Source organism: Theropithecus gelada, chromosome 2, assembly GCF_003255815.1.
Source record: "Theropithecus gelada isolate Dixy chromosome 2, Tgel_1.0, whole genome shotgun sequence".
NCBI classification, from domain to species: domain Eukaryota; kingdom Metazoa; phylum Chordata; class Mammalia; order Primates; family Cercopithecidae; genus Theropithecus; species Theropithecus gelada.
The window spans coordinates 32,798,739-32,870,827 of NC_037669.1; the positions used below are offsets into that span (position 1 = coordinate 32,798,739).

The 72,089-nt window shown below is 39.8% G+C and overlaps 1 protein-coding gene and 1 long non-coding RNA gene across 3 annotated transcripts; one reads left to right on the top strand and one right to left on the bottom strand.

The window, feature by feature from the left end:
• The first annotated feature begins 13,029 nt into the window (after positions 1 to 13,029).
• On the top strand, positions 13,030 to 30,960 carry LOC112619165. Its single transcript, XR_003118184.1, has 3 exons — positions 13,030 to 13,200; positions 25,406 to 25,470; positions 30,498 to 30,960. It is a non-coding gene; the product is annotated as an uncharacterized LOC112619165 (long non-coding RNA).
• On the bottom strand, positions 26,426 to 56,787 carry CD200R1L (CD200 receptor 1 like). Of its 2 annotated transcripts, XM_025377062.1 has the most exons (7): positions 56,516 to 56,787; positions 48,143 to 48,210; positions 39,334 to 39,399; positions 37,381 to 37,698; positions 37,008 to 37,256; positions 30,512 to 30,635; positions 26,426 to 26,693 (listed from the first exon to the last, which is right to left on the bottom strand). In XM_025377062.1, exons 2-7 carry the CDS (start codon positions 48,186 to 48,188, stop codon positions 26,681 to 26,683), a joined length of 816 nt encoding a protein of 271 aa, XP_025232847.1. In that variant the 5' UTR covers positions 48,189 to 48,210; positions 56,516 to 56,787; the 3' UTR covers positions 26,426 to 26,680. The 2 variants fall into 2 exon arrangements, with proteins under 2 accessions (XP_025232847.1, XP_025232846.1); XM_025377061.1 differs by lacking the exon at positions 48,143 to 48,210.
• Between the last annotated feature and the right edge of the window lie 15,302 nt (positions 56,788 to 72,089).

The window sequence follows — 72,089 nt, forward strand, 5'->3', positions numbered from 1 at the left end:
AAATCTAAACTATTTTCTTAATACATAATTAATTCAGCCCAATCTGAACATTTGGTATTGTGTGGGATTGGTAACAGAGTGGCTGGAGAAAGATACAAATAGGGTGTCACATCTCCACTGTGTAGGTTTCCATTGGCTAAAGATCTAATACTGCCATGGTCCTCAGCAGGCCAAACCAGTGGAATAGATTGTCCAGGCCCAGGTATGATTAGATTCAATCAACTTTTTTAACTAAAACAAGATTATTCTATTTCCATGTAATACTGTGAACTTAAATCCCAAGGAGGAAACCTATTATATACCTTCAGACCTCTATACACTCTCTTTCTACTAACAGTCATAGAAATTCAAGCCACATCTCCTCAGGTGCATTTCCTTTGATGAAATGATGAATGATATTATAGGAGACGGTGGCAATGGCAGAAGATTGTGGAATTGTTTCTTTTGAAAGGACATTGATAACCCCATTCTACATTGGATTTTTGTTCACTCACATAGTTGCCTCTGGCTGTTACCTCCACATAAAGGGAGATATTGCATTTTCCAAAATGGCTGCAACAATATCTCCATCTTTCCTGCTCTTATTATGTGATCTCACCACTCCTCTATCTTGAAGGGAGTCTAATTCTCCTCAGCTTGAATCTGGGAAAAGTATGTGGCTACTCCTACTAGTGGAATACAGCAGAAGTGATGCTGTGTGACTTCAGAGACTGGGTCATAATAGATAATGTAGTTTTTGCCTTGTTTGCTAGAATGTTTACACTTGGAGTCCAGAGCTGCTGTGTAAGAAGTTCAACTGCCCTGATGTCACCATGATGTTAGGAAGCCAAACTCCATGGAAAGGCCATTAAGTGGGTGCTGCACTTGACAGCCCAGTGTCATTCCCAGCAAACAGTCAACACCAACAGCCAGCCTTGTGGGAGAGTTGTCTTGAATGTCTAGACCAGTCTAATCTTCAGAGGACAGCAGCCCTGTGACATCTGACTCCAACCGCTTGAGAGATCTCATGCCAGAAACACCCAGCCAAGCTCTTCCCAAATTCCTGGCCCCAAAGAATTATTAGCAAAATAAAATGGTTGTTTTAAGTCACTAAGTTTTAGGGTAATTTGTTATGAAGTAATAGTAGCCAAAACAGAACTATTTTGTAGTCACTTTTATTTCCTATTGTTACAGGGCTGGCGGGGGGTCCTTTTTCTTAGAGCTCTCAAGATGGTGGCAGGCCACTTCCAAGATGGCAGCAAGCCTCTTGTTCTTTGACCTGGGGTTCTTGGCCTCACAGATTCCAAGGAATGGAATCTTGGGCCATGCGAAGAGTGTTATAGCTCTGTTAGAAGCCATGGGTCACAGAAGAGAACTGTGGAACCCAGCGACTAGTGTTCAGCTCGATTAGGATGAACCCAGGCACTCAGCTGTGCAGGAACAATGGCAAGCCTTTAGCCTGATCAGGAGAGACAGTGGGGGCCTAGCTGGATCAGAAGAAGCACAGTGGACACCCTGCTGGATCTGGAGGGGTGGAAGTCAGCGGTGGGTCTGCGATGGCGGCAAACAGCAGTGGTGGACGGCAAGCAAAAGCTCAGCTCAAGCCATAACACACACAGACCAGAAGAGTGTGCAGTTGCAAGATTTAATACAGTGAAAACAGTCCTCCCATAAAATGGGAGGGGACCCAAAGCGTGTTGCCCCTGCTGGCACGAATGCCTGGATTTATATCCCAATTATTGTCCCTCCCCCTGTGCTCTCAGGCAATAGATGATTGGCTATTTCTTACCTCCTGTTTTAGCTTAATTCGCATTTTAGTGAGCTCTCTTTACTACCTGATTGGCTGGGTGTGAGCTAAATTGTAAGTCCCATGTTTAAAGGTGGATGCTGTCACCTTCCCAGCTAGGCTTAGGGATTCTTAGTTGGCCTAGGAAATCCAGCTAGTCCTGTCTCTCATTATTCAGGCTGTTTCCAAATTTAGGAAAATCAGAAGTTTCTGGTCACCCTCAGGGAAGGAGCATCTTTTCTAAGATACTTGACTGCTAAACTTTCCAACATTGGTGTTCCTAGAATCTGCTAACAGCCAATGGCCCTGATAAGCAGCCATATTATTAGGGAATTAGTCATAGAAAATTACATTTACCAACACTCTTCAAAGAGAAATTGCTCTGTATATTTGGGAAAACACACTTTGATCAACTACATAGCAGGGATGCGATGAAAGTAGGGCAGAATGAGATATTCAAGTCCATTTTCAAGTAGTAACAGTCACTAAACTTCCTTCTAAGAGGAGGAGGGAGTCATATAGATTGTAGATCTTTTTGCTTTGTTGAGCACCTAGCTAAGTAGGGATTGCAAATTTAGGAGGAGAACTGAATTACTCAGCAAAATAGAGGAAACTGGACCGTGCTTGGAAAAAGCAAAAAGGAGAACACCCCATTTGCTTAGTGGCCATAATGAGAACTTTGGGAAACAGAGATATTTAACAATATTTTGAAAGAGTTTGCTGTGGAGCATATAAGAAAAATGGAATCCCCTCTTATCCTTACCAGAGTTTCAGTAAATAATGTATTGTTCAATAATTCTCCTGTTGCTAGTGGTTTAGGGAAATGCAAAGGTATTGAAGTTAGCAAGGGGATGAGAAAAAGACTATATTCAGGAGCCATCAGAAAGTTAGGATAATCCTGTACTGGTAAAGATGTAGCAGGGACAAAACATTTAAAAAAAAAAAAAAGGATGAGTCTGAGTATAGTAGTCTGAGTATAGTGACTCATGCCTGTAATTCCAGCACTTCGGGAGGCCTAGGCAAGAGGATCACCTGAGGCCAGGAGTTCAAGACCAGCCTGAGCAGTATAAAGAGACCTCATCTCTACAAAAATAAAATTAGCCTGGCACACACCTGTAGTACTATTGGGGAGGCTGAAGCAGGAAGGTTGCTTGAGCCCAAGAGTTCAAGGCATAGTAAGTGAGCTATGATGATACCACTGCACTTCAGTCTAGGTGACAGTGTGAGATCTTGTCTCTAAAAAACATAAAAGTTTTTAAAAATTAAAAAGAGAATGAAAACTGCAAAAATAATAATTTACCTTATGGTATCACCCAGTTATGGAAGGTATTTTTTAAAAGAAGAATTTTATGCACACCGTCCTCTGAAGATTGGAAGAGAGAACAGGTACACACACAGGAATTCTTACGCATTGATCAGTACTTTTTTTCTCCAGGTGCTAATGATTATTTGGTTTGAAGGATAAAGAGATTTGTGGAGAAAGTTGGAGTACAGATAAATAGAAAAAGTCATATACCAGAGTCCCATAAAAATGGCTCAATGTTTCAACCAACTGCTACCAGTGAGTCGTCATCTCTTGCTCTTTTTTAACCTTTTCAAAATCTTCCGCTCATCTGTCCCATTTTCAGGGAATGAGTTCCAATGTGAGTCTACCCCGATGGAAAAACCTGCACTAAATTGTCACCCACTGAGTCTATTTTATGTGTTTCAGCTCCCAGGGTCCTGTGCATTTGTAGCCTATGCAAACCTCTAACTCCATAAAGTTGGGTGTAAGAGAAGTATCTCATTTCTTTACTTCCTTCAAATTTAATCCAAATGTGAGTGTGAAAAAATGCTGAATATACCATTGTGAAGAGATTTTTTTTTTTTCTTGAGCTCTCCTTAGCTGTCTTTTTAGAAGCAGAGCCTCCCAAAAGAATTCAATGATTATAAATCCCCTCCTTGAGAGTTAACCAGGGAAGATTGACTCCTATGGCTAGAGAGGAGAAGTTGGCACCAGAATAATAATTTCTCTAAACAAACATGGCCAGAAAACTATCTTTGTCTCCCATCCATTCTCTTAAGGGCCAGTTTACCTTTCCTAAAAGTCTTTTGCTTTCCTGTAAATGCCCTTTCTCCCACTCCCCTTCCCCTACAAAAGATTGTACATAAGTCCTCAATTTTAACCACTTCCTTGAGTCACATTTTGCTACAAACTTCTGTGTACATTCATGCATAAAATTTGTCTTGTCTCTTGCCAATTCATTTTTTGTCAGTTTCATTGGGAGGGCACCAAATACTAAACCTATGAAGGTACAGGAAAAATTTTTCCTGCCCCGCAAGCCTCCTGCCTTCTGAAGTGTAGAAAAATTCAACCTCTCATTACTGGGGTTGGTGGAGAGGAGTCTTCTCTTTAGGCTCCACCTATAATGTGGGAGACTCGGGCTCCAACTAGAATGTAGGAAATAGAGGGAGAACTGAAGGAAGGCCTTCAGTTCACCCGGATGATGATGCATGCTCAATTGTCCAGGTTTTGTTGTTCCAGGATACTGCAGAGTCTAGCGTCTATAGAATCCCCTGCTGTCTGTGGGCAGAGCCCTGTGCTAGCGTCCAGCCGCCTTAGCTGCAGCTTTCTTAAGTCCTGTCTCCTTCCTGGGTCTCTTCATGGTGCAGGGAGCACATGCCCCCACTCTCCATGCAGATTTCCATTCACTCCAGTCTTAGGGAGTCGTCCTTCTCAAAAGACACTTATTTCTCCCCCATCTTCCTGGTACAATCTACTCAAAGGGCTCAGTTCTTGGGAACAAAAGATCCAGAAAGATCCATGGTTTATAGTAATTTTTGCTTCCTATGCCCACCACATAAACCTCTCTTGAGGCAAGGGAAAGGCTCAGAGGGCAAAGCTACCTTCCTGGGAGAAGGAGAGGAAAACACAAGGCAAAAAGAAAAGAGTGATGTCTCAACAAAACACTCAAACACATATTTAACAAATTATTCCAGAAGCAGCAACTACTGCTAAAAGTAGCCCTATTTGAACTCAACGGAATGGACCCTTTAAAGTGAATCCTCTAGTTCCTGTGGGTCAAACCACAGCCTCTCCACAGAAAGGTGACACCCCATTAGAACACAATCCACTTGAGACAAATCTTGAGTTTAGGCATGTTATTCTTGGAGACATAGTTCTCGTCCTATAGCAATGCTTGTGGGGCTTTCATTCCCCCTCAACAGAAAATTCCGAACTGACATGGTCACCTTGAAGGTAACAGCACCCACAACAATCTTAGAATCTCTGATCACAATGTCCTTGCTTCTTTCTAAGGCGGGATTAACCGACCTTCCCTCTTGAGTTCAGTTTCCCTGCCCACCACAGTCTCCACCCCATAAAAGATGAGACCTGCCTGCCAGGACATGGGCTTAAATGACCTCTGAGAGGTAAACACTGAGAAGACATTTTCCTGCCCGAGACCCTACCCTCCAGGAGCATGTCAGCAATGATTCTGACGTTAGTGAGCCAAAGGCAGCCCTGTCCTACCTGGCTCCTGCCAGAAGCAGCTGCCTTTGAAAATAGCAGAAAGAGCTTTCTTTGTTAGGAGGAAGCAACAGAACCCCTGGCAACAAGCAGACCTCATACTTCTCTCAAGTCACTTGTTTACAGACGGGCCCAGAGCAGGGAAAATGAGGTCCAGGAGCTGCTTCTGTTTCCCTCTTTACTGGGCCTAGGTGACCTGTGAGATGACCGTCAGAACCAGATACCTTTATCTACTGCCTCGGTGCCTGCGAGACTTGTGATATCAGCGGGGTTCTGCCAAAACCCCTTGTTGTCCTCCTGAGGATAACAAGTGAGAAGTCTTTTAAAATGATACAGATTTTCATGTGCAAACTAAGAGATATAGTCTGGAAAAGTGCAAGCTATATAGTTTTCTTAAGGCACTTTCCTGAATTCACTTTGATCAAATAACCAGCAGCCCAAGTCTTTACTCTCTGTATTTATACTTCTTTTAGCATCCTCACTTTATAAATGAGGTAAACTGAGGCTCAGAGGGATTAAGTGACTCATTTCAGGTCCCACAGCTAGTAAATTATACAGAATCCCAAGGATTCCAAGCTAACTGTTTACTTATTTGTAGTCTTTTCAGATGTGTATTTCACCAAAGCATTTTCAGGTTTATTTGTTACTTTAAGATGGACGATTTAAGACTGAAACTTTCTAACATTAAGAGAGTCTGAATCCCTGTTAGAAAAACCAGACATATATTTATGAAATTCTAAACAAATTATGTGTCTCTGGGAGAAACCAGTAGATCACAATTGGCAAAGGAAATCTAAACCAGTCTCTCTTAATTTTGTTACCAAGAGTTGCTTTCTGTGTATAAGTCATTAGTTCAATTTAAGCATTAGTGTGTGCAATGGGTGTGTTTGTGTGTGTGTGTGTATTAGAGGCATCCGTGGGACAGACAAATAAGCTTTAATATAGAGCAGGGTAAAGCCAAAGAATAAGTACATTGTATACAACGGAACAACTAGAGTGTTCTGTAGCTTTGAAAAACATTGTGGCCAAACAAAATGTTCTGCCAGGAGCAACATGGGCTAGGTCTCTATCATCCCAATATGAATGGGTCATATTTTCAGGTTTTGTTGGCGTTTGAGGCGCCGCCTAACACACTATGTTCTTGTGTAGCTGAGTTGCCTAACAAAACCAACAGTTCCATTTGAAGATCAAGAAAGAAAAAGTTAATTTTCATTCCCTTTCACAGAACTGTACCTTTTTCAGAGAAATTCTTAGTTCTCAACAAGTGCCTCTAAAGAGAATAAAAAGAAGCGTGTTTCCTTTGAGAAGCTAAAGCATTTTTAAAGCATGTTTTCAACTGGATGAAGGTTTCATTACAACCATGTAATAGTAACTACTGTTAATTGAATGTGCAGGTACAATACAGATGTCATCTAATTTAACCACCAAGAAAGGCTCATGACAAAGGCAGCATTTGTCATCTTTTCAGATTCAGAACTGGGATTTAAGTATTTTAAGTAATTTGATCAAAAAGAACCTGTGGAAAGTGATGGAGCTTTCCTACCACAAAGCCTTAGCCACTATGCTATATTGCCTCTCAATTTTACACTAGGGAAAGGCTAAGTTATCCACACAGGATAGATGGTAGTTAGCACTAGATGACCAAGAACCAAGCTGTGAGGAATAGTCCTTGTAAATTAGAGGACAACTTTAATTTTTATCTTTGCTTTGAAGGGAACTCACCCCAACAAGCACACTCCAGTTTTTAGCTGGTTACATTTGTTTTAAAATATACTAATATTTAAATGCCATGTTAAAAACACAATTCCTCTCATCTTCTGAAACAAGAGAAAAAAGTCACATAAAATTATATCCAAATTATTCACATGTAAAAACTTCTCTTGAGCTGATTACATGATTATTTTGTCCTAAAGGAAAATTACATGGAAGTTCAAATGTATCTAAAATGGAGACCTCTATGGAAGCTTCCCTACAAGTACCAGTGACATTGATAATTTTAAATCACAGTAGTCTTCATACAAATTCCATTGTAATGTTCTTGAAAAGTAAAAATGATAGCACCAAAAATTATAAAATAGTGATTAGTTTTGTGTACTTGGCATTGCTAATGCTAAAGTCAAGATACAAAAACAATTACAGATAGGAGAAGTTACTTGCAATGCATACACAGATAAAAAAATTATAGCCTGAATATATAAAGAACATTCATAAATCAAAAGAAACATAAACATGAACAATGACAAATGCTAGCACAAGAAAAAAAATGGCTTATGAACAAATGAGAAGCCACTCAACCTGACTAATAATCAAAGATATGTATTTTAAAATCATGAGATGCTCTTTCAGTTCTTCAGAGTAGCAAAAGATAAAAAGCCTAACAATACCAAATATTGGAGATGATATTAAAAAATAAAACCATTAAAGTGTAGGCCAGGCGCTATGGCTCATGTCCGTAATCCCAGTGCTTTCGGAGGCCAAAGCAGGAGGATTGCTTGAGACCAGGAGTGTGAGACCAGACTGGGTAACATGGCAAGATTCTGTCTCTACAAAATAAAATAAAAGTGTAAATTGACACAGCCAGTTAGGAGAACTAGGTGTTACGACATTTTACATCTCACTATGTACATGTCAAGAGTTTTTTGTTGTTATTGTTTTGTTTTGTCTTTGTTTTTGTTTTTGTTTTGAGAAGGAGGTTCATTCTTGTTGCCCAGGCCGGAGTGCAGTGGCTTGATCTTGGCTCACTGCAACCTCCGCCTCCCAGGTTCAAGCTATTCTCCTGCCTCAGCCTCCCAAGTAGTTGGGATTACAGGCATGCACCACCAAACCCAGCTACTTTTGTATTTTCAGTAGAGACAGGGTTTCACCATGTTGGTCAGGCTGGGCTCAAACTCCTGACCTCAGGTGATCCACCTGCCTCAGCCTTCCAAAGTGCTGGGATTACAGGCATGAGACACTGTGTCCAGCCTCAAGAGTTTTTTACAGGGATAATCCTTGAAATAAAATTGTTAGGAAAGAAAATTCAATTTTAGTAAATATAGCTATATTTACAAGAAAAACTCTTGACATATACATAATAAGACATGTAGGATTAGCAGCATTATATGTCACAGAAAAAGTGGAGAATATCCATCAATGGTAGAATATCTAAATAAATAGTGATATATTCAAACAATGGAATATTATTTAGCAATGAAAATGAAAGAAGTACAGCTACACACAGTAACATGGATTAACACTTCGGACATGATGAGAAGCAAAAACTATAAATTTCAGGAGAATGAATAAATATGAAACCATTTATATAAAATTGAAAATATGAAAATTTAAAAATATATTTTATAAGTATACAAACATGTGGAAGCTATAGAGAATTTCAAGACAATGACACATCTTGAGTTCAGGACCATGGTTATCTCTAGAAGGGAGAAAGGAGATGAAATCAGGGAGGGGCACGTGGAGGGTTTTAACTGGGTTTGTCCACTTTTGTTTCTTAAGCTGAGAAGTGGATGAGGTATTTCTCTTTTACTGTTTACATCCTTTTTTAAAAACAACTCTATGGGGAAAAAAAATCTAATTTGTTCAAAAAATGGGCAAAAGATTTAAACAGATATTTCTTAAAAGAAGACAAACAAATGGCAAACAGGCATATGAAAATGTGCTCAACAGGCCAGGCACCGTGGCTCACGCCTGAAATCAAAGCACTTTGAAAGGCCGAGGCAAGTGGATCACTTGAGGTCAGGAGTTTGAGACCAGTCTGGCAAACAGGGTGGAACCCCGTCTCTACTAAAAATACAAAATTAGCCAGGTGTGGTGGTGCATGCCTGCAGTCCCAGCTACTCAGGAAGCTGAGGCAGGGGAATCACTTGAGGCGGGGAGGCAGAGGTTGCAATGAGCTGAGATCCTGCCACTGCACTCCAGCCTGGGCAACAGAACGAGACTCTGGCTCAAAAAAAAAAAAAAAAAAAAAGCAAAGAAAAAAGTACTCAACATCATTGATCATCAGATAAAAGAAAATCAAAACTAAAACTTTAATGAAATATCATCTCACCCAGTTAAAATGGCTTATTTATTTATTTATTTATTTATTGAGATGGAGTCTCGCTTTGTCGCCCAGGCTGGACTGCAGTGGCGTGATCTTGGCTCCCTGCAAGCTCCACTCCCGGGTTCACGCCATTCTGCTGCCTCAGCCTCCCGAGTAGCTGGGACTACAGGCGCCCGCCACCAAGCCCGGCTCATTTTTTACATTTTTAGTAGAGACAGGGTTTCACCCTGTTAGCCAGGATGGTCTCGTGACCTAGTCTCATGATCCGCCCGCCTCAGCCTTCCAAAGTGCTGGGATTATAAAATGGCTTATATTCAAAAAAGAAGAAATTACATTTTATAAATTTTTAAAGTACCCCCAGAGACCGACACCCTCTCTCCAAGTGTGCAAAGTGAAGGGCTGCTTGTCAGTTTTGGAACGCATCTCTTCCTTTTGACCATGGCTGTGACTGAGCTCCCAAGAACTTCCATTTCAGATAGAAGAATGAAGACAATTCCCAAGCCCATTCTGGAAGAATGAGAAACTCTCCCAAAGTTTTACCCTGAACTTGTTTTTCAACAATACTCAGGAACCCACTAGTGTGGATTCCATGCTCTGCCCTCAGCGTGGGAGCTGGTGTGAAAAGAAGAACTAACTTTTAAAGGCAGAGATGGATTTGGGTTTGAATTCCAGCCTTGCCACTTTCTAGCTTCAGCTTCTTCCTCTATAATATGGAACTAATAAGACAAACCTACTTCACTGGGTTTTTATGAGGATGGAGTTAGTTATTTCCTATAAAATGCCTGGTATACGGAAACACCCATAAACGATATTGTCATGATTCATACAAGTCAGCAGTCTAGTAAAGTAGTCTATTCTTATTCTCTTTCTTGCTTTTTTTCTGTAAGATGTCTGCCATTTTCAAATTTGCCCTGTAACTAAATATTTTCTTTCAAATTCCCTTTCCCGAGGTTTATGGTGACATGCATCCTAATTCACTGTTAGATAGTCAATTTTCTAGTTATTTTTAAACGTAGAAAAAAAAGAAAAAATATTAGAATGTTCTACTAACTCACGGTTCTTACTTCCTTAAAAGCACTGGTGGAGGACATTAAGACCATTACCTCAGAGTGCTCAGACATTACTAAAACAAATTACTCTGGGTCAGTATAAGGAGAGCCTTAACACTCATTCCAGTAGAGGAGGTTAGGAGGCCCCCTGAGAAGAAGTGAAAGAATGGACCTCTTGTTGGCTCACACATGACAATATTTAGAAATGGTTTGTTTTTCTAATATGACCAGATGGCTCCCAGCCACATATAAAAACACTCCAAACTACACTGATTTGCTTGACAAGTGTCCTACACCATGCAGTTAACCTAGACTGAAGGGTATGTGTCTCTCTGGGGGTAAACCTTATTCAAAGTTTGTATTGTCTGCTGATGAGAGCTCTTCCTTGAGAGTATTAAAATACCAGTGTTAGAAGGAAAAGCACTTAGTTGAGCCAGAAGTTGTATTTTCACTCCACTACTTCCTGGTGAGGGGGCGTGAGTAAACTGTTTTAGTTTCTAGGTCTCCATTTCTTCATTTGTGAAGCAGAGATTATAACACTATAACTCACAGAGTTCTGATAAGATTTAAGGGAATATTATGAAAGACTCTGGAATGAAGCCAGATGCCTAGTAAGCACTCAACAGATATTAGGTAAAGTGTCAGCTGCCAGTAGGTCAACTTGGACATGTGTCTTCAAATTTTATATCCAAATTTCAAGATGGAACATAATGGAATAGAAAAAAGTTTTAGACTTGCTGCCAAGGAAAAAACTAAATTGAACTTGCTACTGGCTGGGTGGCTCTGAACAAATTTCTCACCTTTTCTGAGTCTTATTTTTTTTTAAATTTTGTAGGTACATAGTAACTGTATATATTATGGGATACATGAGATGTTTTGATACAATCTTGCAATGTGACATGAGTCTTATTTTCCTAATGTACAAAATGGGGCATCATAGTATCTTCTCTGTCTACTTTCCAGGGCTGTTGAAGGGAACAAAGTTTATCTTTGTGTGTCCCCAGCCTTCACACTCTGCATGCCTTCTGTCTCTAAAAGTAATTACCATTGTTAAGCATGTATTTGTGTTTTCTCAAATTACTAACTTCTCAATGGAATCGATAGTCTTTTAAAATTTCGGTGGAAGAATTCTAGCTGGGCTTTGGAATTCCAGTCTCCTCTCAGGGAGCACTTTATATGTAAAGGCAAACAACAACTCCACAACAGAACACTAGTAACAGTAATGATTAGGATAATTATTTATCTCTGGAGAAACGCCACCATCTTCTGTGACCTTATGCTTGCAAGTTCAATCACACGAAATAATTCCATAATAGTTTAAATCCCAGAACTGCCTTTACTCAGAATCTGAGTAATGGTTTCTGAATACTCTAGAAAGCAAATGGTATAGCCACTTGGCTGCCTTGTTGGGTAAATCAAAAGATAAGGCCTGTAATAGCCTGAGTTCTTGAAGGGTTCAGACTCAGTGAGTTGGATGGTATTCTAGCACATGGCGTGTGCATGGAAATTTACATAATGTGGCTTGGAGGAAAATAATTCTTAGATTTTAGTTTGGCTGAATGGGAAATATTCAACTTTATAGTCTTATCTCCCTTTAAAAAACAAACAAACAAAAACTTTCTTTAATGTTTACATTATACATGAACACAATCTTACTAAAAAAAAAAATTCTGTGAATAAACTTTATGTCTCCTTAATCACTACTCCCCTTCTTAAAGGTGACTACTATTACCAGTTCATTGTACATCCTTTCAGAACCCTTTTCTCTGAATTTCTTAGCACATGTATGTGCTATAGAAATACATAGTTTCATGAGTGTGTATTTGTACATAAATAATACAAATTATTCTATGACTAGCTTTTTACTCTATAATGTGTATTAAGAGGGAATTCCATGTCAGATTGCAGATAGCCACCTCATTCTTTTTAACTGTTGTATAGTACTCTGTAGCATGAATGTGTTACTTTTTTTTTTTTTTTTTTTTTTTTTTTTAAGACAGGGTCTCCCTCTGTCACCCAGGCTGGAGTGCAGTGGCACGACCTCAGCTCACTGCAACCTCCACCTCCTGAGTTCAAGCAATTGTCCTGCCTCAGCCTCCCAAATAGCTGGGATTACATGCACCATGCCACCACAGCCTGGCTAAGTTTTGTATTTTTAGTAGCATGTATACATATGAAAAAAAGTAATTACTGATCTTAGGATATACACATTAAAAGCTATAACCCTGACAAATTACCTTTCCACATGCCTGTCCCAGTTTATATCCTCATCAGCAGTGCATCATGGAACCCATTTCCCTGTACTTTCACCAAGATTTGATAGCAAATATTCCGTTTTTGCTTAATGAGAAGAAAATGTTATCTTATTGTGGCTTTTATTTGTATTTATTAGATTAGTAGAAATATTATTACCTTTTCACGAGTGTATTTCTTATGTGTATTTTTCTTCAATAAACTACCTGTCAATATATACATAAGTCTTCTCTGGACTTCATTCTTTGAATCTATTTGCACTTTCCTACATAGATGCCACATTTGCTTAATTAATCTAGCTTTTTAATATGCTTTAATATTTGGGGGAAGGGAACTTTTTTCCATTTGTATAGACCATTTTACTTGCAAATTACTTACACAAGAAAATATCTAATCTCACATTACACTTGTCACCAAATGATAGATACTATTCTCCATTTCTTAGAAATGATGAAATAAAACCACAAAATGTACAAAGTCAGATCTAAAACCCGTACCTTTGGGTCCAGACTTTTCTTCTAAAGTTCTGCAGTTACACCCAAATGCCACAGAAACATAGGATCTTAGAGGGGAAGTAACTTAGGTAAGAATTATCTAATCTAAACTCCTCCTTCTACAGATGAGTAAATTAAGGTGTGGGAAAGCTAAGTACTTAAAATCTAGTAATAGAACACAGAGCTTTGGTTTTTTGGTCGGTTAGGTTTCTATAATGGCAGTATTTCATAAACAAATTATAGTGGGTTTTTTTTCCCTATCACTGTCCTGAAAGAGGAAAAATCTAGAACCATTGTCAGATCTTCAGTTTTTTTCAGTTTTTAAATTACGAAATAAAGGGAAATAAATGGTTAAAGTTGAGACTGGGCACGTACGAGTTCAAACTCAGGAGTCTTTTATATGTTTATACCAACTCTGGGGGAGAGACAGGGAGAATAAAAGCATTCTCAGTTGTAATAATGAATATATTCTGTTCATCTACTGCCCACCTCCTGGATATCTCAAACATTTCATGGACGGTGCTGCCTCTGTAAGCAAGGATGGGCAAATGTGTCCAGAACAAGCAGTTGTAACTATTGTGAGGCCCCATCTGGAACAGAAGGTGATTCAAGCTCTTCCTTTCATTGGAATCTTTCGTACCTTGGTTTTCAGCATTCTCAGCTAGGAAACATGTGAATACTGAATTTCAACAGCGATCTCATTTCACCTGACAGTACTTTTCTTTGCCTGGGCAAAGGAAAAGAACAGTTTAACCTTCATCACAAACTTCAAAAGAGTTGTAACAACTCCTGGAAAGAGAGAGATAGGAGGCTGCTCATGCTTCAACATCCTCTGGATTTTCAGCCAGAATTTAAAAAAAGAGGCAAACAACAGTTTGTTCTAACAAAGTCTGGGCCCACAGTCTCAGATCCTCTGAGTTACACAGCAGGAAGGAAAGAGTCCCCTATGGGGTCATGAACCACATCGCCTGATTGAATAATTGGTGCTTATTTCTGGGTCCTCAACTTGGCCATCTAACAGCTTGCATGTGCTCTATTTACAGTCCTCAGGCAAAGTCTTTAAGCTTTTGGGTTGCATTTTTCATTTCTCTTGGTTATAAATAATAAGTCAGGACACATGTCTTGAATAGCCTAAGATCTAAAACATATGTTTGCGCAATGAGACCACAGAAGTAGAACTATAGAACTTGAAGCCAATTTTATTTTTAGAAGAGACTTTAGTTGTCTGTTCAACATATTTATTTTAAAAGTAATTTTTGTTCATCTAATATGCCATGCTATTAAGAAACATACCAGATAAGAAGGCCAACTTCCTGCCCTCCAGGAGTACATAATCTCATTCCTCAGTGCCCCTTCTTCATGCTCAAAGAGTACCAGCTTGAAGAACTGGAGGTCCCAAAAAAGGTAATAGGAGTAAGGTGAAGTTGAAGGGGAGCACACTTTCCCTTCAGTCAGTCTCAAGCCAGTGAAAAATCCCTACCAATTTTCTTCAGACCCTTCAGCAGGAACGTAGAATAGCTGTATGGACCTCTCAACTATACATGATAGCTTTGGTCTAATTTATAAAAATGTTCCTTTGTTCCCTCGGAGACTGCAGTTCTCCTATCTGCGCACACACTTTCCTGACTGTGCAGCAGAAGCTTAGTTACAAGACCCATTTCTTAGGTCACTCTGTCTTCCTCTTTGGGTGAAGAAGTTTCCTTCTCAGATATTCCTCCAGTGAACTTTAGGTCTTTCTTCACTAATTTTGCAGACACTTTCCTGATCCTTCTGGAGATTCCTGGTCCTAGAACAATTCCACTACTACTACTAATTCTTCTCCTTCTCCTTCTCCTTCTCCTTCTTCTTCTTCTTTCTTCTTCTTCTTTCTTCTTCTTCTTCTTCTTCTTCTTCTTCTTCTTCTTCTTCTTCTTCTTCTTCTTCTTCTTCTTCTTCCTTCTTCCTTCTTTCTTCTTTCTTCTTCTTCTTCTTCTTCTTCTTCTTCTTCTTCTTCTTCTTCTTCTTCTTCTTCTTCTTCTTCTTCTTCTTCTTCTTCTTCTTCTTCTCCTCCTCCTCCTCCTCCTCCTCCTCCTCCTCCTTCTCCTCCTTCTCCTTCTCCTTCTTCTTTCTTCTTTCTTCTTCTTCTCTCTCTTCTTGTTTCTTCCTCTTGTTCTTTCTTCCTCTTGTTCTTTCTTCCCCTTTTCCACTTTCGAGAAAAATAAGATCTAAGAGGTAATGATGTTGTGGAACAATCCTGAGTTACGATCCTGACTCCACCACTTAATAATTGGAGCTTCAATGTTCTTGACTGTAAAATAGATGAAAACATTAACACCTACCTGCCTCGGCAGATTGATGAAATGATTAAGGTATATGAAGCAGTTGCCTCTATAAGTATTGGCTCCATTCTCCTTTTTAAATCCCAAATTGCTCTTTTAGGCTATATACCATGCAATTCCGGTATGTAGTCATCTTTCCTACTTTTTAAAAAAGTATTCTTGGCTTTAATCCCTGAATTTCTCCCTGGACCAATTTTCTCTGTCCAGTGAGCATAGCCTTCAGTTGGCCAAGTCAGCTTTGTCTCCAGTGACGTTCGGCTTCCACCACCACTACTCCCACCACTAGGTTGTTGTAAACTGTAGATCATAGGACCATCTTCTAAGGCATCCCCATCATATACGTCCTACAGGTCTTGTGATATGTCGATTAGTTGCCTCTTTATTGAGATGGGTGAAAAGGGAACCCTGATTTGCAGTGTGGTGTAAGTATTCTTACTATGTCCTACTTCCGGCTACCAATGGTTTAATGATCAGCTTATAAATATCCTGAATATTTAATAATAAATCTTTTAACCTATCAAGAGCTGGCTCCAGCATACAGCTGACACAGGTTCCAGCTAAATGTTCCTTTTGGTTCAAAGGGATCTCCTTATAACTCTGTAACTATCAGATTTCACAGGACCTTCTACTATGTCTTGCCTCCACCATTAGTTTGTAGCCCATTTGCAGTGCTGAAATGATGGACATACCATTGAACTCAGCAAATTCCCCAGCTTCTCCTGGACTAGATTGCCTGTCACCTCAGATGGTAAACCATTGTCTCTGCCCCAAAGAATTTAGTCATTGGGATATATTTTCTTTCTTTTCTTATTTTCATCTTAAATGTGATGTTATTTATTTAAACCCAAAGAGACACATGCTGTAGGCTATTTGTGTCCCCCTAAAATTCATGTGTAGAAATCCTAACCTCCATTGTGACAGTATTAGGAGGTAGGGCCTTTGGGAGGTGACTAGGTTGTGAGAGCAGAGTCTCTTACGAAAGAGACTTTGTAGAGCCCCATTGCCCCTTCTCCTGGAGAGGACACAGCAAGAAGATGGCTTCTCATGAACCAGGAAGCACGCCCTCAGACACTGAACCTGCTGGATTCTTGTGCTTGGGCTTCCCAGCCCCCAAAACTGTGAGAAATAAGTTTCTGTTGTTTGTAGCCACACAGTTTATGGTATTCTCTTATAGCAGTTATAGCAGCCCAAACAGACTAAGACAGACATATATACAAATAATTTTACTTAGAGCCAAGGAGAACGCTGTCAGAATTCTCCCCATTTCTCAGTTGATCTTGTGAGAGCAGCAGCAGAATGAGAAGAAACTGAGCTAAACTCATGAGAGTCAAACAAGAAAAACACTAAGACTTGTCCTAAAGCTTGCAAAACAATCTTTATCTTTTAAGCATCACTGTCTGAAACTGCATGATGAAATACAGTTCTAGATGAAAAGAATCTAATACTTTAAAATACTTTAAAAACTTTCCAAACAGCCAAATGATGCTCAAAAAGAGCACTTCTTCTTAATTTTCTAATTTCTCATTTTATTCTGACAATTTTTGGAAGAGGATCAGGAAGTATCTTTCAATAAAGAAATTCCAAATTGGCTTTAGTTGAAAAAAATTCTTGACTCTTTTTGTGACACATTTGAATTTCTGGGTTTTGTTTAATCATTATAATTTAATGGATTCAACAAAGCTTTTGGGATTCAAATCAAGTCAAATCAAGGATTATGATAACCTCCTTTGTGTCTGTATATCCCAGAGTCACATGGGTAATGGATCCATTTGAATCCACTACCTTTGTGAAATGAACCAGATAATTCACAAATTTTCTATTTTGCTTTGGCTTAAGTCTGCCAGCTTCCAGTGATCCTCTCCTCCTGGTGTTCATACCCCAGTGTAATTCTTTTCTACACTGATTAGGAATGACTTGTGTTACCAGTAGAATACTGTACAGAAATAGAAATGTCTTTTTTTTTTTTTAGATAGAGTCTCACTTTGTCACCCAGGCTGGAGTGCAGTGGCACAATCTCTGCCCTCTGCAACCTCTGCCTCCTGGGCTCCAGCGATCTTCCCACCTCAGCCTCCTGAGTAGCCAGGCCTATAGGTATGCACCATCATGGCCTGATAATTTTTTTTTTTTTAATTTTTATAGAGTTGAGGTCTCACTGTATTGCCCAGGCTGGTCTCAAACTCTTGGGCTCAAGCAGTCCTCCTGGCTCGGCCTCCCAAAGTGCTGGGATTATAGGCATAAGCCACTGCGCCTGGTTGAAGTGTCAGTTAAAAAAGACACTGCAGCTTCTACTTTCCTCTCTCTTGGATCACTGACCGCTTCCACATTATGAGAGCCACATGAGAGCATTCAAACAGCCCTATGGAGAGGTCTGTGTTGCAAGGAACAGAAGTCTCCTGCCAACCCTAGGCATCAACTGTCAGCATGTGAATAAGCCGTCTTTGAAGTGAATCCTGAAGCCCAAATCGAGTTTTCAGATGACTGCAGCCCGCCTGACATTTTGACTGCCATGTCATGAGAGCTCTCGAGCCAGAACCATACAGCTAAGCTGTCACTGAATTCCTGAACCATAGAAATGGTGTGACATAATGCTGACTTTTATTTTAAGCTGCTAAATTTTTGGTTAATTTGTTATACAGCAATAGAAAACTAATACATTTAGGTAGAAATTTAAAACCCAATATTAAGCGAGCCAGTGGTTTATAAGCCTCTCAGGGTCAGTAGGTGCAAAAAGATTCCACTTTAATCTTTGTGATAGAAAATACTGAGTTTTTAAGACCCTCTTGGCCTTTGAACTCCCCTTCACTGTTTATGAATTCTCTACCTGCTGGGTCTTGGTGAGAGGCTGAGCGTTTTCTTTCATCCTGGACCCAGAAGAGGCAAGATGTGCACTTGCCAACCTAGGATCTTGAATCAAGCAAGAGCTAGTGATGCAAACAGGTAGACAATGAGAGGTGGAGCAATGTCCAATGCCCAGTGGCCACAGTGACAGTAGACTAAGCTACAACCACAGAGATTCCACGAACTACTTTATATTCCTTAATGCATGTGTTTTGTGCTTAAATCAGCATCTTCTGTGTGCATACTACACCATGATAGGTGCAATTGAAGTCACAAGAGAAGAATCAAACACATCAAACAACTGGTGTCAACAGTAACTACCTAAGAGAGAGGATGACCTCATTCTGGCCAATTGAATCTGTCTTCAAAAGCACAAGTTAATTGACAGGAAGAAGCTGAGTCACAATATGGAACAAAAAGGTTAAAAGGCACCGTCTCTAATAGAAACCATTAGAGATAAGCATCAGTACACCTGGAGTCTGAGATCCTCACGCATTGGTGGTTTAAAAATGAAATGTTTTATAAAGTCTAAGTTCTTTTCCTTCAGTAGCTTTATATTTAAATTTGTATTAACTTACTAAAAACAATTTCAAATCTTTTATGCACTTCAAGAAACAGAAGGCATAAACTATGAAAAACAAAATTAATTTTAAGTGAATACTAGCTAGAGCAATGACACTTAGAAAATAAAATTTAACTTGCACACAATTTAACATGCTTGGAATTGAAACCAGCTATAAAAGTCTGAGATGGTCATAAATATCAGATTTTTATATTGTTTTCCCAAATAATTAAGAAGGAATAGCCATGGCAGAACTTGAATTTAATGTTTCATCTTTCTCCTCATATGCCTTTGATTAATTTTTGAGTTACAAATTCTCATAAATTTTGATATTTAGGCTCCCAAACAGATCTGTAGGCAGGCCAGAAAAATACTACAGGAGAAAGAAACAAAAGTGCAGAATCACAGCTTTTTGCAAACAGTATTTCGCCAGCTGCATCCCAGCCTCATTTGGATCTACTCTTAGTAGCCTGTCAGCTCTAACCTCAGTCCCTCTCCATGACCTTAGCAACCCCCACAACTCTTGCTCTACCTTTTGGCAAGAAAGTATGTTGGATTGTTTTACTTTTTATTTTTTGGCAATACTTATTCTTAATAACACAGAATACATGAATACATTCTTGGTACAAAATTCAAACATTACAGAGCAAGTCCCTCTTCCCCACCACCCACTGTCAACGCTTGCAACCTTCCAGACAGTTTTCCACGTACATATTAAACTATATACATACAGGTGTAAAAGCCTAGCCTCAACTCTAATTTGTAAGAGAAACTATTAATATTTAGAGGATGTATTATGTATTATGAAGCTAGCTTCATGAAAAAATTACTCCCAGTCCATCAATCCCTTCTATTCTCCCTTCCATCATGGTTGCATCTAAATTTGGTAATGGTTAGAAAAGTGTCTGGTCCTCCAAATCATATGCGCCATAGGCATTTCGGAAGAAAACTCTCGTTCCCATCTTTTCAGCTCTTTAGAACTGGAGACTGCCTTTGCCACATTAAGGTCAGAAGAGTAAGAATCAGTCTTCTATCTGCAGTGCTATTATAGCAAGAGAATTCCTGCAATGCCATCCAGGTTCTTTTCTGCTAAAACTCCCTTTGGGGTCTCTCACTTTCTGGGTACTGCCTGGGAGAGATAGCTTCTCTCAAAGGAATCCACAGTCCCATTGCTTGCTCCATTTGTCCTACTCCTCTCAGTTCAAGGAATTTTTGTTTTGTTTTGCTTTTTAGGCTCGGGGGTAGGAGGGGAGAGAAGACTCAGAATTCCCTCTGTTCCCCTAAAACTTGGATGCTTTTAAAAAGCAGAGGTAGGAAGAGACATATAGGTGATATTTCCACCTTTTGTCCACTTACATCTTTCTGCTGAGGTAATGCATCTAGAATAACCACGTTAGAAACAGGAGGGAACGAGGAGACAGTGAAATTATTAGAATAATATTACAAAAAGAAATCATTTTGTACTTATTCTACATGAATTATATCATCCTATATGAATTATTCTGTAAATTTATTTTTCTTCTTATCAATATGCCTTGGTGAGTTTTCTATGTTGTTATACATAGTTCAACATTATTCATTCAATAACAATTTATTGAGTCCCTATAGTACATCAGGCAATATCTGCTGGGGGCTCCCTATATGGCACTGGAGAAACGGGCTACATCTCTATTCTCATCAGTCTTACATTTTAGAGAGGGAGAAAGATAATAGCCATATAAACATGTGCATAACTAATATAATAACATGAAGTGATAGGTGCTATGAAGACAAAGAAAGTGGGTAAAAGGAGATAGGCAGGAGTGGTATTTCAGTTAGGGAAGGCCACTCTGCTGAGGCAAACTCATTGCTTTTAGCTGTTGCATAACATTACATTTCCCTAAAAAAGGATAGTGAGGTTTATTTCCCATTTTTTTGGCTATTACAAGTCATGTTGTAATATTTACCTCCTTGTGCACACAAACAGTAGTACTTTGAGTAGACACTGAAAAGTGGAATTACTAGGTCATATTTGTAAACTGCTCTCTGAAATGGATACGTTAACTTGCACTCCCATCAGAAACTGCATGTTCCCTACACCTCTCTTAATAGTTAATACTATCAACATTATTAATTTTATCAATGTGATATATGAAAAAATGATATCGCAGGTATTTTTAATTGGCACTTCTCTTATTACTCCTTAGTTTGAATATCATTTCATATGTTTATTAAACATTTATTTTTCCTATCTTGTAAAATGACATTTTATTTCCTTTGCCCATGTTTTCATGGGATTTTCTGTCTTTTTCTTTGGATTTGTTGGCATCCATTGTCTTACACATGTTGCAAATATTTTATCTAATTCTTTGTCATATAGAACTTTATTTATTCATGTCACTGAATGTATCCATGTATCCCTTTAGTGGTCATATATTTCTCAGTCGCTGAGTTTTTAAATTCAAATGCAGGGTATGTTTGTTAAGTATTCCCTATATATAAGACATTGTGCTAGGCAGTTTGAAAGACATCAAAGTAAATGAGATGTGGCGTCTGCCCTCATGAGTCTCACAACTTAGTGGTGGAGACACGTGAAAACAAACACCTGTAAAGCCAAGCGCCTTGATCATCCAGAAAATACCATAAAAAGAATCGCTATGTTAGAGCAATGCTTCAGTCAGAACCAGGCACCTAGGAAGTTTTCACAGATGCAGTAGCTTTGAAGAGAAAACAGCCTTTCATAAGACAGGGATGAGAGTAAAGACCTTCATCTTAGGAGAAACAGTGCAAGCCAAGGCAGAAAATCCAGTAAGGAAGGGATAGAGAGAAATGTCTAAGAAAGCTGGACAGTGGACGTGTGGTTAGGGATAAAAGGAGTGTGGTAGAGAACAGATTGAAAAGGTAGGATGCAACTACTTAAACTTTTACCCATTAATAAGAAATATTGATAAATTCCACACTTCCTAGTCTTTTTGAAAAGCAGTCATTAAAGAAAAGAACAACTAACTGTGAGAAGTTAAGCACAAATCTGGAGTGATTGGGTGAACACAGATAGCTTCGCTCTAGTGTTCGATGACAGCTGAAGATGGATTGTCACACAGCCTGTGTGTATGCATGTGCACTGCCGGTGGATCTGCTGGTTTCTACCTGGCCAGAGCCCTTGCCCAAGAACAGCTGCAATTTGCAAGTCTTCTTAAATCTGTTTTACCATCCTGCAGAGGTAAGAGTTGGATAATTTATGCACTATGACTTCACAGTCCTCTGGGGAGGCTGCCAAGGAAAGCATGTTTTGGATAGAAATCTGAAAAAAGGCAAAACAAAAAAAATGTAAAAACCTAAGCCCAGTTTGGCATAGGGCTAAAGTTTCACATCCAACTCCTCCCTAGGATCTGCCATTTAATCATCCTCCAGGATGCAAGGGCTGCCATGAGTTACTGGGGACAGCGATTAGGCATCCTTGGGCCGCATCAGCAAACACCCTCTCCTGATAGGCAGCTGGAAAGTAATGGGATTTGGGTTTTAGTTGTGAGAGAATGGTGGAAAATGTTACAAACAGCTGACCTCCTTTGCCCCTGCTGAAATAGCGGCCTTCCTCTGTACATTTTTATGTTGCTTTGGGGAGAGTGACAAAAGACAGATGCTTCTGGCTGGAATGCCAGTTGTTTAATCATTCTTTCTGGTCCCAAGACATTTACTGTAGCTTCTTGGAGCTGACATCTTGGGCCGCTCCTTGGTTTTCAATGTCTTGTAAATTGTGTTGCAATTTTCCATTACATGGAATATGGGAAAGTTTGTGGGAGAGTTTTTTGTAGGTGTTATGTCGCAGATGGTGTCCTCAGGCAAAAAGCCTTAAAGTTGGGAGTGCAGGAATTGCAAATAAACTGTAAGCTCTGTAGTGAGACACACACAAAGAAGACCTCATCTGGCTCCTGTCTCCTACACAGCTTCAGTCAGGTCCGCAGAAGTATTTATGTCCATGCCAAGGCTCGGCAGTAACATCTGAGATTAATCTTCCCAACAGCATGACCTGACCACACAGTGCCCACGACAGAGGAGACCTGCTTCTTTCTCCAGGTTCTGTGGCCCCACAGCACCCCGGGAAGCAGCATGGTAGATAAAATGTCCTTCAGAAGTATAGTAAACTCTCATCTTAGCCACAGACTGCCCTCCTCAGCAGGTCTCTTGCTGTCTGTTTTCAGGAAGATAACATTAAGTTTTGAGAAACCGAAAAGTTTTGATGTAGTCAGGCGTTTTTATTATGTTAAGAAACAGGAGTAAATGATGAGTCTCATAATCACATACAACCTGTTTCCCAGGAGGATGGCATGCTTAGGAACAGGCAAATCATGACAGTGATTTGGAAAGATATTCATATTCTTTTCCCTTAAAAGTCATAGTATTTGGTTGAACTTCACGATTCCTCCTGTTTTAGTGTATCTTGTTAACTTTACTTTTTCTGAATGTGAGCCTGTGAATGTTTTTTGTCACCCTCATGTCATATTTACAAATTCTCCTCCTTCTCCTGTGCAGAGATGCCGATTTCTTTCCTCCTTGGTGACTACTATACTCTGAAGAGCTCTCTCCTCAATGTGTGGGAACTTCAGACTGAAGAAGTCACAGCTAAATATGTTGTATCTGTGTGTTGGCCCCCATGTCTTAGGGAGAAGAGACATTCTAGGGAAGAACACACTCACATTTTGTTGATGTACCAATGTGCGCATGAGGAGCATTTGGAGACAGGTAGGATGGCTAACAAGACTTTGTGTTTCTATGACACTTTTCACATGGACATTTATAAACATATAAAGATTATCCCCCAAACCCTCTCTTCAGCTGGGTTAAGAGCAAGAATAATTTTTGTATTTTATCAAGAAAAACCAGAATAAGGAGAAATGTCTCTACTCTGTCAGCTTTACCTAGTTCAGAAACCAAGTCCCACCCTTCTGAGAGTAGAGACATCGTCTGTCAAACTCACTGCCTCTCCCCAGCCTCTCTTTGGTTCTCTACTTCGTATAAACCCATGTTCTTGGCTCCTTATTTAATCTTAAAATCAGTGTTGGGTGAATCAGTCAGAATATTTGGACATTCTGTTCAGAAAACATTATAAATTGATCAAGATTTGCTTGTCCTGCAAAACTCTCTTGGCATTCTTAATAGCAGTCTTCTGTCCTTGGATGACTTTATGAAATGTAGAGTTTGTGTGAGGAGACGATATGGACAATTTCCCCATTGCCCTGAAAGAGACACACCCTGTTACACCTCTTTGCCTTCATCCATGCTGTCCTCTTTTCCCAGCATGCCTTTCTTCCCTGCCCGCATCCACCTGCAATGTTCTTCTGTGCCTTCTAAAATTAAGTTTGACTATTATCATCCCCCTCATCAAGGCTTCACACGTATTCTTCATTTCTCCTTCTTAACAAAGCCCCAGTTTTGTTCAAGTCCCACTCACTCCTCTCCCACTAAATGTGTATCTGGTGAAAGATGTTGATCTTAGTCCCATCTACATGAAAGGACTAATCAACGTAAACACAATCTCAGTCCCTTTGGCCGGGATTGGCTAAAGAATTGTCATGTGGTCTTGGCCAATCAGACAAGAGGGAAAGCATGTGAAGCGCTCTCAGTCCTAATTAGTAAGATGGGGACCAAGAAAGAGATAGTCAGCCCTCTTCCCCTAGTTGTGCCATGTCTGACTGTGGTCTTAGGGTGGCTGCCTTCCTCTCAGCAGCAAGCCAAGTAGGCCAGCTGGCTTCTTAGTAACACTCCACGGTCACTTAACTCTGAGAGTCTCAGTTTCCTCTTTTTCAAAATGAGGAAGTTGACCTCATTTATCTGTAGCTTCCTTTTAACTTTAGAATACCATACATGCCTCTAAAAGATGATGGGGGAGGAGATATGGAGGAGGATCTAGGAAGTGAAGAAGGCCAGTTAATTTTATTTGTAGCTCTAACCATCTGTTGCCATTAACATGAGCAAGCAGTTATTTGCATTTTATGGTTGAGTGATCTCAACTTTCCAGTTTAAGAAACAAGTACTAATCTTGGTTTAACCACTAAGATAAACTCACATTTCCCCATTCCCTGAGGTGAATCTATTAATATCTCTTTATCTTGTATGGTAAACAAAATGTTTTTACTAACATTAAATGAAAAGGGTAGTACAATTCAAGTTTGGGAACCAAAACGATTTTTTCCCCTTAATTTCAAGCTAAACCATTTTATCATCCTTCCTTTGTCTTCCTTCTGTAACTGTTCCAAAACCACCCAAGAAGACCTAAAGAATTTGTAAATGGAGAAGAAGTATGGAAAAAAAATTTTTTTAATGCAGGATTACATTGCTTAAGATTAGTAGATCTTAGCTTGCTTCAAAATGTTAAGAGACTTAAGTTGAAGCACCATCTAGTGGCTCTCAGTTGTGTTCTGCTAAAAGTTGCTCCCAGTCTCCCTGTATTTAGGACCACAGTTAATTTGTTGGGCATGTATATCATTGACCCTTGAACAGCAAGTTGAAAATGCACAAATCTACTTATATGTGTATTTCATTCACTTCTGTGGCCCCGAGACAGCAAAACCAACTTCTTTACTTCCTCCTCCTCTTCAGTCTACTCAATGTGAAGACAACAAGGATGAAGACCTTTATGATGATTTACTTCCGCTTAATGAATAGTACATATATTTTCTCTTCCTTACGATTTTCTTAATATTTTCTTTTCTCTAGCTTTCTTTATTATACATATAACATACAAAATATGTGTTAATCACTGTTTATGTTATCAGTAAGGCTTCTGGTCAACAGTAGGCTATTAGTAGTTACGTTTTGGGAGAGTCAAAAGTTATATGCAAGTTTTCTACTGCATGGAGGGTTAGCATGCATGTTAACCCCCATCTTGTTCAAAGGTCAGCTCTATATGAACACATATGAGTGTTCAGAAAAAAAATGTGGAGTTTTTTTTAATCTTTATATAGGAGTGGGAGGATGGGGGTAGTAGCTGTAGCTTTTTACTGTTTCAATCTAATCATGGCAGTGAGAATGGGATAAAGAAATAAAATGAATTCCCATAAATCTCTTCTAGAAACAGTAAAGTTCATCCAGTGGAAAAAAGAATTAATACAAATTTAATACAAAGAAAATTTCATAGATTTCAGTTCTCCTGTTTCTCCTACTCACATTCTCTCTAAAAGCCCGTAACAGTATCTTTATCTTCCTTCTGAATCCCATAATGTAGACATGTTCTCACACATCTAGGGATTGGCTATTAGATCATTTTTACATATCTCCAAGTTCTCAAGCACAAGCCCAGAGCATCCCTTGCATTTATATAACCAACAATTTTTCTTGAACTGTCATAGGGATAACACTCATACCTATGATTCCTATCTTCTGAAGTTACCTCTTTTCATTATCTCTATGGGCAGAATGAAAAGAGACCATAACAATTGGACATGAGTAGGAATATCTGTTTCATTGTCACTAGGGGAAGAACAAAAATTGGACATGAAAGTGGATATGAGTAGAAAATAATTTGTAGCAAGATTGACACAAATCTTCAGATTAACAAACTAAGTATTTGTATCAATTAGGATTCAGTTTAGCTACGTGTAGAGTAAAACCTAAAATAACACTGGCATGAACAAAATTTTATTCACTCTCACACAAAAGAAGTCAATGAATAGGTGGTTGAGGGTTTATAGGGAAACTTCATGGTCATCAAGCCCAGGATCCTTCTTCCATCTTTCTTTTCTTCTATCCTACTGAGTGGCTTCTATCCTCAACATCATCCATGGCCCAAGTTGACTGCTGGACCATCACTCATCTTACCAATGTTGCAGTCTAGGAGACAAGGAGGAGAAGCAAAAGAAGACCCTTCCTTCCTCTTTAAAGAGATTTTCTGAAAATATCACACAAGATTTGTATTTACATCTCATTTTCCAGAACTTATGCAAGTGGGCATACTCAGCAAAGGAAACTGAGAAATGCCTTTTAGCTGAGTACATTCCAACAATAAATTAAATTGGAGTTATGCTATTATTCAATGTGTCAATTAGCTAAGACACCAAGAATGCTGTATAACTAACAACCATAAAACCTCTGTGGCAACAATTGCTTACACGCCTGGGATCAAGTGGAGGTCAGCTCTTCTCATCTTGACTGTGCTTCCTCATATATTTAGGGAATGGCTGACTATTGCATCTTCTAGGTTGGCCTCAACAGAGAGTTAGGGATGGGACTGAGGGGACACAGCTCTGCTCTACATGGTTCTCATCCTCCATCTGACTGGGCCAAGCATGTTCTCATGGAGTAACAAGTAGAACAGAAGTTCTTGAGACCTGTGCTCAAAACAGGTACACCAACACTTCCACCTCATTTTATTGGCCAAAGCAAACTGCATAGGGTGGATAAATATGTACTCTCTGTATGGAAAGAACTCTAAAGTCAACTGAAAAATTACATGGATAGAGGGAGAGCTGAAGATTCAGAGTCATGGATATACTCATCTGCCACAAGGAGAAAGGGGAGGATGGGCATTGGACCAGTGATACGGCTTGGCTGTGTCCCCACCCAAATCTCATCTTGAATTGTAGCTCCCATAATTCCCATGTGTTATGGAAATCAATTCCATATTGTAGCTTCCATAATCAATTCCATAATCAATGGAAATAAATTCCAACTGTAGCTCCCATAATTCCCATGTGTTATGGGAGGGACCTGGTGAGAGGTAACTGAATCATGGGAGCAGGTTTTTCCCATGCTGTTCTCATGGTGGTGAATAAGTGTCATGAGATCTGATGGTTTTATAAATGGGAGTTCCCTTGTACATACTGTCTCTTTGCCTGTCACCATGTAAGACATAGCTTTACTCCTCCTTGCTTTCCACCATGATTATGAGACCTCACCAGCCATGTGGAACTGTGAGTCAATTAAACCTTTTCCTTTATAAATTACCCAGTCTTGGATATGACTTTATTAGCAGCATGAGAACAGACTAATACAACCAGGTAACAAGCAATCCCTGCCACAGTATTTTTTTAGTCTGTTATAAAATTGTATTAATGGACTGCTTCCCATTCTATGCCCTGTCTTAAACATAAGGGAATTACAATAAAAAAGAAAGGCACACAAGAGTTTACATCATATTATATATATGTATATATATAATTTCCTAATTTAGTTATTTTTTACTCATGTTCAATTACAAAAAGGGTAAGTGTTAATCTTAGTATTTGTTCTATTCTTTATTATGGGCAGAGACTGGGCTAGATGTTGCAGTGAACCTGATTCCTTTTCTTCCAAGTCAGCTAGACTACATTTTCCAGACTCTGTGGATGTTAATAGAGCTATGCTAGTAAGGACTAACCAATGGAATGTGAGCAGAAGTGATTACTGCTCCAGGCCTGGCCCATAAACACCTCCCACATAACATCCTCCATTCTCTCTCCCTGTTTCCTATTCACCAGCTGAACTAGGTAATATTCCGAGAAGGGCAGAGCCATAGGATAAAATGATAGCTTAAAGCAACGCTTCTCTTTCCTGCCCTGCCTCTGCCCCACCAACTGCACTAGAGTGTGATGTGAGCAAGAATTAAATTTTTGTGGTGTGAATACACTGAGATGTAGGGCCTGTTTGTTTCAGCAATTAAATAACCATATGCATATAATAGCATCCAATTTATGCATTCATTTTTTCCCTTAGGGCTTTGCTAAAAATAAAAGTAACAGACCAGATCACCAGTTTGTTTTCATGCTGTTGATAAAGACATACCCAAAACTTGGAACAAAAAGAGGTTTAATTGGACTTACAGTTCCACATGGCTGGGGAGGCCTCAGAATCATGGGGGTAGGTGAAAGGCACTTCTTACATAGTGGCAGCAAGATAAAACGAGGAAGAAGGAAAAGCAGAAACCCCTGATAAACCCATCAGACCTTGTGAGACTTACTCACTATCACGAGAATAGCACAGGAACTGACCCCCATGATTCAATTACCTCCGTCTGGTTCCCTCCCACAACACGTGAGAATTCTGGGAGATACAATTCAAGTTGAGATTTTGGTGGGGACACAGCCAAACCATATCAACCTGCTACTTTAAATAAGAAATGTCTTCTTTTAAATAAAAAAATCACTTTTTACTACAGGATTACCATCTGTATCAAGTGAATATAGGATCTTAGTTTACAGTGGCCCTAGAAGATATAATGATTTCACCAATGTCTTACTCTTACCATCATTAATCCATCCAAATATTACAACCTAGAGTGTAAACAAGAAAGGGAACTGAGACATTAGAGCTCTAAAATGTAAGGGGACCTTCAGTGTCATCTTCAATGACACTGATATTTCCTCAGTTGAGATCAACTTACGATTTCTGCTAAAATGCAAATACTACTAAAAATGACTCAGCCATTTGCTCAATGATCAGTCCAAACATGCAATGCTGCTGCCCCACTAATTGCTAGCAAGCAAGTAATGGATGGAAGGTCAGCTACTAGCTGACTCACAGACAGTGTTTGCAGTGGCTCCTGCCATTGCAGCATTGATTAGCAACTCGGGTATGCAGAGGAGCCAAGAAGCTGTGAGGAAAGCAGCATTCAAAGAACCCAAAGGGTGTAGAAAAACTGCCCAGCATCATTATTTGCCTTTTGCTGAGCCATCTTCTTCTTTATCTTGAAAAGCAGTTGTGTCACATTTGCAAATAGAAATTTACTAAGGAAAATGCAAAAGTAGATAAAGTATCCTAGGCATTTATGATGGCAGGCACGAAGCTTTTGCATGTGTACTTACACTGTATGCTGAGTCTGAAACAGGTCTTGGTAATTGTATTAGTCCATCTTCACATTGCTGTAAAGAATTCCCCAAGACCAGGTAATTTATGAAGAAAAGAGTTTTAACTGACTCTCAGTTCCACACAGCTTAGGAGGCCTCAAGAAACTTACAATCATGGCAGAAGGCGAAGGGGAAGCAAGGCATGTCTTACATAGCAGCAGACTGGAGAGTGAGCAGGGGAAATTGCCGCTTACAAAACCATCAGCTCTTGTGAGAACTCCCTCACTATCACAAGAACATCATGAGGCAAACCACCCCCATGATCCAATCACCTACACCAAGTCCCTCCCTTAACACATGGGGATTACAATTTGAGATGAAATTTGGGTGGGGACACAGCACCAAACCATATTAGTAACTATCACATCGAGTCACAAAAGAAGTTAAGCTAGACTTTGAACCCAAAGGCTTGTTGCAAATGGCTGCTTTTTTTTTTTTTTTTTTTTTTGCGATGTCTCATCAAATATAAATTGACATCCAGCTCTTTCGATTTTCATTCTTTAGGGAAAAAACCCATAAAATATTTCATTAAGCAGGAAGGAACACAAACCCTTTACAGAGAAATTTGAAAGTAAACACTTGAAAAGCCCCAGAAACCTTCCCCCACCAAATTCCCAAGATGTGGGCTAGGCCACTTCTCTCCTAGACTAAAACCACAATGAAGCACTTTCACAATGAAGTTCTTGCCCAGTGCTGCAGGCACAGCTGCCTGGGCTCTCAATTGTGAATGATGCCTTCACATTAAAGAAGGAGCTGGAGGGAGAATACAACGTAACCACAAAAGTGTCAAGCTTTTCCCAGTACACTGTAAACTCAAAATGTTACAATGATTTTTTTTTTTTTCTTTTTCTACTGTGTCTTATGCTTTTCAGTCTTCAGTTTCTACCTGACATAATTTATCCTCTGGAAGAAAACAAATCCTGTGGTGACCAGAATGACCACAAAAAGAGAGAGTTTCACATAAAGAATGATCAGTAAGTCCAACGCTGGAGATCCTGAGGTTCTGAGACCTGTAAATACAGACAGGGGTAAAAAAAATCATTTCAAGGATTCTTCTAATTACAAATTGGAGTCAAACATTTTAAAGAACATTTAAAAATATTCTAAAGAGTTCACGGACTGTCATAATCATGAAACCTTCTAACTTACAACTCAAATGTTACTAATATATCATTCTTCCATGACAGAGTTTAGGAACCATGTTTGTGTTTTGTACCTCGTAGGTTTCTGATAAATATTTTCTGAACAAATAAATGCACACTATGCATTGCTAATACTTTCCAATTTTATAAGAAAAGCAATATGTCAAGCTTTCCCCAGTATATTCCAACTTCCCATGCAAATACTAGCCTTTGAAAGAACATTACTCTTGATATTTGGGGTTTGATCTGATAACACTTTCCACACATTGAAGTGATTTTCTTACTAAGTTGATGTAACCTCTTTAGCAAGGTGTTTTGTGTCTTCCTACTTTCATTTTATTTATCTGTGAAATGCCCCTAGGAATTATTGAAAAGACAAATCAAACTAATTGGGGATCTTGGCTCACTGCAAACTCTGCCTCCTGGGCTCAAGTGATTCTCCTACCTCAGCCTCCAGAGTAGCTGGGATTACAGGCATGCACCACCACGCCTGGCTAATTTTTGTATTTTCAGTAGACACGAGGTTTCATCATGTTGGCCAGGCTGGTCTCGAACTCCTGACCTCAGGTGATCCACCCACCTCAGCCTCCCAAAGTGCTGGGATTACTGGCGTGAGCCACCATGCCCAGCCAGAAGCATAATTCTGAAGTCTCTTATCCTATGAAACTGACCACCTAGGCAGGGTGCGGTGGCTCACACCTGTTGGGAGGCCAAGGTGGGTGGATCACCTGAGGTCAGGAATTAAAGACCAGCCTGACCAACATGGTGAAACCATGTCTCTACTAAAATACAAAAATTAGCTGGGTGTGGTGGCATGGGCCTATAATCTCAGCTACTCGGGAGGCTGAGGCAGGAGAATCGCTTGAACCCGGGAGGCATAGGTTGTAGTGAGCCGAGATCACACCACTGCACTCCAGCCTGGGTGACAGAGTGAGACTCTGTCTCAAAAAAAGAAAAAAAAAAAAAAAGGAAAGTAAAAAAGAAGAAATTGGCCACCTAAAGAATTTGTGAACTCTAAATACAAGTCTGACTCCTGGCTCTAAGATGTTATTCTATCCCATTAAATAACCTGCTCAAAGACTAAACTAGAAAAATGCCAGACAATCCTAGGCATTGTGAGGAAATAAGAAAACAGTATGGTTACAGTTCTCAAAATATCTCATAATCCAACTGGAGAAGTCAGACTCATACAAATGAAAAGACAACTTATATAAAATAAAAATAAAAGCTCAAGACCCCAATTCACTATGCCAAATGGGAAAAATTAAGCTGAAAGCCGAGTCATGCAAGCAACTGCCTTTCCTTTTATTCCTAAGCACATAGCTACATATAAAACGTAAATTACTCCACAGGTAGCTACTCTATGTTCACCTTATCATAATTGACTATTCCCCTACCTGCTCCTTTTCTCTTGCAGCTTATGAATTACCATACCATTCCTCTTTCCCCTTCAGTGCACTTTTGCCTTTTAAATATTGAAGCCCTCAAAGTCATCTTTGGAGAAAGGCATAGATCACGACTGTTTCTCAGACTCTGTGGTGTTTTTTTTATTTTGTTTTGTTTTGTTTTGTTTTTATCTGTGCAAATTGTCCTAAACCTTGGCAAAATGATCTTCTAAATTAATTGAGACCTGTCTCCGATACTTTTTAGTTTAAAAGTACAATTGAGAAAACAGTGTTGGATGAACATTACAGATTATAAATCATCTAAGGAATAAGAACGTTTAATCAACTCTAACACGGAGGTCAGGGAGAAGCAGGACTTGAACTGGGTCTTGCTGGTCTGCAGGATTGAATAGGTTAAAAGAAGGACTTTTCAAGATAAAGAAACAATTTGAGAAAAGTTTTAAAGATGAGTTCACCTAAGTCATATTTGGAGCGTAGAATGGAATATGTAGAGATGAATCTGCAATGATTTGAACCTAATTCTTCAGTGACTTGTATGTGTCAGCTACTGTGCCAGACTTCAGGAATACAAAAATAAAAAAAGTGGTTCCAACTCTCAAGGACCTTATGCTGTGCTGAGATTAACAGAAGTAAGTGGCTGTAATATCATAAGAAATATGTATGTATGTGGTCTTTGTCCCCCAGTTCCCGGCACACTTCCAAGGATTTTTCCTAAACTTCTTGGAAGTTCCACAGTGATCCATCTTTTGTACGCTAATGAAATGAGTGGTGGCTGGGAGCCTGAAGACAGCTTCAGGATGGGGCTGATAATTAGAAAGGCCAAGGCATGGTTAGAAGGTTGAAACTTTCAGCCCCATACCACCACTGTCCCCTTCCGCTGACCTTCTGGGAGGGGAGAGGGGCTAGAAATTGAGCTAATAAGCAATGCCCAATAATTTAATCCATCATACCTATATCATAGAGCCTCCACAAAAACTCTACATGACAGAGTCTGGAGAGCTTCTGGGTTGGGAGATTTTCTGAGCTGGTGAACACATCGAGGGGCTGGGAGGTTGGCACTCCCAGAGACATCACGGAAGCTCCTTCCTCCATACCCTGCCCTACGCATCTCTTTATTTATTTATTTATTTGTCTGTTCCTGAGTTGGCCACTTTATAAGAAATTAGTAATAGTAAATAAAGTGCATTCCTGAGTGTGTAATTTAAAAATCTAAGCTGTTGGAACTTTAAAATATTTTGAGCCTTAACAGAATGTGATTATGGGACCTGAGTTACGTAAACAAGCAGCTACGACCTAGGCAGCCATAACTTTAATTTCCCTGATTGTACATTAGCCTTTTTCCTTGCCTACATTGTTTTGTAAACTGCTGTAAATGACTAAAGGATGCAAGAGAAGACCCCTTCCCTCTAAACTGTGATCTTCGTTATTGATTAACTTCCTTCTTTCTTCTCTCACACAATAACTATCACATTGCCTAACATGAAATGTTAACTATACTCTTAAAATTGGAAAGGAAATGAAAACAAACTGTACAGAAAAGAAAACAAACTGTAACTTTAATTAAATCATTATAACTCATAAACCAGCCTTATATGTAAAAAAGGTATAATCCTACTGAATTTCTTTTCTGCCTCTATAAACAAGACCTTAAGTTTGAAGTTTGAAGTTTGAAGCACTGACCCCATTCCTTTGGAGTCTGTGTTACCCGAATGGCTGTTCTCAGACTTCTGCTTAAATAAACTCTTTTAAACTGGATTCTGATCCTTTTGATTATTTCAGGTTGACATGGGTTCTGTGAGCCATTCTAGCAAATTATTAAACCTGACAAGGGAATCATGGGAACTCTCTGAAATTATAGCCAGTTGATTAGTTCAGGTGGCAATCTGGGACTTGTGACTGGTGTCTGAAGTGAGGGAGGTCTTATGAGAGTAAGCCTTTAACTTGTGGGGTCTGTGCTAAGTCCAGGTAGTTAGTGTCTGAATTGAATTGTAGGACACTTAGATGGTGTCTAGAGAGTTGGAGAATTCGTTGGTGCGGGGAAAAAAACACACACATTTGGTGTCAGAAGCATTGTGAATGAAAACAGTGCCGAGCAGTCAATTACAGGGCTGTGGAGGTGCTCTGCCAGAGGCATGTAGGAAGCATTCTGTGAGCACAGAGGAGGAACAGCTAACCGAACTTCAAGGCCAGAGAAAATCATCCCAGAGGATCAGTGTCAAACTAAGTCTTAACACTTCAACAGGAATTGATCAAATGTAATGGAAGAAGAGAGTATAGGGAAAGAAGTGCCTTACAGAGAAGTAGAAATTGCATTCAAGGCCAGGCATGGTGGCTCATGCCTGCTAATTCCAGCACTTTGGGAGGCAAAGTGGGGCGGATCATGAGATCAGGAGATCGAGGCCATCCTGGCTAACACAGTGAAACCCCCTCTCTACTAAAAAATACAAAAAACTAGCCGGGCGCGGTGGCGGGCGCCTGCAGTCCCAGCTACTCGGGAGGCTGAGGCAGGAGAATGGCGTGAACCTGGGAGGCGGAGCTTGCAGTGAGCTGAGATCCGGCCACTGCACTCCAGCCTGGGCGACAGAGCGAGACTCCGTCTCAAAAAAAAAAAAAAAAAAAAAAAAATTAGCCGGGCATGGTGGTGGGTGCCTGTAGTCCCAGCTACTAGGGAGGCTGAGGCAGGAGAATGGCATGAACCCAGAAGGCGGAGCTTGCAGTGAGCCGAGTTCGCGCCACTGCATTCCAGCCTAGGCGACAGAGCGAGACTCTGTCTCAAAAATTAAAAAATTAAAAATTAAAAGAAATTGCATGTAAAAGGGAACAGAGGAATAAAAGCACTTAACACTTTTGAAGAGCCCAAAGAGGCCCACATGCATGGGGTACAGAATCATAAAATACATTATTAAAAATCTAATAAAATATTTAAAATTAGTAAATACATAAAATTAAATATTATGAGACATTTAAAAGTAAATAGTTATAACAAATATTATGAAGAAGCTAATTAAGTGAACAAAGAATGAAACATTTATATTTTATTTGGCACTTGAGAGATGCTTTTTGTCAGAGCATTTTCTGCGCAGGGAGACACAAATGAGGTAAGGAATAGATGTGAGGTGATAAAGAAGAGACAATGAGTGTAGGGTCCTCTTTTAAAAATATTCTTGGATACGAGTGGAAGCCAAGAGTTAAATGTTTGAGGAAGTCATAACACCAAGCTTTTGGATACGGAAGAAAAATAGGCATGTTTTATGAGCAGCTTTAGAAAAATAATTTAAGGAACAAAAAACTAAACAAAAGAGAGAGGAGAATGAAGCAAAGCTCCTAAGGAGATAAAGGGGAAAAAAGGCTTAGAATTTGGGTTGAATGTTGGTGTACAGAAGGGAAGATCAAGTAATACTGAAAATAAATATATAAAAAAAGATAAGACATATGAAGTAAGAACCTAGACTTGATGGGAGATTGATCATGGAAAACACAGCTAACAAATACATGGTTTCCTTTTGGGGGTGATAAATATGTTCTAAAATTGATTGTAGCAGTGGTCACAAAAGCATTGAATTGCATTCTTTAAATGGGTGAAATGTATGGTATATAAATTATATGTCAATAAAGCTGATGCAAAACAGAAAATAAACATGAAAGATATTATGAGGAATAATTAATATGATGATATTTAATATTAGTTATAATAATTATCACAATAGCTAATTTTTATTAATATGATACATATAATAGCCAACATTTATTAATATAAGGAAATCTAGTGGCTAAAATTTGCTGAGTGTCAATTATGTAGTAGATATATTAATACAATTATATGTACAGCATGTTTATATATATATATAATTTTATTTAATTAACCCAATAATCCTATTAGGTGGTTCCCATTGTCTTCATTTAACAGATAAAGAAACGATGAGAGGCCGGGTGCGGTGGCTCAAGCCTGTAATCCCAGCACTTTGGGAGGCCAAGACGGGTGGATCACAAGGTCAGGAGATCGAGACCATCCTGGCTAACACGGTGAAACCCTGTCTCTACTAAAAAAATACAAAAAATTAGCCAGGCGAGGTGGCGGGCGCCTGTAGTCCCAGCTACTCGGGAGGCTGAGGCAGGAGAATGGCGTGAACCTGGGAGGCGGAGCTCGCAGTGAGTTGAGATCCGGCCACTGCACTCCAGTCTGGGCGACAGAGTGAGACTCCATCTCAAAAAAAAAAAAAAAGAAAGAAACCATGAGATAAAACCATGAGATAGAAATGTTAAATACTGTTCAAGTTCATATAACTGGTGAACAAAAACCATATGAAGTGAAAGGCTTTGCTCCTAAACACCAGATTATCCTGCCCAAAACAATATAAAGATGTGGACCTTATCTTTTCATCTTTGCATCACCAGCTTCAAACTTATAAATAGCATTCAATAAGTATTTTCTGAATTAATTAATAGATTGCTTTCAGATGACGAGACAGGAGGAATTACTTGTCTCTTACTCAGGGTAACAAAGTAATAAGAAATAAAATCAGGAAGAAAATAACTGTCATTCTGGGCTATCTACTGAACAAGGATTGTTAAAACTATATAAAACTCGTGATATTTCATATCAAGAATTAATCTCAAAGTAAGAGCCTATAGATCACTAAGTTAACAAAATCTATTTTTATGGCTGTTCCACTAAAAGATAAGATTCTAGCGTTGTAATGCACTTCTCAGTTTTGGAGAATATTTCCAACCTAGAAGCTCAAATTTTCTTACCTACTGTTTGGTTATTCATTATTTTCTATGGAAGAAAAAGTTGAGCATCAAGTTTACTCTTCTACAAGAGACAGGCGCTTACCTGAATTCAACTTTATGTACAGACTCTTGTTGCCAGTCAAATGGGAGACATGGCAGGTCACGGTAGACGCATTGTGGCCCCCCCAGTGGCACATACTCTCAACAGTCACTGTGCCATTGCCCCAGTACTCATGCTTAGTGGCACAATCCCCCTCTGGGATCCAGGAGATCTGAGCAGCTGGCTTCCCTGCAACTGCCTTGCATACTGCAGTTCTATTCCTGCTTTGAAACAGGGTCACTTCAGGTGTAACTGCAGAGAGGAAAGGGGGAGAAAATGCTTTGGTTTTCACATAAAGCATATGGAATTCAGAGAGACATTTGTTTCAGTCACAAATCTGGTGATGTGAAATACCACAATACATGATGCTCCTTACCTAGCACTTGGAGGTGATATCCACGATGGAAACTCCCATCAGTAGTTGCCATTATGCATCTGTAATACCCGTCATGAGTGATGGCCACTGGGTAAATCTGAAGGTCCAAATTCTGATCAGGTGTGGAGACCCAGGTTATTCTCTCATCAGTACAGTTGGTTTCCTTGGTCTCATTTGTTTCTTTCCTGTAGGCTTTTGTGCAGGAAGGCTGGCCTCTTATGATTATTTCCCATACTATTACGATCAAATTTCTGAACTCAATAGGAGGGCAACAAAGCATAGCATTTGTATCCATCAGTACAGGCTGTGAAATGTTACCTGGACACACACACAAAGGATAATGATAAAGAACACCTTGACAAAGAACTTCATGTGTTATGTTTATCCACAGTACATTACATGAAGTCGTATTAGAACATAAATTTGCTGATCTTATTCCAGAAATATTAGACTTATGTAAGAAAATAACATTCACAAAATATAAATAATATATTGAACCCAATCTAAAGATTAACAAACTTTCTCCAGTATTATGTATTATTAGAAAAACAATATACATAACATTGTATTCTGAAATACAATAAAGTATTCTGAAATTAATTCAGGAGTTTTAATATTTAGAAACAGAGAAGAAAACAGAATTGTAATTTAAACAACAAAGGCAATGCTCTAAATCTAATCTTTAGGTGATAGAGACTACTGTATTTATCATACAAATCATGTGCCTTGGAAAAGAAAATGGAATAACTAGTGATGTGATTGTCTCCTCCTTCGTTTTGGTGAGCACAAGAAAAATTAGTAACATCAAAGTTAAACACCTGTCTCTAAGGTTGTTATTTCAGACAAACATAAATGTGGAAAGTTTATGGTTCTTTCATTAAAGGTAACTTAATATGGCATTCAGGTGGAGCTAGCTAGACATGTTTTATTTAGATAATTACACGCTTTATTTAGAGAATTACAGAGTCAGTGAGACCCATAGATCTTTAAAAAAATCTTTAATTTTGCCAGTTGAGCCATCCCATGTAAGTTAAAAAAATGCCTATTGATAAGATGTTTAGAAATATTTATTTCTAGTTTAAAAAGTAGTGTGGCATATAATTTTTAAAAGCTTTATTTTCCTTTGGACATTTATCATGAAAAAGTTTTACTGCAAATTCGTGACATTGTCAAACATAGCCTTTGGATATTTTCCTTCCTTCCTGTTTAGTCACACATATAATCCCAGAGAGTTCAGTGGTAAACTTTGCTCATAGATTTTATTTCTGTATATTCAATCCAATTATCAGGTGTAAATGTGTAAGTCGACTCCTTTCTGTCCATCTTTTAAAGTAAAAATTAAGCCCTGCATCCTACAAGCATCTTCCAACATAGATTCTCATGCATCTCATAAGTCAACATAATGTTTCCACAACTGATCAGGGTTTACTGAGAGGTACTTATTCTGCCAAAGTACATGTCACTACTCACCTGTAACAAAGGTGAGTGTCAGAAATCTCATCAGATAGCATAAGCAGAATCAGTTACAGAGGGGCAAACCTTTATGTGGATGAAGCTTGTTTTTGCTACACCCTACATTTAATATCACTCCTCTCCTGTTTTGGTGTCACCTGTCTCTTAGGTGGTACTTCAACCCTTATATTTCACAGTCAGATAATGATCACATAACCAGATACAGAAAGAAATAGGACTTTAACGCAGACCTGAAAGGTCATTAAACCCATGCTCCTTCCACCACTCCACCTTAGCAAATGTTCAGAGGTAAGCAAGAACATGGCTTGTTTGGAGCACTAGAGACTGGGACATTCAGGATCCCTCGTACCACAGCACTCAGATCAACACATTCTTCAAGTAGTCACAAGGCTGGCCCCCAGCCAGGCCATCAGCTAATGATTCCACCAAAGTTCAACTTTCCATCCCTCAGTGTTGGCCACTACTAAGGAAGCATATTACCTTCTGCAGACATTTTTGAATAAATCTGTGTCATCTGCTTTCCATCCATACATGAACTACCTGAAGCTAGAAAATATTTAGAGAAGAATAAATGAAATCAATTTTATGTACTCAGAGTGGAAGCCAGTTTTTCCCCACAAAGTCTTACTCAACGTAAAGACAATTAGTTAACCATAACTAAAATTATACAAAAATAATTGTAAAACAGAAATTAGAAGTTATGCCATCATTAGAGGAAAAAACCTGTTAACATCTTAAAAATTATACTTATAAGCAATTAATAATGATTTCTCATTCATGAGACGCTTTGTTTAGTCAACTAGCTTGTATGAGGTAACCAAGCCTCCCCCTATTCCTCCTTCCCCAACCAAGGAGATGGTTCCATGTGGGCATCTCATATGAGCTGGTCCAATTATACTCCTTTCTCCAAATGCTGGAGACATCATCTTTAAATGAAATTTCTCTGTACATTTTTGTTTTCCTTTTTAACCTAACTCCTCTAAAAGAGTGAAAGAAATGAACACAAAACTGGAATAATGACTAACCAGGAAGTAGCTCTATAGTCACTCTTGTTGCTACTCAAATGTGCCTACCATGAGGCACAATGGTAGGCACATTGTGGCCCTCCCAGTGACATGAACTCCCAATAGTCACTGTGCCATTGCCCCAATATTCTTGCTCGGTGGCACAATCCCCCTGTGGGGTCCGGGAGATCTTTGCTGCAACTGTCTTGCACACCACAGTTCTATGCCTGCTTAGAAACAGGGTCATTTCAGGGGGAACTGCAGAGAGGTAAGGAAACAGTGCTTCAATCTTAACATAAAGAATATGAAATTTGGCCGGGCGCGGTGGCTCAAGCCTGTAATCCCAGCACTTTGGGAGGCCGAGACGGGCGGATCACGAGGTCAGGAGATCAAAACCATCCTGGCTAACACGGTGAAACCCCGTCTCTACTAAAAAATACAAAAAACTAGCCGGGCGAGGTGGCAGGCGCCTGTAGTCCCAGCTACTCGGGAGGCTGAGGCAGGAGAATGGCGTAAACTCGGGCGGCGGAGCTTCCAGTGAGCTGAGATCCGGCCACTGCACTCCAGCTTGGGCGACAGAGCAAGACTCCGTCTCAAAAAAAAAAAAAAAGAATATGAAATTTAGAGAGATATTTGTTTCAGTCCAAATCTGATGATGTGCAATACCACAATATATGATGTTCCTTACCTAACACTTGGTACGGTTAGGATTAGGTACGTCAGTGATGGCCTAGGGGAATGACTGTTGCAGTAATTCTCAAAGCGTGGTTTTCAGATGGCTACGGATAACCAAGACCTTTTCAGTGGACATCATCGTGGGTAATATCCATGATGGAAATTCCCATCAGGTATTACCATTATTCACCTGTAATACCCATAATGAGTGAGGACAACACGATCAATCTGAAGGGCAAGATTCTAGTCAAGACTGGAGGCCTACGTTATACTCTTGTCATTGCAGTTTTTTTTTTCCATTGTTTCATTTCTCTCCTGTAGGCTTTGATGCAGGAAGAATTGTCTCTGATGAGTATTTTCCATGCTGTTACCATCACACTTGTCAATAGGATGGGATGGCAACAGAGCATAGCCTTTGTATACATTCGTAAAGACAGTAAAGTGCTAACTGGACACAATAAGAAAATGAAAATGATAAAAATTTCTACATGCCAATTTCTTCCACTGGGTCTCACTTAAAGTCCCATAAAACCTTTATTTATTTATTTATTTATTTATTTATTTATTTTTATTATTTTTTGAGGTGAAGTCTCTCTCTGTCACCCAGGCTGGAGTGCAGTGGTGCTATCTCAGCTCACTGCAAGCACTGCAAGCTCCGCCTCCCAGGTTCACGCCATTCTCCTGCCTCAGCCTCCCGAGTAGTTGGGACTACAGGCGCCCACCACCACGCTCAGCTAATTTTTTGTATTTTAGTAGAGACGGGGTTTCACCTTGTTAGCCAGGATGGTCTTGATCTCCTGACCTCGTGATCCACCCACCCCGGCCTCCCAAAGTGCTGGCATTACAGGCGTGAGACATCATGCCCAGCCAAAACCCTTCTTTTTCTTAATGAGTATTTTGCCCGCCTTGGATGTAAAAAGGTGATTGGAAAGAGTTCAGCTTGCAACTCAAACATTTGATACAAATGCATTTCCTCAAGGTAATCATCATGATTTGGTACGCAAGAAAAATGCGTTAAATGTATTTCCAATTCGATCATGTAGAATACTTAAAAGATACTGTATATAAGGCTTGAGATTTAATACGTTAATACTTTTTACTGAATCATCAAAGACATTCTTAGGCAATGTGTGTGTGTGTGTGTGAGTGTGTGAAGAATACAATGACTATTGGTGCAGCTTGGTGCCTTTTATAGGTTGAATTATATATCCGAAAATTTATATGTTGAAGTCCTACCCCTCAGAGATGTGCCCTTATTTGAAAATAAAATCGTTACAAATATAACTAGCTAAGATAAAGTCATACTGGAGTGGCGTGAGCCCCTAATGCAATACAATTGGTGTTCTCATAAAAAGAGCAAATTGGACACAGATATGGATACAGGGAAAGCATCATGTAAAAACTGGAGGTATGCTGCACAAGCCAGGAAGTACCAGAAGCTAGGAAAAGGGCTTGAAACAGATCTTTCGTAGTGCCTTCAGAGGGAGAATTGCCCTGCCAACACCTTGATCTTGGAGTTTTAGTGTCTAGAACTGTAACACGATATGTTTCCGTTGCCTCCACCTCTCACTTTACGGTTCTTTGTTACAACAGCCTTAGCAAACTAATACAGTACTCTGTACTTTATTCATGCTAAGCCACCAGTAATTTTAAAAAAAACAGTTCAATTGCACTTTCAGTGAAAATATCAGTAGAAAGGCAAATAACATCACTGTATTATCATTATTATTGTTGTTGTAACTCATTTTTACCTAGGGGACCCCCTGGAAGGGTCTTGATTATCCCCAGCCATCTGAAAACCACACTTTGAGAACTGTTGCAATAGTTATTCCCCTAGTCCTTCACCAAAGAACCTGTGACCATGTGTTTAGGTAACCATAACTGGCGAAAGAGGAATACAAATATCTTTTGAGGGTTATTTGAATACTAATCTGAATTGATCCTGATACCCAAGAACACAAAGAACATTAAGGGCCTCCTGTTAGAGTAGAAACATATCGGAGTCAGGGGATAAAAGAAATCCTGGGCCTGGTTTATATCACAGTGGACCTTCAAAGTCCACAGACTTATCCAGTGGAGGTTTTTCAGTTGCTGAATATTTAATTAGAATGAACATGCTTAGCAGCTTGCAGACCGTCTTGTTGATCCCTTGATCTGTAAAGTAAGAGCTATTATAATAGGAAAGACCAAGAGAAATCCCCCAAACCACTCACCTTGGCGAAGATAGTAAATAAATATTAATATTGAAGACCTAAGTATGAGTCTCCTTTCAGAGACGTAAAGTGTACTAAAATAGTGGTTCCCATTATGTCTCCTACTTAATTTACCAGTTCGATCCCTGCAAAACACTGGATGGTGAATTATAGTAGACCAATGCAAAATTACCAAAGTATCAGCCCCAACTGCAGCTACTCTGCCAGATAAGCTATCTTTACTAGAGATACTCCAGTTATAATATGTGGTTATTGATCTGGTAAATGCATTATTTTCAATATTCACCAGGAAGGAACATCAAAAGTAAGTTTGTATTCCACAGGACAGTACACAGTATATAAATATGGTCTTGTCTTAATTTCTACTTTCATGTACAGTGTAATCTATAAAGATCTAGGCTATCTGGGCATTCTGCAGGGACCATCATATTGGTCTACTATATTGATGACATCATATCAATTAGATCTTCTAGCAAAAAGTGAGAGTTATTATGAATACCTTAGGTAATCACATGCATTCCAGAGGTGAGAAGTCAATTCTATAAAGAATCAGGACCTGACACATTAGTGAAGTTTCTAGTAGCCCAGTGGTCTGGACCCTACCATATATCTCCTCCCGAAAAAAGGACAAATTATTTAACCTTACTTCCCACCACTGAGTAGCACAATACTTGGTTTTGGAGGCAGCCTGCTATATATTTGCGATTACTGCTCTGACCCTCTAATAGGATGCTAGTCCAATGTGCTCCAGGCCAAGAAAGGAATCTGTAACAGGTCCATGCTACAGTATATCAGCCCTGAAAAAAAGTTCATCAAATCAGGCAGATCTGTGATACAAGAAGATTCTGTGATAAAGATGCATTGTGGAGCCTCAGACAAGTCCAGTAGGACAGTCAGTGCAGGCCTAGGGTTCTGGAGTAAATCTGTGTCATCTGAAGCAGATAACTAGTTGCCTTTTTAAAAATAGCCCATGGCATTCTATGGGACCCTGGTGAAGACTGAGCATCTAATCATGGGATACGAAACGATCAGGCTCCTAAAACAGCCCATTGTAAGCTGCATACTATTAGACCCACAAAATCATAAAGTAAAGTGGGTCCAGCAACATTCCATTATAAAACAGAAAGAGAGAACACCAGTCATTTAAGTGAACAAATGGTCCAGGCCCCCACTTCATATACCACTGTTACACTGTCATCTCTCCCTCAGCTCACATCTAAGCCCTCCCTGTAAGTTCCCTAGGACCAAAACCCAAAGCTTAGCTTGTGGATGGGTTGCCTCAGTCTGTGACATAAGCCAAAAGTAGACTGTTGCAGCACTGTAGCCCCACTGTGTTCTGGCCCTGAAAGACAGCGATGATGAAAAACACTCAAGTAAAAAATGATTCAGTAATAAAAGAGATAAACTCATGAGCAGTGGCAAATGGTTTGGCTTGTTTGGTCAGAGACCTGGAAGAGTCAAAATTGGAAGGGAGAGGACAAGAAGGTGTGGGGTAGAGGCATGCGGATGCATTCAGAAATTGCCAGCTTGATGGAGCACTGGCGTAGCCTCTTGAAGGCACAACTGAGGTTTGGAAATTATATCTTATGAGGATGGGACACCACCCTTTAGGAGGGTGCTGTGTCCCCAGTTCCCCAGTTCATAGAATAAACTGGATCTGAGAGACAAGGAGTAGAACTGGGGTAGTCTCACTCACCATCATTCTTTTTTTTTTTTTTTTTTGAGACGGAGTCTCACTTTGTTGTCCAGGCTGTAGTGTAGTGGCATGATCTCGGCTCACTGCCACCTCCGCCTCCCTTCACCATCATTCTTACTGACTCATTTAGAGAATTTGTGCTACCAAATCCCAGTAATTTTAGATTTGTGAGTCTAGGATCTTGAGTTTCAGAGGGGAGATACTTCTACCAGGAGACGCGCTAAGAGTTCCTCTAAGTTATAGCTTTCCCCTGTATACCAGTAGGCACAACATGGAGTTGCCTTTTGGCAGGGGTAATTTAAGCCTGATCATCATGAGACAATAGTGTTACGGGATCTTTGGGATATCACTTTGCCAGTTGGAAACCTTTGTGGCCAATGGTACCTTTGCCCAAATTTTGCTGTGGCCCACTGGGCTCATTCTGCCCATTTGGCCTGGCAGGCTGCACTTGGCTGGCACTATTGGCCTGGATCCCAATCTGCCAAGGACGAGCCAGGCACAGACCAATAAAGGAATGTATGAGTGAGCATGGGATCTGGCTACTGCACACAGCCAGACACACTACCTGCAGAGGAGTGGGCAGCTCCAGGTGCTGGCATGGGTGCCAGCTCCCTGCAAGGCTGCAGCTTGACAGGCGTACCATAAACAGCTTCGGGGGAATGTGGTGGTGCCCAGAAGCTTGGAGACACCAGGAACTGCAGAGCCATAAAAAGGGTGTCACAGCCCTGGCTCAGGGAGCTCCTAGGTCTGGGCTCCCCAAAGTGCCACAGCTCTTCTCTCCTTCTCTCTTCTCTCCTTGTCACCCACAATGTGGCAAGCAAGGGGCGTGTTTCAGCCCTGTTTTTGTTACAGCTCTTTTAACCCTATCATTTGGCAGGTAGTGAGTTCTTGTCCTGTGACTAGGAAGAATGAGGTACGCAGAGAAGTGGAGGGCGGGCAAGGTTAAGAGGAGCTTTACTGAGCGATAGAACAGCTCTGAGGAGACCCGAATGGGTAGCTCCTTTCTGTAAGTGTTTGGTTCCTAGCAGAGAAGAAACCCTAGAGTGGGTAGCTCCTCTCTACAGGCAGGTCATCCCATTGAGTGTTCAGCTCCTAGCCGAGAGGAAACCCTATAATGGGCAGGTCCTCTCTACAGGCAGGTTGTCCCATTATCTATTCAGCTCTCAGCAGAGAAGGTAGCGCCTCTCTGCAACTGGTTGTCCCATCTTCTCTTCAAGTCTTTCTAAATCCAGGGCTTTTATCGCCCCAGAGGGGAGAAAGTGCATACCAGTTGTTCCATGGGTGCCCATAGATGGGCTCAGAAAAAGCACCACAAGTTCTAATTTCAGTCTGCTGGACCAGCAGCCCAGCCCCAAGGCTTCAGGCCTTCCTGGCTTGAAGGCGGGGTTTTGCCAGGGACCTGCACCTTTCCGCCCTGGAGCCTCTCCACCTCCTGAGGTTCTTCGTGGCACCCACGCTGTTCATGTCGAGGGGCACCTGCAGGCCAGCAGTAAGCTGCCCTCAGCAACCCCCTTTGGCCTTCCTCCCATGCTTATTGGTGCCCAAAGTCTGGAGGGGGCCAAGGTGGCGGGGCTTCTGCCTGTTCCCAGCTCCCAAGAGCACAGGGGTGCCCAGGTTGCAGCCACAGCTTGGGCAGCTACAGTTGTACCTGGAGAACTCCTGCTCTGCCAACTTGGAAGGGGCAGGGCTCTCACTTGTTCCCAGTTCCTGTTGGCTTCATGGAATGCACAGCCCTGGCTGCACCTCCTCTCTGTGTTTTCCCCACAGCAGCAGTGGGCAAAGAGCAGGTGGCATGGTGACCCCAGCCAACCCTGCACAAAGGAACCCAATGCGACCAGGGCCAGCAGTGTGAGTCCTGACTGTGCCTTCAGCCAGGTGCTTGCGGGCTCCCAGGATGAAGCAGGGGGTGAGGCTGAGGCCATAGTAAAGTCTCAGTGCCTGGGAGTGGGTCCTGCCTGGCTATGCGAGGGTGGGGGTAGTGCGGTCAGCTGCCTCAGAGACACGGAGCACAGAGGTCCCACCACTACCACTGCGGCTCTCACAGCCAGTCCTGCTGCCACCGCCCGCACCTCCCTTCTGCAGCTGGCATGATGGCCATGGCCACTCCAGACAGCCCGCCACTGCATCAATAGGACTGTTTTTATATAATGGGAGTAGGGAGAAATATGCTTTTTGTACTCTCATAACCAGCTTTAATTGTAAATCATTAAGTATGTGTAAATCAAGAAGGTCTTATAAGGGCCTGGCAATCAGGCCTCAGACCACTCAGGGGTCTATGCTTAAGACACAGTCTCAGTCATGCCGTGGATGTATCTTTGATCCTAATTTCACTAGGATGTTTTATAAGTCATCAGCAACAAATTTATCAAACACCTTTTTGACATATACTGAACAGTTTTTGAGATTCTTTTTCTCTTTAATCTAAAATTAGGTAAAGTTTATTAGTAGATTATTTAATATCAACTATTTCACATTCCTAAAAATATTACCTTGTTGTTGGTTTAATTCTTTTAGTGCACTATTGATTTGATATGCTGATATGTGGAATCTTTGCCTCTGCATTTACAAGTGAAATTAGCTTAGAAATTTTTTTGTATACTGACTTTGTCAGGATTTAATATCTGAGTTATACTTGTAAAATTTAGAAAACACTTCTCCTTTCCCTAGTCTATGGAAAAACTAAATGACATAAAAATCATCTGTTCCTTAAAGGCTTAAAGTGATATAAACTATTTCTCTTACATAGCAATATAAGGCCACACATTTTTTGGCAGTAATTCTCAATTTCTTTTATGGTTCTCTATCTGCTCACGTTTTCCATCTCATCTTGAGCCAGTTGCTAATTTAGTTTTCCACTAAAAAATGTATTTCATGGAAGTTTCCTAATTTAATAGGAGAAATTGTACAAAATATTCTCTTACATTTCTTTGGTTTCTTGCTATTTGTTGTTAATTGTTGATTTTCTCCCCATATTTTGTGTATTTTTTTCTTTACTTCCCATTTAGAATAGTCTTTACCCCATTAAAAAAAATCAATTCTTGGAGTTATTTATAAATGCTAGCTTTCCACTTCTTAATTCATGCAGTTCTTCTTTTGACTTTATTACTACCTTTCCTACTTCCTTCCGCTATTTGAGTACAACTTGACTTTCCCGGCTCTGCTCTCAATGCAAACCAGCATGCACACTAAACTCCTCCCACCCCAGACTGTTTCTATTGGCTGAACATTTTATGTGCCTTTCTACCCTGTACTTTAGTCCACAATGATCCCCTAGCCTCTTTTTTCCAATAATTTATGCCTTCTGAAATACTTCTATAGCCTGTGCAAAAGCTACGATCTGTAATACACTGATTTTGTATTGATTTTGTATTACAGTGCTCATCTCATTTTACCTTGTAATATAATTCTGTGTCCTTGTCTAATTCCAAGACCAGAATATGTAGACTACTTGAAGGTGCTGTAAGTTTTCTTCTTTTTAGCTTCTATTTTACCAAGCACATTTTTGTGTGCTACTAAGAAATCTACTTGTTTGTTTTTTGTTGTTGTTGAATTAAATTGAATAAGTAGGTCCTTGCTTGGTCTTCAAGCAATAGTGTGCAGAGAGGTATCTGTTACAATTGCACACAAGACAAATGACCATATAAATGTTTCTGCTGGTGATCCTGCCATCAAACTGGTTATTAAGTAAGTGAGCATTTTACTTTCATTAAGAAGTTTTCTCTGGCTCTGCATTTCCAGTTGTGTCATCAGATAGGAATTATTATCTGAACTTAGAAAATATTTAGAGAAGAAATATGGAGAAAATTAATAAACTTTATTTACTGAAATGGACTAGAATCCCCTGATTTCATATATTATGATCACAGAAAACAACATTTCAATTCCTTAAATGAATTAATAATCACACCAAAAATCACAAAAACCTCTACATAAAAGAAATCACAGTGAGATCATAACTAAATAAATGCATGTATGTCAGGATTTTGACATTTCTTTTGCAGTTATGAATAAATGATTCATCCAATATTATTATAACAGATCAGTCTCTACCAGTCTTTTGCCAGTCACACCCACTTCTAATCAGTGGAAGAGTTCAATGCAGGGCCCAGGAGTAAAGTTCCATTTCCAGAACTATTATAGAAATGATAGACAACCTCCCCCACTTCAAAAAAAGCTTTAGAAGTGTAGGATGAATACAATTCCTGTTCCAAATGCATGGCTGAATTTGCAAAAAAGGTAAGGGAAACCTCTCAAGGTAAAAAATGACAAGGAGACAGGAAACCACGAGATCATTTGCTGGTCTCAATAACAGAAAGCCTTTTTAAAATAATTACTTAGATAAATTTAAATTTATTGTGATTTGTTTTACGGCCCATTTAATGGTCTGCCTTGGTAAATATTCTGTGTTCCCCTGAAAAAAATGTGTATCCTCCTGTGATAGCTAGTTTTATGTGTCAAGTTAACTAGAGTATAGTAGTCAATCATTCAATCAAACACTAATTTAAGCATTGTTGTGAAGGTATTTTGTATGTGATTAATAACTACAATCAGTTGATTTTAAGTAAAGGAGATTATTCTCAATAAAGAAGATGGGCCTCACTCAATCGGCTGAAAGGCCTTAAGAGAAAAAGTGATGTTTTCCAGAGTAAGAAAAAAAAGTCTTCCTTAAGATGGCAGCATTAGTTGCATTAGTTTCTGCTCAAAAGTTTCCAGACTACCAGTCCACCCTATAAATTTCAAACTTACAAGCTTCCACAATTTCAATAATTAATTCCTTGAAATAACACCCACACACATACACACATACACGTACATATACATACTTTCTACTTATTACGTTTCTCTGGTGGAACCCTGACTGATACAGATTTGGTATCATAAGTGGTCCTCAAGAAACAGAATATTAAGGATGAATTTTCAGAATTGGTTCGGGGTTTTCTGGAATTGGTCATCTAATCTAATTAGATTTAAAAGCACTAATGACTGCATTTCTAGTGCTAGAGGGCACACTGATAGTCCATGGCATGAAGTAACAGTAGAGATATGCAAAAATGTCACCACTGGATAATCCTAGTCAAATACTTATAAAAGGCAAGGTCTGAGTGATCATGTGTTTGGTACCTTAGGACATTTATATATAATGAGATTGACTGGTTTCTCCTAATTTGCTGGGCAAATGGATAAAGAAAAAGATGAGTTCAGGGCTTCAAATTCTCAACTTAAACTATATGAATGAACTGGAAGTTTCTACATCTGCCATGAAAGAACCCCCTATCTTCTCAGCAAGGCTAAAGTTTCCAGATACCAAAACTTATCCCGTAAGTGGTTAAATGACAACACAAATTGAATTCCTAACTTGTCAGGGTATCCTCGGCTAGAGTGAGGTTATTGATTGGAAAGGAATGGGATCCTGAAAATTGGAATGTGAACATATAGGCAAAAGCTGAGGAAACTGAGCATGTAAAATCTCTAAAGTCTCCTAAGTCTTTGCCCATAGAAGCAGTCCTCCTACCCCTGTTTGAGGGGGTTAACCCCCAGCTTTGCCTGAAGAAACTATAATGATTTTTCTTCAACTAGTTGCCTTAAAAGACACTTTCTATTCTCCTCAGGATCTTCCCCCTCACTCCTCTTTGCTTCCAGACTTATAACCAGACTTGAGTCCCCGCAGGGCGCAAAAAGTGAGGTACAGTGTGATCCACAAGGAGTTACACCACGCACCAAAAGAGCTATATGACTTTTCCAATGGATACAGTTATAAATCTAGACAATATGTATAGGAATGAATATTAAGGATGTGGAATAATGAAAAAGACAAAGCTGAATGAGGCCAAATTATTGATATGAATCCAGTTAGGCAGAGATTCTAGATTCAATGCTCTAGCTCCAGGCATTAGAAAAGGCTCTGTGTGTGTTGGTCAGTTCTTGCACTGCTATCAAGAAATACCTGAGACTGGGTAATTTATAAAGAAAAGAGGTTTAGTTGGCTCATGGTTCTACAGGCTGCACAGGATGCATGGTGGCATCTGCTTCTGGGAAGGCCTCAGGGAGCTTTTACTCATGGCAGAAGGCAAAGCCAGAACAGGCATGTTCACATGCCCAGAGCAGGAGGAAGGAGGTGTGGGTGGGAGATGCCACACACTTTTAAACAAACAGATCTCATAACTCAGTCACTATCATGCAAACAGCACTGAGGCAATAGGGCTAACACGTTCATAAGAATGTCACCTCCATGATCCAATGACCTCCCACCAGACCCCACCTCCCACACTGGGAATTAGAATTAGACATGAGATTTAGTGAGGACACAGACCCAAACCATACCACTATTAATTTGTTTAGTGAGCTGAAACATTGACCAAATTGTGGTCTACACTAAATAAAAATAAAATATCAGAACTACTTCAGTATATGGAAAAATGAGAGTGCCAGAGGAAAAAAGTTCCAAATTCTGCACATAAACTCTCCCCACTTCTTGCTAGAATTCTAGCTGGAAAAACTTTGAAATTGTTTGCTGAGTGTTAATACGTGAACAATATCATTTCTTCCTGGAAAAAAATACGCTTATTGTGACTGTGATTATTATATAAATTATATACATATTTTATATTAATTATTATTATCATTATTATTATTTAAAAGTAATGGTTGTTGTTTTGATTCTTAGGAGCTATTAGCATCACACAGTCCAAAGTTATTTCATAACCACAGATCTGCCCCTTAATCCCAGTCAGGGATATGGAATGTATGTTAGTGATAGCAAGAGAAGAGAGGAAAAATATATTGATAGTTTGATATAGTTTGGTTTCCCACCCAAATCTCATTGTAAATTGTGATCCTGAGGGGGGCCTGATCGGAGGTGACTGGATCATGGGGTGGTTTCTGATGGTTTAGCACCCTCCACCTGGTGCTGTTTCATGATAGAATTCTCACAAGATTTAGGCTGGGCGCGGTGGCTCAAGCCTGTAATCCCAGCACTTTGGGAGGCCGAGGCGGGTGGATCACGAGGTCAGGAGATCGAGACCATCCTGGCTAACATGGTGAAACCCCGTCTCTACTAAAAATACAAAAAACTAGCCGGGCGAGGTGGCGGGCGCCTGTAGTCCCAGCTACTCGGAGGCTGAGGCGGGAGAATGGCGTGAACCCGGGAGGCGGAGCTTGCAGTGAGCCGAGATTGCGCCACCGCACTCCAGCCTGGGTGACACAGCGAGACTCCGTCTCAAAAAAAAAAAAAAAAAAAAAGTGTGGAGCACCTCCTCACCTTCTGCTGGCCATTTGAAGACATGCTTGCTTTCCCTTCACCTTTCTGCCATGATTGTAAGTTTTTTGAGGCCTCCCCAGTCATGCTGCCTGTGGAACAGTGAGTCAATTAAACCTCTTTTCTTTATAAATTACCCATTCTTGAGTAGTTCTTTATAGCAACGTGAGAATGAACTAATACATGGTTACTTAATGCCCAAAGAATAGGCAGAGGCACAGCTCAAACCTGTGTGGCACCTAGAAGATTTCTCATGTGGGGCAGGTGCAGCAAAACACAACCATATACGGCCATCGCCAAGGTTTGCCATCTTTTTCTGAGTGATTCTAACCCTTGCTGACTGCCAGGCTGGCAGAAGGAAGGGCTGCCTTTCCCACAGGACTAGGGTGTACCTAATCTACCCTTGTCCACCAGCCCCACCCAAGGCCCATGCCTGGCCACTCCTGAAATAGGGTGCACACAGCACAGCCTCCATTTCCCCACCTGAGTGTTTTGCAGTGGCCTGGGAGCAGTTTGGCCTCCCCAGCACACCCGGTGCTCAATCTTGAGGTGTCAGAGGATAAAACCATGCACTCGATCCCAAAGTCCAGGGTTCAAGCACACCACCCAGAGGTATCAAGATGAGATCTGTGGCCTAAGTTCAAGCTAGGGAGGAGTCCCCACTCACAGAACACTGAGAAGAGTGAGGAGTAGGTTTGTGTTTTGGCATGGTAGTTGGGCGTCCCTTTATCTGTGAGACTGATCGAATAAGGGTTTAGCCTATTGGCCATCTGCAGCTTCTGCCCAAGGGATCTCCACAGCCCACAACATCTGGAACACCTCAGTGATCTGTACACAAAAGGCTTGGGACAAAACTAGCTGGTTGGGCCTGCTCCTGGGACTGACACCACAGGGAAAACTGGTCAGGAGAGCACAAGCTGGGTAGTCTTCACAACCATGTTCTGGGCAAAGAATCCAGGCTACAGGCACCACACCAGTGTTGCGGGAAGTCAGGGACCCCAAATGGAGGGACTGGCTGGAGCCGTGGAAGAGGAACATAAATTGTGAAGATTTCATGGACATTTATCAGTTCCCAAATAATACTTTTATAATTTCTTATGCCTGTCTTTACTTTAATCTCTTAATCCTGTTATCTTCATAAACTGAGGATGTACATCACCTCAGGACCACTGTGATAATTGTGTTAACTGTACAAATTGATTGTAAAACATGTGTATTTGAACAATATGAAATCGGTGCACCTTGAAAAACAACAGAATCACAGAGATTTTTAGGGAACAAAGGAAGACAACCACAAGGTCTGACTACCTGCAGGGTTGGGCAAAAAGAGCCATATTTTCCTTCCTGCAGAGAGTCTATAAATAGATGTGCAAGTAGGAGAGATATCACTAAATTCTTTTCCTAGCAAAGAATATTAATATTAATACCCTGGAAAAGGAATGCATTCCTGAAGGGAGGTCTATAAATGGCCGCTCTGGGAATGTCTGTCTTATGTGGTTGAGATAAGGACTGAGATATGCCCTGGTCTCCTGCAGTACCCTCAGTCTTACTAGGGTGGGGAAAAACTCGGCCCTGCTAAATTTGTGGTCAGACTGGTTCTCTGCTCTCAAACCCTGTTTTCTGTTGTTTAAGATGTTTATCAAGACAATACATGCACCGCAGAACATAGACCCTTATCAGTAGTTCTGCTTTTGCCTTTTGCCTTGTGATCTTTGTTGGACCCTTATCAGTAGTTCTGCTTTTGCCTTTTGTCCTGTTTCCTCAGAAGCACGAGATCTTTGTTAGACCCTTATTAGTAGTTCTGCTTTTTGCCCTTTGAAGCATGTGATCTTTGTACTTACTCCCTGTTCTTACACCCCCTCCCCTTTTGAAACCCTTAATAAAAACTTGCTGGTTTTGAGGCCCAGGTGGGCATCACAGTCCTACCAATACGTGATGTCACCCCTGGTGGCCCAGCTGTAAAATTCCTCTCTTTGTACTGTCTCTCTTTATTTCTCAGCTGGCCGACACTTATGGAAAATAGAAATAACCTACGTTGAAATACTGGGGGCGGGTTCCCCCAGTACACCAGTGCACACTTGCAGCAAGAGTCTTGCCCAGGGATACTCATCTCTTTACCCACTGCATTGCCAGAACACCCACAAACATACCCCACAACCTGCTGTGACTCTGCCAAGCTTAGAGGACCAGCAGGTCCCCAAAGAGTTGTGGGCCTCCTGGTAACCTAAACTTTGCCCTAGACAGGAAGAGAAAGTAAGCAACTTAGAAAACATATTTGAGGATATAGTCAACAAAAATTTACCCAATATCACTAAAGAGGCCAACATGCAAATTTGAGAAATTCAGACAACTGCAAGATGCTACGCAAGATGACCATCCCCAACACACATAGTCATTAGACTTTCCAAGGTCGATGTGAAATAAAAAAATCTTAAAAGCAGCTGGAGAAAGGGGCCAGCTCACTTACAAAGGAACCCCATCAGATTAAAAGCAGACATCTCAGCAGAAAGTTTATAAGCCAGAAGAGATTGGGGTCTATTTTCAGTATCCTTAGAGAAAAGAAATTCCAACTAAGAATTTCATACTTTCCAATTAAGCTTCATAAGCAAAGAGAAATACAATCTTTCCTAAGCAAGCAAACACTAAGATAATTCACTGCCACAAGGCCAACCTTACCAGAGATCCCTAAGGGAGTTCTAAACATGGAAATTTAAGAACAATACCTGTTACTACAAAGACACACTTAAGTATATAGCCCTATAAAGAAACCACACAATCAAGACTACAAAGCAACTAGCTAACAGCATCACAACAGGGTCAAAACTTCATATATCAATATTAATCTGGAATTAAATAACCTAAATGTGCCCCTTGAAAGGCACAGAGTGGCAAGTTGGATAAAAGAACGAGACGTAACCATCTGCTGGCTTCCAGAGAACCATCTCACATGTAACAAAACACACAGGCTAAAAGTAAAGGGTTGGAAAAAGATCTATCACACAAATGGAAAACAAAAAAGAGCAGGGGTCACTATTCTTATATCAGACAAAATAGAATTTAAACCAACAACAGCAAAAAAAAAAAAAAAAAAAAGGACAAAGAGGAGCATTACACAATGATAAAAGTTTCAAATCAAAAAAAGAGTTAACTATCCTAAATATATACATGCCTGACATTGGACACTCAGAATAAAAAAATTTAAAAAAAAGTATTTCTAATCCTATGGAAAGACTTAACCACTTAATAATGGTTGGAGACTTCAACATCCGACCAACAGCGTTAGATCATCAAGGCAGAAAACTAAGAAAAGAATTCTAGTCTTAAATGTAATATTTGATCAATTGGGCCTAACAGACATCTACAGACTACTTCACCCAAAGACCACAGAATATCCATTTTTCTCATCTACATATGGAACATACTCTGAGGTCAGACACATGCTCAACCATAAAACAAGTATCAATAAATTAAAAAATGTCAAAATCATGCCAACCATACTCTCAGACCACAGTGGAATAAAAATAGAAATCAATATCAAGCCTGTCTCTGAAAACTCTACAAATACATGCAAATTAAACAACTTGATCCTCAATAAGTTTTGGGTAGACAATAAAATTAAGGAAGAAATCAAAAAATGTTTAAAATTAATTAAAACAGAGACATGACATTAAAAAAACCCTGAGATGCAGCACAGTGTTAAACGTTTATAGTGCTAAAGACCTACATCAAGAAGTTAGAAAGATCTCATATTAACAATCTAACATCACACTTAGAAGAACTAGAAAAGGCCAGGCACTGTGGCTCACGCCTTTAATCCCAGCACTTTGGGAGGCTGAGGTGGGTGGATCACAAGGTCAGGAGTTCAAGACCAGCCTGGCCAGCATGGTAAAACCCTGACTCTACTAATAATACAAAAATTAGCCAGACGTGGTGGTGGGTGCCTGTAATCCCAGCTACTCGGGAGGCTGAGGCAGGAGAATCTCTTGAACCCAGGAGAAGAGGTTGCAGTGAGCCAAGAAGGCACCACTGCACTCCAGCCTGGGCAATAAGAGCTAAACTCCATCTCAAAAAAAAAAAAAAAAAAAAAAAAAAAAAAAGCAGAAGAAGAAGATAGAAAAGAATTAGAAAAACGAGAATAAACTAACCCCAAAGCCAGCAGAAGAAAATACATGACTAAAATCAGAGCAGAACTGAATGAAATTGAGATCCAAAAATCTATACAAAGGATCAACAAAACCAAAAGGTGACTCCTTGAAAAGACAAACAAGATCAATAGAGTACTAGCTGGATTAACAAAGAAAAAAAAAGAGAGGAGGTCCAAATAAGTACAATTAGATATTACACAGGTGACATTACAATTGATCTCATAGAAATACGAAAGATCCTCGGAGACTATTATAAACACCTCTATGCACACAAACTAGAAAAATCTAGAAGAGATTGAATTCCTGAAAATATGCAACCTCCCAAGATTGAATCAGGAAAAATTGAAATCCTAAGCAAACTAATAAGTTATCAAATTGAATCAGTAATTTTAAAAATCTACCAACAAAAGAAGCCCAGGACCATTTTTAGGTCACAAAATTTTAGTTTCACTTCAATCCCAGCCCTCAATTACTCTGAATTCAGCTAGTCACCTAGTCAGTACACCATTGAGATAAGGTAACTCAGAAGGAGTTTTGCTGGACAATGTACACATTTATCACCGCTGCTAGGACAAGTCAAGAAACACCTTATAAGTAAGCAGATCAAGAGTAACCTCATAATCACTGAAAGAAAGCTTTATTTTCAGCTGAAAATGTCACAGTATCAGACTTACCAGACACCATGATAATAATGGAGATCAGTAATCTTGAAGCTGACATCTTTCCTAAAGTATGCATTTGGAATGGGTTTCTACTTAAACATACATCCACTTTAAATCAATCAACAGACTCAGTGAATCTGTTTCTCTTGGTCACTTTTGCTTATTCTCTCTTCAACAGGATTGCAAAATGTATTTCTTCATTATCTTGCTTATCTTTAACTTTTGCTTTCATTTTATATGTTTTTGACTGATTAGCCACTGATGGGAAATGTCAGTGAGTTTTGCTGAGTAATAAAGCAAAAAAGCCAATGCTTACAACTCATTGCTTCTCCCACAGCATTGAAGTAGGAATATAAATCATATAACAATTCATTTAAAAAGTAGTATTTTGAGAGTATAAATTAAATATGGTAAAATGAACAAACCTTGAGTGTACAGCTTGATGAATTTCTACATATATATACACTTATCTAATTACTTCCAAAACCAAGGTGTTGATAATTTTTATTATTCAAAGTGTCCTTTGTTCCTTCTCTGCCAATACCCTCTCCTCCAAAGATAAACACAACTCAGACTTCTAATAGCATTAATTCATTCTGACAGTTTTTGAACTTCACATACATGAAATTCTTTGCACAGTTCAATTTTTAATGCTGTATAGTAAATTTTTAATAACTATGTCACAATTTATTCATCCATTTCTCTATAGATATAGATTGTCCCAGTTTGGGGCTAATATAAAGCTTCTAAGGACATTCTTGTTTGGTACATAATTTTTGGTCTATATGTACATTCATTTTCTTGGATATACACATAGGAATTAAATTGTTGGGTTATAAGATAGTCACATGTGTGTCTTTAATAAGTACTTTCAGTCATGGGTTGAATAGTGCAACCCCCGCCCAACATTTATTTGTTGAAATTCTAATTCCCAGTACCTCAGAAGATGATCTTATTTGGAAATAGGGTCATTGGAGATATAATTAGTTAAGATGTGGCCTTGCTGAAATAGATTGGTCCCTAATCCAATATGACTGGTGTCTTTGGTTTTTTCTTTTTTTCTTCCTTTGTACTTCTTAGCTTCTTATGGTGTCCTTATAAAACGAGGAAAACTGGGCGCATACACAGGAACACCACGTGAAGATAAAGGCAGAGATCTGAGTGAAGTTTCTTCTACAAGCCAAGGAAAACCAAAGGTTGCCAGGAAACCATTGGAAACTAGGACAGAAGCAAAGATTCTACCCTTCTGTTTTATAAGATTAAAGATTCTTTTGATGACAGGACACAACACGAAAACTCTTGGATAGATGAAAGGCAAACCTCTTTGTTACTTATAGCTCCAAACAAGAGAAGAGTTCCATGTAGGGCCACAGAGTGGTTGCACACAGGGACAGAGTAACAACACACTGGAGCTGTAGAGAGCACCTTATATACGGCAACTGGAGCAGAATTAGTTTCCCTGAGAACCCTGTGCATTAGCTAATTTGAATAACTTCAGAAGCTCTGGGACATAGCTGTCCATGGGGCTGTTTGTAGTTGTCTGGTACTTGGCCCTGGGCAAGTAGGGCAGGTATACAGTGACAAACAGTGTGAGATCCAGATAAGGGAAGTGGTTGGAGGAACTGAAATCAGATATTCAAGAAGCGGAGCTGACTGACTATTAGGGGCTCAAAACTGGGACTAGAAGGTATTTTTTTTACATGAAAACTATATTAAAATTGACTTCTTGATCTCCACATTAGTGTTAAGCTTGATTACTTGAAGTATTTGAGTGGCCTAAATTGTAGAGAAGATTTTAGTAAGTAGTGCATACATTGCACTAAATTGCATGCAAAAAAAAAAAGAAAAAGAAAAAAAAACCATTTTATTATTTTCTCCTTAAAAAGGAGGAAAACAAGTAGGAGTATGAAGAGTCCTTGTAGGCTGGTTCATGATCAAGTTTCACATTGTATGGCCTTAGCCAAGAAAACAGATCCGGGATTTCCAGGATCTCTAACAATATACTGATTGAGTTAAAGTATGTTAAAACATGAGCTATATTTTTGTGTGTGTGATAGTAATCTCTTGGTACATTCCAGGGCTCAAGGTGGCAGGTCCAACAATTACATTTTTGGAGAGTATGAAGTTAGCTAAGTAAGGTATATGTAAAGATTAATGACGTTTGTAACCTGGGGGAAGAGGTAGCAGCTGTGGGTCATGGATGCAGGACAGGATGTTGTGGTGGCAACCTGGAGTGGAAAGTGTCAGAGGTGGTAATGGGCAATGGGAGGTCCTCTCTCCAGGGGGTTAAGGGGTGAACCCATATGAGGCAGCTGCTTCCTCAGGAAAGCAATAATCTCATTAATTATTAGAATGGCTCAAAGAGTAGTACACTGTACCAGATTTTCCTTTAGACATGGAAGCATAAAGAGGTACATTTTCGCAGAGAACAAGAGTATAAGCTAAGCAAATGGTGAACTCAGGAAATGAAACAGAATTTCCTTTATCAAAGGAAGTAAAATGATAAATGTCCTATGTCCAATTTTTTAGATCCGTAGGAAAGCCAGCCTATGGATGTTGCTGGGGTGGTGGTCTCAGTGTTCTGGGTGAAGTCATTTCTGGGGAAAAGGGCAAAGTCATCTTCAAGGTCAAAGTCTTGGGCCAAAGCAATATCATTTATAATGTGAGACTAAAACTGGAACTGTGATGTGGGACATCCTTTTCAAATGATCACAAACTTGAGTTGATATGGGTCTTATTTTTGTGGCTCTGTGGTATTATAACGAGGTTGAGCCACATGTGGAATATGAAGGCAATGTTAAGTTTAGGGGCTTGATATGCAAATATCATTTAAGTCAAGGAGCTTTGAGGTGCACAGTTAGCAAAGGTGAGGTCAGTATCCATGATACTGCTGTAATGTATCAAAGCACCAGAACTGAATGGCATAATTAAAGCCTCAATTAAGCATGTCTGAATTTAAAATTCCCAACAGCCCAAGGTTTTGAGTTATTAAATAGGTTTTGCTGCAAACAAGTCTTCAATCAGGGGATTTCTCCTCCAAGATGGTCAACTAGAAACAGCCAGGAGGAATATCTTCCACTGAGAGACCTGGACATTGGAAAGGCTGGCACACTTCTAGCCTTTCTTCAGAGGCAAGGCATTGAAAGTAGGTGGAGAGAAGAAGCAGAAGCTGGGCTGAAGGGGTAGGAAGATGGGAACTCTGCATGGAGCTATGGAACACTAGAGCTCATTCCTGGCCTCCAGTGACTCCTACAAAGTGATGGGTTAAATAGTCAAGGAGCAGCCCAGTTTCACCATGGGCCTCTGGAATCTCAGCAGGATAAGACCCCTGGACCACCATGGGCACTTGAACTGATAGAAAGACCTGCTTAGAGAAGTGATAGAAGCAGAGCTCCTGCTGGTGTGAAGCCCAGAGAGTTTGGTTCTAGAACATCTGTAGTGAAGCACAGCCAGGGTTACCCATGCCGCTAGGCTCAACTTGCTGCCACAGGAGACTTTAGCCCTAGGGGAACTGTTGGACCTTAACTCTGTAGGGTGGTTTTGCCCATGAGATGGGGCTGGTTTGACTTGAGCACCCCTTGGTCTACTGGCCTCTCCTAGGGCTCCAAGTATCAGGTACTTCTTGGGGGCTCAGATCATAGCTTCTGCAATGGTGGACCATGCCTGAGTGGCAGAGTGCTCCAGCAGAGCAGCCCCTGCAGAAACACACCAGCTCACCTGCACCCTCCCCCATCAATAGGCTCACTTGTGTCACTTTGCTGCATGCACTCGCCCACAGCCAGCCCTCCCCCATCAATATTACTTTGCTGGTGCACGTGTGCACCAGGGGACCTTCCCTTCCCTTACACACCACCATGTGTGTGCACATGCACCCTTCCCTGTCACTGCTGCAAATGTGAGTGCACCACGCCCCCACCCCTTGCTGAGTAGCCATTGTCACTGGAGCATTGGCAGGCACAGAGCACACTAGCCCTGCCCCCACCTGCAACTACCCTGTTCTGACACTGCCACCAGAGAGAAACTATAGAGGCAGAAAAGCAGAACCACTCCTGTCCTAAGCAGCCAAGGCTACCAGTGTGAACTCTCGCAGAGGGCATACACAGTCCTGCATCTGCCAGTAACCTGCCCCCACGCTAACACCATGAATGGCACAAATGAGTGCACAGACACTGGCAGAGGCCCTGCACCCCTGAGCTATGATCTCACCATACTTCTGCAAACAACCACATGAAGGCTGGCAGCTTGGCGCCAGCCAGGGTTAGTGAGCTCTGTACCTGCCAATGCTCCAGTGACAATGGCTGCTCAGCAAGGGGTAGGGGTGTGGTGCACTCACATTTGCAGCAGTGACAGGGAAGGGTGCATGTGCACACACATGATAGTGTGTGTTAAGAAGACTTAACTAACCTAATTATATAGCACCCTGGTAAAGCCCATGAGTGTGCACCCTGACATGCTGCCACTGTCACTGTTGCTGGTACATGTGAACCAGGATGGATCCCGCTGCTACTGCCCTATGAAGTGCTTTGGCTGGCACCACCCATTAGAGTGTTGTGACCATTAGATTGTTGTGACCAGCTTGGAGCACCATGGCCCCTCCAGTGCAGCAGCTTCCTTCCTAACCTCAAGAAGCCAAAGGACAAAACCAGGGCCCAATACCAGAACCCTAGAGTTAGAGCATGAAGTTCAGGGGTCCTGAGCTGAGCCTTGGACCTCTAAAACATTCCAGAAATGAAGCCAGTTGATTGAACCCACCTTACACCACAAACAAACCCCTAACATCATCAAATAGGATAAAAGCAAAAGAAAGCCTATCCAAAGGACAGCAGCTTCAAAGACTGAAGGAACATTAGTGCACAAAGATGAGAAAAAAACAGCACAAGAACTCTGACAACTACAAAAGCCAGAGTGTCTTCTTTCCTCCATATAATCATACTAGTTCTTCAAGAAGAGTTCTTAACTCAGCTGAGATGGCTCAAATGACAGAAAGAGAATTCAGAATGTGGATAACAACAAAGATTGTTGAGATTAAGGAGAATCTTGAAACTCAAACTAAGGAAACTAAGAATCACAATAAAATGGTACAGGAGCTGACTGACAAAATAGCCAGTATAGAAAAGAATGTAACCAACCTAATAGATCTGAAACTACACTAAAATAATTTAATAATGCATTCATAAGTATGAAAAGCAGAATACAAAAAGCTGAGGAAAGAAACTCAGAGCTTGAAGACTGGCTTTTTAAAGTAGGACAGACAAGAATAAAAAGAGAGAGAGAATGAAAAGGAACAAACAAACCTCCAAGAAACATGGGATTATGTAGAGAGGCCAAATCTACAATGCATTGGCATCCCTGAAAGAGAGGGGGATAATGGAAGCAACTTGGAAAACAGTTTTCAGGATATCATCTATGAAAATTTACTCAATCTAGCTAGAGAGGCCAACATTCAAAATCAGGAATGCAGAGAACCCCACAAAACACTTCACAAGAAGATCATCCTCGAGAAACATAATCATCAGAGTCTCCAAGGTCAAAATGAAAGAGAAAAATGTTAAAGGCAGCTAGAGAGAAAGGACTGGTCACCTACAAAGGGAAGCCCATCAGAATAACAGTAGACCTCTCAGCACAAAACCTACAAGCCAGAAAATATTGGGGGCCTATATTCAACATTCTTAGAAATTCCAACCAATAGTTGCATATCCAGCCAAACTAACCTTCATAAGCAAAGGAGAAATAAGATCCTTTTTAGACAAGCAAATACTGAGAGAATCTGGCACCACAAGACCTGGCTTACAAGAACCCCTAAAAGAAGCACTAAATATGGAAAGAAAAGGCTGGTTATCAGTCACTACAAAAACACACTTAAGTACACAGACCAGTGACACTATAAAGCAACCACACAAAAACCAGCATAATAACAACCTAATAACACAATGACAGCATTAAAGCCACACATGTCAATACTAACCTTGAATGCAAATGGGTTAAATATCCTAATTAAAAGGTATGGAGTGGCAACCTGGACAAAGAGGTAAGACCCAATGGTGTGCTGTCTTCAAGAGATCCATCTCACATGCAATGACATCCATAGGCCCAAAATAAAGGAGTGGAGAAAAATCTACCAAGCAAACAGAAAACAACAAAAAAAGCAGGGATTGTGATCTTAATTTCAGACAAAACAGACTTTAAACCACCAAAGATCTAAAAAGGCAAAGAAGGGCATTACATAATGGTAAAGGGTTTAATTCAACAAGAAGACTTAACTAACCTAATTATATTAAACATACATGCATTCAACACGGGAGAACCCAGATTCATAAAGCAAGTTCTTAAAGACCTTCAAAGAGACTTAGACTCCCAAACAATAATAGTGGGAGATTTCAACACCCACTAACAGTAATAGATAGATCCTCCAGGCAGAAAATTAACAAAGATATTCAGGACCTGAACTCAATATTGAACCAAATGATCCTGACAGACATCTACAGAATGCTTCCCAAAAAAACAACAGAATATATATTCTGCCCATCACCAGTTGGCACATACTCTAAAATCAACCACACAATTGGACATAAGACATTCCTCAGCAAATACAAAAGAACCAAAATCATACCAACCACTCTCAGACCACAGCACAATAAAAATATAATTCAAGACTAAGAAAATCAATTACCACCATACAATTACATGGAAATTAAACAACTTGCACCTCAATGACATTAGGGTAAACAATGAAATTAGAGTGGAAATCAAGATGTTCTTTGAAACTACTGAGAACAAAACTACAACATACTAGAATCTCTGGGACACAGCTAAGGCAGTGTTAAGAGGGAAATTTATAGCACTAAATGCCCACATCACAAAGTTAGAAAGATCTCAATTTAAAAACTCAACATTACAACTAAAAGAACTAGAGAAGCAGGAGCAAACCAACCCCAAAGCTAGCATAAGACAAGAAATAACCAAAACCAGAACTGAACTGAAGACAGCCTTGGAGACACAAAAAATTACAACCAAAAAGGACAAAAGGAATATTACCACTGACCCTGTGGAAATACAAATAACTATCACAGACTACTATGAACACCTCTATGCACACAAACTAGAGAATCTAGAAGAAATGGATAAATTCCTGGACACAAACACCCACCCAAGACTGAACCAGGAAGAAAAGGAATTCCCAAACAGATCAATGACAAGCTTTGAAATTAAATCAGTAATAAATAGCCTACAAAACAGGAAACATCCTGGACCAGATGAATTCATAGCCAAATTCTACCCCATGTACAAAATAGCTGGTACTATTCCTACTGAAACTATTCTAAAACATTGAGGAGAAGGGACTCCTCTCCAGCTCATTCTATGAGGCCAGCATCATCATGATACCAAAACCTGGCAGACAGAATGGAAAAGCAAAAAAAGAAAACTTCAGGCCAATATCCTTGATGAACATAAATGCAAAAATATCCAACAAAATACTAGCTTACCAAATGCAGCAGCACAATAAAAAGCTAATCCACCAAGATCAAGTAGGCTTTATCCCTGGGATGCAAGGTGGGTTCAACATACACTAAACAATAAACACGATTCATTACATAAACAGAACTAATTACAAAAGCCACATGATCATCTCAATAGATACAGAAAAGGCTTTTGATAAAATTCAACATTGCTTTATGTTAAAAACTCTGAAGAAATTAGGTATTGAAGGAACATACTCAAAATAATAAGAGCCATCTATGACAAACCCACAGCCAACATGATACTGAATGGGCAAAAGTTGGTAGCATTTCCCTTGAAAACCAGCACAAAATAAGGATGTCCTCTCTTACCACTCCTATTCAACTTAATACTGGAAGTCCTGGCCAAAGCAATCAGGCAAGAGAAAGAAATAAGGGACATCCAAATAGGAAGACAGAAACTTAACCTATCCCTACTTGCTGATGACATTATTCTATATTTAGAAAACCCTACAGTCTCAGCCCAAAGGACCTTTAAGCTGATAAACAACTTCAGCAAAGTTTCAGGATATGAAAATTACTAGTATTTCTATATAGCAACAACAACCAATCCAAGAGCCAAATCAGGAATGTGATCCCATTCACAATTGCCACAAAAGAATAAAATACCTAGGAATGCAGCTACCCAGGGAGGTGAAAGATCTCTGCAATGAGAGTTCCAAAACACCACTCAAAGAAACTGGAGATGACACAGACAAATGGAAAAACATTCCATGTTCATGGATAAGAATGAGTATCATTATAATGGCTATACTGCCCAAAGCAATTTATAGATTCAATGATCTTTCTATCAAACTACCAATGACGTTCTTCACTGAATTAGAAAAAAACTGTTTTGAAATTCATATGGAACCAAAACAGAACCCAAATACACAAGGCAATCCTAAGAAAAAAGAACAATATTGTAGACATCATGCTACCTGACTTCAAACTATACCACAAGACTACAGTAATGAAAGCAGCATGGTACTGGTATAAAAATAGACACATAGACCAATGGAACAAAATAGAGAACCGAGAAATAGGACCACTCATATACAACCATCTGATCTTTGACAAAGCTGCCAAAAACAAGCAATGGGGAAAGGACTCCACCCAATAAATGGTGCTGAGATAACTGGCTAGCCATAAGCAAAAGATTTAAAGTGGACCTCTTCCTTATACCATATACAAAAATCAACTCAAGATGGAATAAAGACTTAAATGTAAAAACCGAAACTATAAAAAACCTTGGAAGACAACATAAGTAATACCATTCTGGACATAGGAACTGGCAATGATTTCATTACAAACACACCAACAACAATTGCAACAAAACTAAAAATTGACGGATGGGATCTAATTAAACTTAAGAGCTTCTGCACAGCAAAAGAAACTATCAACAGAGTAAACAGATGACCCACAGAATGGAAGAAAATATTTTCAAACTATGCATTCGACAAAGGTCTAATATCCAGCATCTATAAGGAACTTCAATCAACAAGCAAAAAACAACCTCATTAAAAAGTGGGCAGAGGACGTGAACAGACAGAAGACATAAAAGCGGCCAACAAGCATTTGAAAAAAAGCTCAATATCACTGATCATTAGAGAAATGCAAATCAAAACCACAATGAGATACCATCTCACACCAGTCAGAATGGCTGTTAAAAAGTCAAAAAGTAACAGATTCTGGTAAGGTTGCAGAGACAGGGAATGTTTATACACTATTGGTGGGACAATAAATTAGTTCAACCATTATGGAAAGCAGTGTGGTGATTCACTACAAAGCTAAAAACATCATTACCATTCAACCCAGCAATCCCATTACTGGGTATATACCAAAAAGAATATAAAGTAAATGTAACATGTTCCTCATAAAGACCCATGCCCACATATTTTCACTGTAGCTCTATTTACTATAGCAAAAACATGAAATCAGCCTAAATGCCCATCAATGATAGACTGGATAAAGAAAATGTGGTACATATACACCATGGAATACTATGCAGCCATAAAGAAGAATGAGATTTTGTCCTTTGCAGGAACATGAATGGAGTTAGAGGCCATTATCCTTAGCACACTAACACAGAAATGGAAAACCAAATACTGCATGTTCTCGCCTATAAGTGGGAGCTAAATGATGAGAGCACATGGACACAAAGAGGGGAACAACAGACACTGAGGCTGACCTGAGAGTGAAGGGTGGGAGGAGGAAGAAGAGCAGAAAAAATAACTATTAAATATTAAGCTTAGTATCTGGGTAATGAAATAATCTCTACAACACATCCCCATGGCATGAGTTTTGATATATAAAAAACCTGCACACATACTCCTTAGCCTAAAATAAAAGTTAAAAAAAGATTTTCTATCATATGGTCTAATTGTGTGCATGTTTTTAATAGAGGACAGGTTGTTTGCTAGTTAAAGTATCTGTGCTTGAGATTGGAGCTCCAGACTGTAGCGACACCCTTCCATTTAGCCAATTACTCTGGGCCCTTTGACTCAGTTTTCAGTTTGGTTGGTGATGGGCAAGCCAGTGAGGTTTTGGGGCTATAGGGTTTGCATTAGCCAAACTCAGTGGCATATAGGCCTCAGTAGTTGTCATGTTTGGTTGAAACAATAGCTTACTTGGAGGGTTTGGGTCTTTTGATTACCAAAAGCACTGAAACCAGTATTAACAAGACCAACAGTCAACAAAATGATGTGCAGCTGCCCTTGAAAGTCTTTTGTTGTCTGATTTTAATTTTTTCAGCATGTTTTATCACCAAGGAGGGGTTGTCTGGTTTTATAATTATAGGATATGGTTAATTTTATTACTATCTCCAGATGTGATTTTTATTTACTAACTAGAGTTTTCTATATCCCTTCTTGGCAATGCACCCTGTGAAAATGACCTTGGAAACACTGTGAGAATTCCCCTGAAGGGAAACAGACAAAGAGCCCAGATTAATTACCTCTTATGACCCAAATATTAAGGAAGGTTTTTTGGGTGGTGGACATTTAGGCATAAATGGGTCCCCTACCAGATGGGTAGGTACCTGGCCCTTGGGGCAATCTATGATTAATAGGCCCCAGGAGAGTATATGTCTTCCAGCTGACTTCCAGCCTTTATGGGATGTGGACAGGATCAAAAATCCCTAAAGACAGAGGTGGGGAAGACATTATTAAAGGGTCTCAGGTATAATGAGTCATCATATACTAGGATATGAGACATAGCCCCATTAAATATAGGAAAGGGTAATTTAAAACTTTTTTAAAAACTGGTATGAGGTATAAATTGGCTAAGGAGACTTGAATTACAGAAGATTATGAGGCAAGATAGACCCATTTAAGAGTTTATTTGCCAGAGAGAACTTTTTAAAAGTTGTTTAAGGAAACCATTGTGTCTCTCAATTAAACAGACTGTCTGGGGAGATAATGGCCATGGATATGACAGCCCAGATAAAGGAAGTGGTTGAGATTTGGCCTCATTCAGGTGCTCAAGACGGGAACTTTCTTGCCTATAGCCAACCAGGACCTCTAAACTGAGTCAAGACAGCATTAAAAACAGCAATAACAACTATATTAACAGTTCTCAGAATGAACTAGCCCTAGTGACACCTTGATCTCAGACTTCTAGCCTCCAGAGCAGTGAAACAATACATTTCTGTTGCTTAAGCCATTTAGTGTGGTAGTTCTCTTTATTACAGTAGCCCTAGCAAACTAATACACTTCCAAACTAGCAATGCCATTTTTCATGCCCATTAGTTGCAGAGGGCAGATTTTACCACACTGTCACCACATCTCCCACCCCAGTTCTCCAAATTTCTGACTACAGCTATGATTATCCTCATTTTAAGTGGTAAACAGCCCTTGTGGTTAGTGCTAACATGTTAGTCACCACCATTCCATTAATAGAGCATAGTTCATTTGTATGGTCATTATGATGCTCTAAAATTTTCTGATAATATATATTTTTCAAAAGATAACGTGTTTAATCTTTTTCCAGACCTTGAGAATATTACCAAAGGTTATTCCAAATTATTTTTCATCATATAATTTTAAATGATATACAACTTACAACACAGCCATCAAAATATACACAAGTTTCTCATTCTTCTGTATTATTTACTCAAATTTTCCAGTAAAATTGAAATAAGCTGCTACACCATAACTTTGATAACAACATGGAAAACAAAAGATGAAAATTTTATTATGTCATTTGTCAGTTTCCCTAACGATTATTCTTTTTTCTCTCTTTCTCTTAAATGTTACAAGTCACTAAAATGCATTTATTAACCACATAGAAAAATCATTTGACAAAATTCAACACCAATTTTCTTATTCTGCCCAGGCTGCCATAAAATACCAGAAACTGTGTGGTTTAAACAACAGAAAGTGATTTCTCACAGTTCTACAGGCAAGAAGATCAATATCAAGGTGCCACCAGGGTTGTTTTCTGGTGAGGTTTCTCTTCCTGGCTTATGCAGAGAGAGGGTGATCTCTAATGCTTCTTCCTTTTCTTATTAAAAAACCAGTCCTACAGAATTAGAGTTTCACCTTTATAACCTCATTTAATCTTAATTACTTCCTTAAAAGCTTTATCTCCCAAAATGGTTATGTTTGGGATTCAAGCTTTAACATATGGATTTTAAGAGGACACAATTCAGTCCATAACACCAATTCATAATGAAAACTCCCAGAAAAATAGGAATAGAAAGGGAACATCTCCAACTTGATAAAGAGCACCTGTAAAAACCTATAGATGACATTGTACTTAATGATGAAAAACTGAATGCTTTTCCCTTAAATGGTGAACAGGGCAAGCATGTCAGGTCTCACAACTCTTATTCAATGAAGTATTGAAGGTTCTAGCTAGTGCAATAAAGTAATAAAGGAAATAAAAGACATACCAGTGAGAAAAAAAGAAATAAAACTGTTCCCACTTGGAGATTACATGATGGAAATGTTGTCAGGAAGTGTGGGGGTGCTCGGTTCTTGTTTTACTTCAGAGAAAGAATTCAGCCAAGAGACAATTCAGCAAAGAGAGCAGAGAGTTTACTGAAGGTAAATAAAGTACACTCCAAGGAAAAAGTGGGCTGGTCTGGCTGGAAAACAGCAGCAGTAGCAGCAAAGTTTAAGTAGTAACAGAGTTTATTTAAAGAGGCAGTACACCCTGAAAGATGAGGCAGAGCAGGCTGCTGAAAAGAGAATTGAGTCATCAGCCCCTAGACTTCTGCATTGTGGTTTTTATTATGTTATACTCTTGCTTAAAGTTCCTCCTCTGTCTCAGGTCTCCACTTTTGTCTTTATCCAGTTTTCCATTTCTGTGTTAAGTCTCCACTTTGCCTCCATCCCTCAATGCTGAGATCCTACCCCAGGTTTGTGGGATTCCCCCTTGCAGTCAGTGGATGCACATGTGCAGGACTGATAATCAATACAAATCCTACCTAACGGTCCATTGCTCATGACTGCGGCTCAGGAAGGTCGTAGTGTGGTTAAATCTGAACTTACTGCATCTGCATATCTCTTAGGAATTTCCCCTTTGTGCTTTTTTTCTTCTTATTAGCAGGGAGCTAGCTATATTCTGACAGTTTAACAGCAGAATGAGCAATTACTGGGTGTCTTAAGGGGCATTTCTTCTGCATAGGTATCTCTCCTCCTTTCTACTCACATTTGACTAATTGCCCACCCATTCCAACATTAGAGATGTTATTAGTATGCAGATTTGCAGTGATCCCTGGGTGGGTGAGGCTTCCTAGATCTCCCTTTCTCACAGGCTCCCTCTCCTGCTATGTGCCTACTCTAACAGAAATGTTTTCTATCTTAACTGTGTCAATGTCAGTATCTCGATTGTGTTATTGTTCTAAAGTTTTGCAAAATGTTAGCATTGGAGGAAACCGAATTAAGGGTACGTAGGCTCTCTCTATATTACTTCTTATAATTACCTGTGACCCTACAATCATCTCAAAATAAAAAGTTTACTTTGAAAAATTAAAGTTAAAAACAAATTCCGTTATCTGTCACTTGTAAGTGTTCATAAAGATTCTTTTTCCAATAAAAAAAAAATTAACTAAGAATGGTGGTGTATGCCTGCAGTCCCAGCTACTCAGGAGACTGAGGTGGGAAGATCACCTGAGCCCAGAAGTTTAAGGCTGCAGTGAGCTATCATCACACCACTGCACACTAGCCTAAACAACAGAGTGAGACTCTGTCTCTTAAAGAATAAGATTATTTTTCCACCCTAGATGTTACAAACAACTAAGGTGTATTTTTATTGCAGAAAATACATGTAGCAGAAACTTTACTATTTTACTCATTTTAAATTGTACAATTCACTGACATTTCATACATTCACAATGCTGTGCAACCATCACCACTACCAAGTTCCAGAAGATTTTCATCAAGAAAAAGAAAACTTGTACCCATTAGACAGTCACTCCCCATTCCTCCTAACCCAGGCCTTCATAAACAGGAATCTGCTTTCAATCACTATGGATTCTCCTATTCTGGGTATTTCACACAAGTGGAATCATATACCACTTAGCCTTTCTGTCTGGTTTCTTTCACATGGCATAATGTTTTAAAGGTTCATCCATGTCGTAGTATCAGTATTTCATCCCTCTTCATGTTTGAATAATATTCAGTTGTATGAATATGTCACATTTTGTTTATACATGTATCACCTGATGGATTTTGGGGTTGTTTCTGACTTTGGCTATTGTAAATAGTGCTGCTATGAACATTAGTGTGCAAGTTGTTGTTTGAACATCTATTTTCAATTATTTTGACCATATAGTGAAATTGCTATACCACGTTGTAATTCCATATTTAATTTATTGAAACTGTGGTTCACAGTGGCTTCATCATTGTACACTCCCACCAGCAATATATGAGGTTTCCAATTTCTTCACATCCTTGCCAATACTTTTTATTTTTCAATTTAAAATTATTATTATTGGAGGGCGCGGTGGCTCATGCCTGTAATCCCAGCACTTTGGTAGGCCGAGGCAGGTGGATCACCAAAGGCTGGGAGTTTGAGACCAGCCTGACCAACATGGAGAAACCCCGTCTCTACTAAAAATACAAAATTAGCTCAGTGTGGTGGCACATGCCTGTAACCACAGCTACTTAGGAGGCTGAGGCAGGAGAATCACTTGAACCCAGGAGGCGGAGGTTGCAGTGAGGCGAGATGGTGCCGTTGCACTCCAGCCTGGGCAACAAGAGTGAAATTTTGTCTCAAAAAAAAAAAAAAAAAAAAAAAAAATATATATATATATACACACACACACACACACACACACACACATAATTATTATGGCAACCCTGGTTGGTGTGAAGTTGTATTTCATCGTGGTTTTGACTTGCATTTCCCTAATGACTAATGACAATGACCATCTTATGCTTCTTGGCCATTTCTATGTCTTCTTTGGAAAAATGTCTATTCAAATCTTTTACCTATTTAACTAGATTGTTTGGTTTTGGTTTTGAATAGTATCAGTTCTTCATATATTCTGGACACTAGAACATTATTAGATATATAATTTGCAAATATATTTTCACATTATATGTGTTGTCTTACACTCTCTTGATGTTCACAATTTGATGTACAAATGCTTTAATTTTGATAAAGTCTATTTATGTTTTCTTTAGATGTGATATAGTTTGGATATTTGTCCCTGCTCACATTTCATGTTGAAATGTAACCCTCAGTGTTGGAAATGGGGCCTGGAGGGAGGTGTTTGAATCGTAGGAGCAGATCCCTTATGAATGCCTTGGGCCTCTGTTTGATGATAAGTGATCTCTCACTGTGAGTACACATGAGATCTGGTCATTTAAAAGTGTGTAGCACCTCCCCGCTCCACTCTCTCTTGCTTGCTCCTGCTTTTGCCATGTGAAGTGTCTGCTCCTGCTTCACCTTCTGCCATAATAAAAGCTCCCTGGGGCCTCCCCAGAAGCTGAGCAGATGCCAGCACCACACCTCCTTTACAGCCTGCAGAGCCATGAGTCAATTAAACCTCTTTATTTATAAATTACCCAGTCTCTGGTATTTCTGCATAGTAAAGCAAGAATGGCCTAATACTTTGATGCACAAATGGTTTAATTTTG

Coding starts and splice junctions, on each gene's coding strand:
- CD200R1L (XM_025377061.1), bottom strand. CDS start 56,579: ATGCATACTTTAGGAAAGATGTCAGCTTCAAGATTACTGATCTCCATT. Junction 39,400..56,515: donor CATTATTATCATGGTGTCTG/GTAAGTCTGATA, acceptor AATATTTTCTAG/CTTCAGGTAGTTCATGTATG. Junction 37,257..37,380: donor ATATCACCTCCAAGTGCTAG/GTAAGGAGCATC, acceptor TCCTCTCTGCAG/TTACACCTGAAGTGACCCTG.